Below are 54,059 nucleotides of genomic sequence, written 5' to 3'. Positions count from 1 at the left end.
ATTTTCTCTGGTAACAGAGATAATCTGGGTAGCTGTTAAGAAGATTAAGTAGCTTGTAGGAATGGCAGTGAGGGCTGATGCAAGGTGAGCTGAAAAAAGGATCTTGAAAGATCTTGAAAGTGTAGTGCTTCTTAGTAGACTGTATTACAATTGATGTAGATGGCTAACAATGAAAGGTATTGATCTAAAAAGCTTTAGTTATTAATTGTAACTGTTGAGCTCTTATGAGGTATATGGGATCGGGGAGCATTAGCAATTATTATTTACCTGGTGAGCTCTAGTGAGAAATAAAGCTCAACAGAACTGTCCCAATGATTATGTAGCTAGTGAGGTCTAATGAGGTACGAATCTGGGGAGCTGTAGCAATTATTATGTACCTGGTGAGCTCTAGTGAAGGATATGGATCTAAGCAGCTCTAATAATCATTATGTAGTAGGTCATTTCCACTTGTGAAAATAGATATGGAAAACTCTAGTAACTGATATGTAGCTGTTAGCAGTAGGGGATATGAATCTGAATTACTAAACTCATCACTTGTAGCTGGTTAGCAGTACTAAGCCATATAGATCTAGAGAGCTGTAGCAATAATTCTAGACAGTTAGCACTGTGAGGAATGTACGTTTAAAGATTCTATTCATAATGGTTTATCTAGTGACGAGCTCTGGCTAGGTCTATGAATCTGGGAAGCTATAGTAAGTATTATGCAGCTAGCAAGCTTGAGTCTTTGTTTTATGTCTGGTAAAAGAGATAATCTGGGTAGCTGTGATGCAGATTATGTAGTTTATATGAACGGCAAGGAGGGCTAATGCAAGGTGAGCTGAGATCTTAAGAATTTATGTGCATCATGGTGGTATGCAGGGGCAGGCTGGGCTGGGAGGCAGGAGGGTATATGCCCCATGGGCCAGTCCCATAGTGGGCTACGTTGGGCTGGGTCACTGGGCCATCTGCTTTGTTTTTACTTTAAAATGTTCCTAATAGGCTGCTGAGTCGTCTCTCGCCCCCCAGGCTTAAATTTGCAAGCCCTCCCCTGGTGGTATGTAGTAAAATTGATACAGTTGGCTAACAATAGTGAGAGGTATTGATCTGAAAAGCTTTAGTTATTAATTGAAACTGTTGAGCTCTTATGAGGTATATGGGATCGGGGAGCATTAGCAATTATTATTTACCTGGTGAGCTCTAGTGAGAAATAAAGTTTAAAAGAGCTGTCTCAGTGATTATGCAGCTAATGAGGTACGAATCTGGGGAGCAGTAGCAATTATAATGTAGCTTGTGAGCTCTAGTGAAGCTTATGGATCTAAGCAGCTCTAGTAATCATTATGTAGAAGGTCATTTCCACTTGTGAAAATAGTTATGGAAAACTCTAGTAGCTGATATGTAGCTGGTTAGCAGTAAGGGTATGGATCTGAATAACTTTACTCATGACTTGTAGCTGGTTAGCAGTGGTAAGCAATATAGATCTAGAGAGCTTGGGCTGGGTCACTGGGCCATCTGCTTTGTTTTTACATTAAAATGTTCCTAATAGGCTGCTGAGTCGTGTCTCTCGCTCCCCAGGCTAAAATTTGCCGGCCCTCCCATGGCGGTATGTAGTAAAATGGATGCAGTTGGCTAACAATAGTGATAGGTATTGATCTGAAAAGCTTTAGTTATTAATTGCAATTGGTGAGCTCTTGTGAGGTATATGGGATTGGGGAGCTGTAGCAATTATTATTTACCTGGTGAGCTTTAGTAAGAGATAAAGATCAAAATAACTGTCCCAGTGATTATGTAGCTAGTGAGGTCTAATGAGGTACGAATCTGGGGAGCAGTAGCAGTTATTATGTACCTGGTGAGCTATAGTGAGGGATATGGATCTGAAAGATAGTAGTAGTGGTAGAAGTAATATTTATATAACTAGTAATTCTTATGGATCTAAGCTGTAACAATAAGTAGTTAGTCAGTAAGCTATGAGGGATATGATTCAGGTGGTCTATAGTATCTGGAGAACTCCAATAATTGATCTTGAAAGCTAATGCATAGTCATAATTTGCTGGATAATATCTGGTGAAGAATATTGGTATACAGAGCTGTGATACAGAGTATGTATACTGTATGAAGGCTAATGGGAAGGAGAGCTGTAATAATGATTTGGTTACTTGCTTTATATTGTGAGGTATATGCATTTTAGAGTGCCTTCAGTAAAAATATGTATAAGGTAAGTACTAGTAAGGTGTATTCACCTGAAAAGCATTCAACCTCACTAGCATTCACTTGCAGCTGGTGAATGCTTGGGAGGTGTATGGGTTTGGAGAGTTGTAGTACTAATAATGACCCAGCCATTAAGCGTTAGGAAGATATATGGATCTATAGGATCTGTACAGCTGGTGAGCTCTAGGGAAAGGTATGAATCTAGAAAGATGTAGTTATACTTATGAGGTTAATGAACACCAGTGATTTATATGAACCTGGAGAGCTGTACTAATCATTTTCTATCTGGGTTATGGATCTGAACAATTTTAGGGGTAAATGTATCAAGCTGCGAGTTTCTGGCGGGTTTGAAAAGCGGAGATGTTGCCTATAGCAGCCAATCAGATTCTAGTTATCATTTATTTAGTACATTCTACAAAATGATTGGTTGCTATAGTCAACAGCTCAACTTTTCAAACCTGCCAGAAAATAGCGACTTGATATATTTACCCCTTAGTCATAATATGTAGCTGGTGAACTGTGTTGAGGGATATGAATTTGGATTGCTGTATGAAATAATTATGCAATTGGTAAGCTCTATGGATTGATACAGAGCCAGAGACGTAAAAATAATGAAATACCTTGTGAGCTCTAGTCAAGGATATGGTTCAAGAGAGCTGTACTAATAATTAAGTAGCTAGTTAACACTATATACATCTGCACAGCTTTGATAATGATTTCTGGTTGCTAAGCTATAATGAGATATATATCTACAAATCTGTAGTAATATTATTGTACCCAGGTAGCACTAGTGAGGTATACTGATTTGAAGAGCTTCAGTCAAGATTTGTAGCTGATGAGTTCTAGAGAGGAATGAAGGTCTTCAGAGCTGTAGAAATAATTGTATGTGAGGTGATCTGTAGTGATGGATATGTATAATGAGAGCTCTAATGATAAATATGTAGCTGATGAGCTCCAGAGTGATAACTACGTAGTTACATAGCTCTACTGAGCGATATGAATTTGTACAGTTTTCGTCATGATATGTAGCAAGTGAGCTATAGTGAGGGATATGGATATAAAATGCTGTTTAAATAAACATAATGGGCCTGATTCATCAAGGGACGTAAATTGCATTTTTGTGCATACAGTCCGCAAAATCACTCTGCACGTGCCCAGAACTGGACCATGCACCACAGAACGCAGCCATGTTCAATTCATCTTTGAGCGCAAAAGACACTTACTACAGTCTACAGTATGATTTCAGGGAGGGAACAGGGTGGGAAAAGGGTGTTTGCATATAGTCAATGTATGGTAAGGGGGTGCCAATCTCAAGTACATGCAACAGCGTCCAATTCAAGCTCTGAGCACCTCTCTGGTACTTTTTCAGCTATATCTCTTGCTCCAGCTACAGGTCTAGTCTAAGTGCCGATTACTAGTGATGACAGTTGTGTATGCATGCTATTACATGTGTTTGCAATCGGGAGCAACTGTAAAAGATTATTTTATGGACAGTAGACATTCATAACATACTAATAAAAATGTATTATTAATAGCTAATATTAATTGAATAGTTTTTTTCTTCTGTGAGTTCATTTGCAATTTTATATTCCACATATACCATACTCCAATGACAACTAGTATCATTGACGTAGCTATAGGCAACACCATTTTTTGTACACAGCTACCAGTAAAACAGTTTTCATAAATGTCAATACTGTCACAAGTCACAACAGTACAGTGTACAGTGTCAGACAGCTGTAAATAATGTTATAAGATGTGAGGAAATGACACGTGCTGGGCACATGTGAAGTGTTATGCCTAATATCCATTGCATCCTCTACAGCCATGGTAGTTAAGCCCTGGTGAGGGACAGAGTATTGATAGCTGTACTAATATTTTTGTAATTTGTGAGTTATGGTGAAAGTTAAATTCTAAGCAAACTTTGTAACTTTAGGTGTTCAGTATTGGAGGCTCTAGTGGACTAGAGCTAGCTGTATGAATTTATTATAATTGCTATAAGTTTCTATAGTAATATGTCTGCAATAACGGATAAGTATTTGATGATCTATACTCTGGAAGGAGCTAAGGTTACCAGTAATCCACATAACTTGATAAGTGGTTTGGATGGTAGCAAGCAGCCTTAGTGTCAAAAATTTTAAATAGTCCAGTAATAACCAATTATGGGCAGAGAGATATCAAATTAGAGTGACCTTTGTAGATCAATATAGCCTGTAGTCAACGGTTATTGGAAGCTCTAATAATGGATTGTAGGCGTGGACATATTAAATTAGGAGCAGGGAGCTCTTCTGGAGCGTTTAAAGTTAATGTTCCTTTGGTTATGAATGAACAGGTTATAAGTTACTGTATTCCATATTGAAACCGTGCAAGTAAAGTCCTGGATAAGAAACTAGGCAGGGGCAGGCTGGGATGAGGGGCAGGAGGGCATCTGGCCATTGGGCCGGTCCCATAATGGGCTACCTTGGGCTGGGTCACCTGCATTTTTTCCCTTTAAAATGTTCCTAATAGGCTGTTGAGTAGAGTCTTGGCCCCAGGCTAAAATTTGCCAGCCATCCCCTGAAACTAGGTTAGTTGACATAATGGGTAAAGTGCTAAACAATGCAACATTAGAGACATGAAGAAGAAGATCCCAGCCAGTATAAGAATATAATGAGCTATATTGAGGAGGAAAGGTTCAGTAAGAGCCATAATTGGGTAGAAGGGACTGTGCTCTATTCCAATGGTGCAAGAGCGGCACACAACACGGGTCTCCCTCCCTTACACATATACAAAACTCGACAGTTGGGCGCTCATTGAAAATCTAGATGTGATATATGTCCAATTAGGAGTTATTTCAATATATCAACCATCAGTCCTTAAAAATATCACATTTAGTTAGTCAATGAGCGCCCAACTGTCGATTTTTGTATATCAGTAAGAGCTATACAATTAGCGAATTCTTATCCCTTTGTTTCCAAATAATGTCTATGTGTCAGTTTTATGGCTCATTGTTTGGTTTTCCAAAAAAGAATAAGATTCTAATTACTTTGTGTTGTCTATAAATGAAAGGGATTCTTTACTAATCCAGCCAATGAATCCAGGCAACTCTTATTACACTGAAAACAGGGAGCTGGTTGATGTACAGTGGATTTACACTGTATGTTCAGACGGATGGGCGGCCGCATACTCTGCTGCAACATTATAATATACCACTTCAAAACATTGGCAAACTTGGCATTACAGGGTCTAGTTGCCCTTCTCACCAAGAAATAAAAAATTACAAAAAGTTTTACAATCCATAAGCACACATTGGTAGGCAAGATGTGTATAAATGTCCATGCTTGTGTCTAAGCATATTGTTAGAACACAAGGCCAGCTGAAATGTTGTGAGGTAGTGTACAGAGTGATAAAGTACATAGAGGAATGTACTGAAAAACACGCAAGGTCACACAAACAAAATGAAGGCAATAATGAAGTGGAATTACTTATAGAGATGTATGCAATGGGGTGTTATAGTAAGGAATGTGTATATTTACAGTCAGCTAGAAATACATAATTCTGGAGAGACATAAGGCTCTCCCTCACAAACTAGCTTATGACATTAATAGTAGTTGCTCTCATGAACCTGTGATATAAAATTACAAATAACACTAACAAAGGTAGACATTTCTGTTTATTAGAGGTATAGCTAATCATACATCTTAAGTTGCTATAAATCCATGAAACAAATCTAAAAAATCAATCTTGAAGACGATATAAGGCTGTATTCTTGAGACTTGGGGACAAGTCCTCTGGTGGGTACAGAAAATACCATTTGAAAAGCTGTATTATGCTTAGTCAACTGACTGACTATGTGCGATACTATAGAAAACAAGATACAAGTATAGTGATTTTAATTCTGGTCCTTCATGACTGCTAACATACATGTCTTTCAGATCTCCTATTTATATTAGAGATTGGACCATTGATGTGATTCTGTAAGGAAATCTGGAAAACATGCTAACTCTTTAGACTGCAGTAGAGAAACTACACTAAGCATTCCCCTGCGTCTCTCTGTCTGTCCACCTCTCCCCTTAGATTGTACGCTACTCTGAGCAGGGCCATCTCTCCTCCTGTTTCCACCACTTCTAACTCTGCTCTCCAGCTACTTAGCCCTCCTCCTCGAGGGTCCTCCACCCCACGTCCACTCTCGCTCCCTCCTCCCCCCTGGGGGTCTCCCTGTCTTCCGCGCCCTCCTTCTTGGGCCCCGTCGTTTGCGGATCCTCCCTCCCCCTTCCCCGCCCTCTCTAGCTGTGCATTGAGCTTACTGAGTTGCTGTGTTTACTGTACTGTGCTGTCTCCCATTGTATTGTAATTTTGTTTGTGTCTGTACGGCGCTGCGGATGCCTTGTGGCGCCTTATAAATAAATATTAATAATAATAATAATAATTCCAGAGAATTTGCAGTCAAGTGATTAAAACACATGAATTGTTTGATTGGCTTCTTCTCACGTTTAAACATTTTCTAGTATTGGTATGTGACACCAATTTATGTTCTTATCTCTTGCAGAAAGCATGATTGTCCCAGAAGTCTTTCCCATTATCTCGGCTGGGAGTAAAGATAGCAGTTTGTTTTCTATTGGCTGCCTGGTATACAAATACTTCCCTGAACCCATAGAAGTGACATGGAAGACAACTGCTGGGGAGATACCACAGAATGTAAAGAATATTCCTTCAGGCCCATTATCAATGACCTCCAGTTACAGCCTTGTCAGTATAGTTACTATCAATAATACTGACTTTGACAATAAGACTTACCAGTGCAATGTCCAGCACTTTTCCAGCAATATCCAGAAGACTATTCCCCGCAAAAGATGTGAGTCACAATTCAAATGCTAAACTCTAATCTAATACATATATCTTGTCAAAGAAGATTAATAGTGTATTCTGTTGAGTATTGTCACTCACAAGGGTCTTTTAAGCTTAAAATAAAACCATTCTTGACCCCTTAAGATACAGTAAATGCCCAGCTCTCACTTTAAGGTTTTTCTTTCACTTGCCATGTTAGCAACGAGAAAATAAATGTTACAAATGATAAGATACTAGGAGGGCAATAGCAAAATATATAATAAAAAAAAAAAAAGCCCAAAATCAGTGTAATCCCAAAAATAGACCTTTGGTGGCGCTGTGGTAAGACAAATGTATCACTGGGTCCTGGGAAAAGTATAAAACTGATATTACCTTTTCTATGTGATGGAAATAAGATAGTTGGGGTCTACTACTTCTGTCCAAGAGAGTATTTCATGGTCACTGTGGACTGTAAACTAGTATAGAAAAGGGCGTAAACACACACACACACTTACATGAATGTGAAGAATGTGGGAATATTATATAGCATTTTGCATTTGTCAAATAGCAAATAATTTGCTTATTTATCCCTCAGGCGAACCTCCACCACCAGAGTTCCCTACCGTACACCTCCTGCAAGGAAGCTGCCCTGAGAGCACCAATGGTCAAGTAGAGCTGACTTGCCAGGTGTATAACCTAACCTCCCAGGATGCCACGGTGAAATGGTATATCAATGACCAGGAGGAAATAATGCTCCAACAAGATAGTCTTGAACTGGGAAAATCCAAAAATCACTTTTTTGTCCTGTACACCACAGTGAGCATCAGTCAGGCTAAGTGGAACACTGGCGCTGAAGTCAAATGTCATGTGACAGACAAAGGAACAGGCAAATCAGCTGAGAGCAAAATCAGGAAATGCTCAGGTATGGACAAGAGATTGGTCAGGGGTGTGTCTTACCGTTCTGCTGTCAGCATCTGCAATTTACATGGCGTCCTTCTCACCACATAGTCAAACTACCAAAAATATTTGTATATGAGTCATGGTATTTTAAAAGACAAATACTGTATTTTTTATGCATTATTACATCTCTGCCAGTATTGCTTATCCTAATTTATACACTTGCACCAAGATAACTGATATTATTAAATTGATTTCTCTAAGTTTTCTGCTCTGAGACAGCTGCTTCAGGTAGCTTCCTGATATAGGCACACATAGGTTTTGGTACAATTATTAAAGCTTCAGCTCAAGAAACAGATACAAAGACTGCTGCACAAAACATACTTTTAGGTGAAGATTCACCATTTTTCCCCTCTTTTTGCGATTGGTGCGACTATTTTTAAATAGATCACCTACAATTTATTTACCAATAATACAACATGTTTTGAGAAACTGTTGCAAAGTTTTTAGGCCACAAAAATGTCACAAAAATGATGTCAGTAAACATCTGGCGGAAAGCAAGCGTAGATCTTTAAACAGAGAGAAAAAAGTAGATATAAACTATTTCTATTGATGTTCTGCGGGGAAGAGCGCTCCATGTAGTAGATCCTATTCCTCTACAAATTTTCTGTCTTTTCGTGTTTTGTAATAACACCTCCTATGGAAGTATACACTGTGCTGCAGATACACCCACACTTCCATATCTGTTCTCTAGTTTTCAATAATGAAATTGAAATGTAAGTATTCCTTCCCTGCTTTCTCTTTCTCCTCCTGCTTCTCTCCTGTGTTTTACCTATTCACACTCTCACCCCTCTGCACATTGGTCAGCGCTCTATCACATTTCTCTCCAGCTGACATGATTGTGAAAATATCTGTTGTTTTCATCCAACAGACAACTTCAACTGTTTGGGAATCAATGTGTTCATGGTGCGGCCCACTGTTGAGGAACTCTATGTCCATAACACTGCCCGCATCAGATGTGTGGCCTCCAACCTTAAAGACACAAATGGCTATACATTTAACTGGAGCTATCCTGGAGCATCTAACGCGTTGAATGTTCTAACTGAAGACCCTCTGCTGGAACAGAATGGCACTTACAGTGTGACCAGTGTACTTACTGCACCCACTGATGCCTGGGTAAAACATAACGAATTTACCTGCATATTCAGTCACGTACAGCTCCCCACTCCGATCATTGTGAGAATAAAGAAGGAACAAGGTAAGAGGCAGCACAGCATAATATTGTTCCAACTGAATGTACCAACTGTCATTGTTACATCTACATTACCAACTAGCAAAATATTTTAATAAAGAGGCCCCTCCACCACCAAAACCCTGGGGGCTGTTACATGCATATGGTTTTCCTGGGGCTCTGCTATTTCTGGTTATACAGAATTACCAATTTAATAAAGTTCACCACCTTTAAATCGCAGAAAAGGGCCTGTGCAGGAGAGCCAGTCACAAGGTGCAAACTCTTGCTTGCAACCTGTAATTAATATATATATATATATGTATGTGTATATATATATATATATATATATATATATATGTATGTGTATATATATATATATATATATATATATATATATATATATATATATATATATATATATGTGTGTGTATATATATATAAATATATATATATATATATATATATATATATAAAAATATAGCAGTGTTTTTAGGGATACCACGAAAATCTTTCCCAGTCAAGGGAAAAGCAAATAATTTTCTGGTGAACTGTTCGGTACTGAACATATCTTGCTTAATTTGGTTTACACACTATAGGCCAGAAAACTATTCCAGCTCAATGACTGTCATGTTCCAATGATATATTTTACTATTTACCATAATAATATTTTCCCTCTATTTGATTCATTTTATAATACAGGCACCAAGAATACACCACCTATTGTTGCAGTCTCCCATCCATCTCCTGAGGAGGAGGCCCTGAAAGAGGTGGTCACCCTAGTCTGTATTGCCATAAATCACTACCCAGAAGACATCTATATGAACTGGAGAACAAATGGTATGGATGTCTCCCAAAGTAGCTATGTTACCACCGAATCCAAGCCTCATGCTGGAGGACAGCATTATTCAACAGTCAGCATACTTACCATCCCTGCCGACTCATGGGAAAATAATATTAACTGTGAATGCATCGTGGGCCATGAAGCCATCCCGTTGAATTTTACCAAAAGATCCATTGACAAAAACTCTGGTAAACCAACAGTGGTTAATGTGTCTGTCACCATGTCTGACTCCACCCTGTCTTGTTCTTAAAAATGTCCCTTCTTTCCTTTCACCACAAGTTCTTCCTCCCTTTATATCCTACAGTACAGAAATGGCTGCAGAAGTCTTCTGATAAACTGATTTGAAAAAAAAAATGTATTATCTTCCTTCCTAAATGACAAATTCCCCCCCCCCCCTCATCCTTTTGTCTATACCTGCTTGTGCTCCATGTTCCTCTTTCCCTAAAACCCAACTACACCCAAATGTTTACTTGTGATGGAAAAGTGGGGACTTGTGTTTTGTAAAATATTTGATGCTGCAATAAATTCTGTAAAGAAAAATGGAAGAGAAAGAGACTCACTAACTAGTACAGTCTTGTGATACACATATGTAATACCGCTTTCATACTGCCGCCCCGGCAATATCCTGGGTTTTTCAAGCCGGGTTTTTACTGGGGCTCGGAGCGTCCCAGCTCAGAAACACCATTCATACTGCACCTCGGACCCGGGAATTTCCCGGGTTGACCCCATTCATACTGCACAAGTCTGTGCCCTGGCAATTTGTGGGAGTCATCACCAGAGCAGTTTTCATTGGCTGAAAAATGGTGATGTCATTGAAAGGTGACTGGTTTTTTGATACACACTTTTTAAGTGAAATAAAAGCAATTTTCTCCAACAAACTCCGATTCTGCTTCAGCTTGATCTGCACTCCACCATCCACCATTTCTCCTAAACTCCTTCTCGAATCTTCCACGGGCTCCCACCGATGACATCATCCTCCAGAGACAGGCAGACAGCCAATCAGCTTGTGTTCTGTGCAACCCGGGTTGAAAAACCCGGGTTGCACCATTCATAGAGCAGGCAACCCGGGTCCGACCCGGGAATTACCCCTCGATAAATCCCGGGTTGAAGACCCGGGTTTTTAGACCCGGGATTTTTGACTTGTACCATTCATACTGCACCAAGACCCGGGTCGTTTGAGCTCGCCCCGGCAAAAACCCGGGATTTTGGTGCAGTATGAATGGGGTATAAGTGGTCAAAGACATGATACTTCTAAACAAAGCTTTATTCCTGGCATCCAAAATAGAGTTCAACGTGTGTATGGTGATGCAGAATACAAACTAACCACTGTTTATCCTTTTATGGATCTGGCTCACATCCAGTTCAGGATTCCCAAGCATGATACTGAAAAAATACATTTTCCACTGTGACTTGCCCTTTAACTAATATTTAAAAGTACAGTTAATCCTTCTATTCCAATCACAAGTGCCTTGAAGAAGTTACAGAAACACATTTCAGTGAGATCTTGTTATCCTGGTATTTCAGAATAATTCAGAGAAGATACATTTTCCAAGTCGAAAGTTTCCACTAACTAAAACAGGGCTGTATAAGAACAAATGGACCAGGGAATGTGGTGACTTGAGTGAACACACAGAAAACTATAAGAAATGAAAATGCTAGATGCAATCTTTCCAGCAGACTTAGATGTTAAATATGCATTATTTCCTCATACTGGTCTATTATCAGGGCCATAACTAGGGCTGTGCGACAGGGGCGACCGCCCAGGGCGCAATTTAAGAATATTTTAGGTTAATTTGGTTAAAATTGAGGGCTGGGGGGGGGGGGGGGGGCATTTGTCATTCTTGCCCCGGGCACTAGAATTCTAAGTTACGGCTCTGACTATTATATATATGGAAAAATGTACTCCCTAATCAGGGGCTGACTAGCCTGGGGGACAGGGTGGCATCTGCCCCCTGGGCCGGTCCCATAGTGGGCTACCTTGGACTGGGTGACTTGGCTACCTGCATTTTTCTTGCTTTAAAATGTTACTAACAGGCTGCCGAGTCGGCAAGCCCCTGCCCTTAGTGTAAATTATAAGAATATTATAGGTCATAAATAAGCTCCTTGGCCATATAAAGGCACAAGGCCGCAGGCTGAGTGGAACTCCTTAGTGACTTATAAACTCCATCATAATTTATAGCATGTACATTATTCCTTCCAAAAAAACGCATTTCCTAATGAACACTGAGTGATGGCCTTAGAACTCACCATTTACACAGCTATTATTTCTAGGAGTATATACGTATATTAGCATCATTTGTATATTCTAAATATCCTTGTGTGTGTGTGTATGTGTGCGAATGTGTATGTGGGTGCACGCAAGTATATGTGTTTGATGTAATTGCTACAGGTACTCAACATGAATGTCACAAACCGCATCCAATTCAATGCACATTTTAAGACATAGCTAAAATAAGGTAAATAAATATCATTAAGAAATGCAAAATAATAAAACCAACAAAAAGCGAGTGACAATGATAAGGCATCATCAATATGTCCATGTTTAAAATAATAAAACCCTTTTCATTCATTTTATTATACAGAACATATAAAAAGCCACAAAGACATATATACTTGTAAATATATTAAAAAGGCTCCTGTCATGCAAGGGTTCATTCTTTACACCCCACCAATACAGTCCTTTAACTGACTGCTGTTGTAGTGGCAGTACAGTACTTATTCTGCTAAGAATAATTTTAATGTAATACAGATTGACAAGTACAACATATTATCACACAATCTATTTGTAGGATGCGATTCTCAATAAAGTATGAGTTGCCTTCACTATCATACTTTACACAGAAACTAGTCCTGTCACATGGTTCTTTACTGAAGCAAAATTTGGGAAAATCATGTGAGCATTAAGGGGGTGCCTTGTCTTTGAAAAAACACACCCCAAAACCAAAAATGATATCTGCTCACATTTCAGAAAATAATTTAATTACATTTTTTACTAAGACATTTAAACATGAACAAGAAAAGTAAAATACAAAAATTAAAAAACCAAACCACTGATAAAACATGAACACTAAGATATTGTCACAATGTTACCTACTCACACACAATACAACATGTAAGAAAATGAAGGAGGAAAAAGGAAGAGTGGGATTACCACCTATAAGGGGGCTAATATATCTACTTGAAAATCAGGATATTACATCCAGAAAAAAATTGTCTTGTGCCAGTGTGCAATGGGAACTAGGCATCTCATTAAGCTTTATCACTTTAGTAGTGTTACATAATATACAATAAAAATATTATGACAGGTGCATTCAAATCCTTTATTTTATTATTATTTTTTAATTTAATAATTATTTTTCTGCCACTTTTGGACAATTCAGTATTATAATGTGGCGCTCCCATTAATTTAGTGCCCCTTCATTCACAGTACCACAAACTCTCCACAATACTGGGAATTGTGATAATAAACAGGTTACTAAGTAATAAAAAAAAGGTGGGTTTGCCTGCAATATGTTGTACTGTCTGCAGCTGCACATGACATATTTGGGGAAATAGGTGTGGTTCTTTCTTAGTTGTACAACAGTTCTGTTTTTAGCACCTTTTGGGGAACTGAAATATACACCACGTCAAAACAAGATATTTTAGTTTTTTTCTAAACAACATCTGATCGCTGTTGCATTTGTATGGTACCTAACAGTAATGAAGATAAAAGAATAATATTGATCATATAAATTTTTCCAACAGTCAGATATGGAATAGTTGGGGATAATGTCTTTCTCTACACACGCACTATAATTATAAGGATATTTAGATCTTAGTTACAAGTGTAATAATTTTATGAACTACACCCAAACAAGTAATGATGATCAATGTCACCTAAAGAGTGATTTCTTGTGTGTGTGAGATGTGTCTGCAGAATACTGATTTGTCCTGAGCAGCAGGCCTTATTCAGAAGGTGAAGTGGTAGAATCCTTAAGCCTTGGGTAACGTGTGTATTCCTCATTTAGGTTCTTACCCTCACACAAACTTCACAATCCGCATAGTGGAAGACGAGGGCATAGATAACCCCAAGGCCATCTCAACAACATTCATTTCCTTGTTCATCCTGAGTCTGGTCTATAGTGTCACCGTAACTTTGTTTAAGGTAAGAAAACTCTGTTCTGCAGGTGGCCTATTGTTTATTAGTTATTTATCATTGTTGTTTATTTAGCACTAAACATATTACACAGCACTGCAAAGAGCATATGTAATCAATCACATCAGTCCCTGCTCCATTGGAGCTTACAATCTAAATTCCCAAAGAAAACACACACACACACACACACACACACACACGTCCATTTTGTCAGAAGCCAATTAACCTGACAGTAAGTTTTTGGATTGGTTTTGTGGGAGGAAACAAAAGAGCCTGGTTGAAACCCACGCAAACAAAAGGAGAACATACAAACTGCACACAGATAGGGTCCGGGTTGGAATCGATCTTGCTGTGAGGCAGACATGCTGATCACTGTGCCACCGTGGGGCCCAGACATATACAGATGTGTTTAAAGCACAGCCCTATATCTTTGAAACCTTTATTTCCACTATTAATTTTCTCCCCATGAAATGGAATACTTTCCTTTTACCCATAAAATCCCAATCTCCCTCATTGGATACAATGGGCTGTCCAATTCAAACTTGGAATCATATAACAGGAACTTTGAAATGTTATCAACTACTTCAGCTGATATTCTGAACATTCTTTCCTTAACAATAACCTTATTTCTCTTTCACAATGATAATTCTTTGATTTCTATATCTAATACATCTTCAACCTCTCACACATGAAAATAAATGTATTTATCTTTAATGCTTCATAGACAAAGAAGAGAGTGCCATATATACCCAAAACACTAATTGTATTAAAGAGTAATTGAAGCATCTCTTCATGAACCTTGTACCCTAAATCCCAAATAAAAACCTTCTACTGCACTCATATTCCATAGTTTCCTGTTATGATACCCCAAAAGCAATCATACTACACTACCACTAAATACAAACTCTATAATACATACTATATTACATTTTTTATTTGTCTTACAGTATAATGCATCCTACACTAAATCCATTCAGGAGTCCTGTTTCCTCATTTACCATTTAGAGTCTGTAAACTAGAAATGCTTTTTTTTCTGTTACAACAGCATCAGTTTCATCTCTAGATACATGCACACGTGTGACCACTAGTAATTTGTTGCGTGTCCCCATGACATATTCCGTAAGAGTATATTAATAAACCAATCTTTTTCTTCTATCCAGGTAAAGTGAGATCTATCTTGTTCTGTCTTCTCCACAATCAGGTCCAGCTACTGACGAAGCAGGACTAAAAGTCTGGAACCGGTGATAACGGCAGGATAAAGTTCTCATCGCCCTTTTTTACCATGTAAAAAATAGTGTTATGCCTGTAGTAAATGTGGTTAAAGCTTTCTCTAATAAAAGTGTATTTATCCGATTACGTCTGTTTGCATCTGAGTATTATCCATCACACAAGACCAAGGGGTATATTTACTAAACTGCGGGTTTGAAAAAGTGGAGATGTTGCCAATAGCAACAAATCAGATACTAGCTGTTATTTTGTAGAATGTACTAAATAAATGATAACTAGAATCTGATTGGTTGCTATAGGCAACATCTCCACTTTTTCAAACCCGCAGTTTAGTAAATCTAGCCCCAAAGCTTTTCAAATAAGGAAAACAAGAAAGCAAGAAATTAGTAAACTCTATACTCTGCATTCATAAAAGATTATTACATTTGAAAAGAATAAACTGTAGGGTTACTAACTAACAAAGGAGTAAACACACACAGTACAGTCAACAAGGCAAAGTATCATTCAGCAAATGCAACTGTTGACTGGTTGCTATAGCTTACTGCACTAGTAAATCATTTTATGACATTTTTGCAGAGAAGAACAATAAAATGTCTCCTTCAGAGAAAGTGGGAGTTTTAAAGGGGTTTGTGATATCATAGGATTAGCTTGATATTCACTGACATCTTTATTTTTCTTAGAGCCTATTGTATATAGCATATCCATACTTGCTCACTCTTCCAGAACCCTCCGGATAGCAGGGGTGTCTCCCAGATCCCACATGCGTCACTAGAATGAGGCCTCAATTATGTGATTCTCTGCAAATTGTGTCATTTTGTGTGCATCTGTGTGTTCCCCTTGACATCTCACCATAGGGCGTGGCCAAAATTATATGTGGCGCTATGCTCACCCTGCATTTGCCCCTTGACCTCCCCTCCAGTATGTCTGAGAGGGGGATATTTAAAGTTGTCAAGTATGAGTATATCACTACATATATTAATTGCCTTCAGTACATTTACTTACAGCTGGCAGCGCCGCTTTCTGCATATTTATTAAGTAAAGAAATACCAGTCTCACCAAACACCTTCCCAACATTTTCAGTGATAAGATATAGTTCTGTCTTAGATTGGCATAATCCTTTAAGGTTCTGCTGTCAATGTTTACATCAAAATAATTCTGGAACAAGAACAAACAAAACTACACAAGAGTGCAGCAAATGAAAGAGGCTTCAATGTCGATGATTTGGTGTAGAGCACTTTTATTTGAAATGTTAGGCCAATATTTAATGTGACTCATCATAATAAAATCGTCAGTGCTATTCCAGATGTGAACGTGCAGATCAGTGTTGTCAGCAAGAAACTTCTCAATGTTCTAATGAAAATTGTTTATGCAGCTTAATTTACTGCTACAATTGTGCTAACTGAAAGTGCATTATTGTATTTCACACGGATTGTCTGCTCGTATAGCCAGGCTGATCTACAGCTGTGCTCAAAACTTTCAGCTGAGCCAACCATGTTACACTGCAAGTGGTGCAAATGGAAACACTGTGTTTTCCCTTGCACGCTGGGAAAATACTGCATGCACTGGTTCTGCATACAGATATTAATAAACCTTATTTTTGCACAGGATTTTAGAGTTGAGCTAGTGTCGTTTCATGAATCTAAATCAGGTTGTGTATTTTACATGTCCTCCTCTGCAGCACAAATTGCTTTTTCCTGAGGAAATGTAGAACCCGGTAGTTGGATTTACTCCTATTTTTAAATCAAACCCTGTATATGCAGTTGACTATACCCACAACATTATACTATGGAGCTCGTTTAGATTTATTATCACAGTGGCTAAGTGGTTAGCACTTCTGCCTCACAGCGCTGGGGTCATGAGTTCAATTCCCGACCATGGCCTTATCCCTTTGGAGTTTGTATGTTCTCCCCGTGTTTGCGTGGGTTTCCTCCAGGTGCTCCGGTTTCCTCCACACTCCAAAAATATACTAGTAGGTTAATTGGCTGCTATCAAAAATTGACCCTAGTGTCTCTCTCTTTGTGTGTGTATGTTAGGGAATTTAGACTGTAAGCTCCAATGGGGCAGGGACTGATGTGAATAAGTTCTCTGTACAGCGCTGTGGAATCAGTGGCGCTATATAAATAAATGATGATGATGATGATGATTAGCAAATCAGCCTAAACAGTGGAAATATTGCACCTATGCAAACCATATTGGAATGCAAGGGGTGTACTGCCTGATTTACATGTAGCAAGCACTGAGCAGCTTTATTTTCACAGGGAGATTTAAAGTATAGCTATATAGATGAGCACCCCTCCCAAATCTGTCTGCGCATTTTAAGCTTGACCACCCTGTAGTGTAACATGGGTCTGCCAATGTGCAAGAAATGAGAATCTATATTTTTAATCTGTTCACTTCAAAATGCAGATGCATTAATTCATTTAGCAATTTACTGCTATTCAAGCAGGTTCATAAATCTGTATATTTACAATATCTTTTGTCTAACAGTAAAAAAATCTGACTACCATAATGCAATATCTTGTACTGTTATAATTTCTAGGTTAGTAAAATAAACTAGCAGAACAAATAAAATAAACATAGTAAGCATGAAATTATGAGTGTGAAAATGTAATGTTTTCAAGAGTAGTATGTAGAATTTCTTGTCTTTTCCAGCAATAATTTAATAGAAGTTAGGCAATCTGATCTGACTTATTTTCTATGCTAATATTTTTATGTATATATACACATTAAAGGTGCCTGAATACCATTTAGACATACTTAAATAGGTCATTTAAAGATAGAATCTGTGTACACAATGCTGCACATTGCTGGACCCCCACTGTCAATTCTTCCCCCATTTGTTGCACACAGTCTTCATGGTGCTTCCACATTCAAGGGTAGATTATTTATCAAATCTTCTAAAAGAAAAAAATTAGGTGCTTCCAATATCAACCAATCAGCTACTAGCTAACACGTACATTCTAGAAAATGATAACTAGAAACTGATTGGTTGCTATGGGCAACGCCGCTACTTTTCCTTTTTAGAAAGTTTAATACATCTACTCCATAACTTTAAAGCATGCGAAATCAGAAGAAGATACTAGTCAACCTCTAGTAAGACTAGCAGACCCTGGTAAACTGGATCCAGCAGTAGGTACTATGTTAGTTACTGCCACATCAAGTTTATGTAGAAACTATAAGTGATAACAATAAGAAAGTATTGTGATTTTTTTAAGGTCTCTAGTTAAAAAAACAGTAAAAAATAACATTTTATAAATTGTATTAATTGCATTATTTATTATATAAAGTGGACATATTTGGGATAAAGATCTAAATACACTTATGGGTACGTTAATTGGGTATAAAAAGTGCATGAAAAGCAAATTTGACAAAATCGTGAAAATGTGTTCTTTTTATATATAACATGAACCAGACACATCACAAATACATAAAAAATATAAGTGTTTAATGAGATATAATACACTATCTGCCATTAATCTACTAATAAATGTACCCCAACTAGGGTCCTTTATACACCATTTACTTGCCACATGTTACCAAATTTGATCACTTGTGATTCAGTTAGTGGAATTAAGCCGAAGTACAGAAATTTTGGGCTAAACCTAAACAATTTCCCACAGCTCCTCCATTGGATCTTGAAAGACAAACATATACCTTAGTTCTGGCTAAGCCTATATCAGCATTAATTTGTCTCATAGGAATCTACGGTAAAAAAAAAATTGATTTTATATATTTTTATTCACTTACAACAATAAATGAAAACTGTGTAATTAAAAATGTTGTTTCTGTGTACAGTGCACAGCTGGCGTTATGCAAAAGAGATTCATTCTATTTGCAAAAGGGGAAAAGGGACAGACAGTGAAGCAAATTAATCACATTATTTTGAATCCATTTTAACTCAATCTGTAATCTAATAATTATGCCCCCAAACCTAAAAAAAATGTTTCTATTCACCAAAAGCAAAAAAAAATAAAAAAAAATACAAGACAAACTAGGAGTGTCTGTATGGTTTAGTAATAACAAGTAAAAATGAGTAAAAATCTGCGTATATCCTTGGTGTAAATAAGAAAGAAAACAGTTTGACTTTACACAGAGAAATCAATGCATTTGTGCAAGTAAAAAAGCAGTAAAGCTCTGGAGTTTATGCACTTCATAAATTAATCTTAGTGCTACTTAAAATACTTATTAGGAAAGATTAATGAGAATTGATATTGATATAGATGATTAAACTCGCTATTCTGCCCCCAGTGTTACATAGATCAGTAACCCAGGCTGATCAACAATATCTCTTCCACAAAAATAGAGCCAAACTGACAAAGGCAGACCTGGCTTACATTAATGATTTACCAGACATGACTTTATTTGTTAGTCCTCTTGGCGTATTGAATTACCTCAGCTGCATACGAAGAATTAGCCTTCTAGGACTTGTATTTTGTCTAAATTAGAATCATAGGGGATCAAATGATAATTGTTTTATTCAAATGGTTTAGAACCAGTTAATTGATTAAGTTTAAGACCTTTAGATAAATGTTCAGGAAACGCTAACTCCACATATATGTGCATATAATCAATATTCTCTTGGTATGGAATGGAATCAGTGAATATATGTTAATATTGTGTTTTGTAACACAGGTATCATGTCAACATTTACAAATAAACAAAATGGCCGCTCAGAGCTACTTCATTCATGGGATCAGAGAATAATCCACTGACCGACTGCACAGTACCACTTCTCTTGGTCTGTTTGGAAATGCTGGTATCTATTCTTACCTTGTATTATCTTGTGTTATTATAACTAAGAATTTGTTAGAATCTCTATTCTCTGGGTTAAACCAGTGACTCTGAAACTGTGAGCAGTCTCCCACTAATGAGGCTTTTTTTCAATATAGTCTTGCAGACACAAGCTAAAAGCATAAAGGGAATGAGGGTGGCACAAACAACTACACATGAAGCTATAAAGGAAAAATAAACAGCTTTTGTGCATTATGAGTGTATTTAGAGCACATGGATTCTTTTATATTTAATCTTTTTAAATACACTTACAGACCTAGTGCTTGGTGGTTAAGGGATTCTGATTCCCAGTGAACACATTAGAGAACCACTGGACTAGACAAAGCTACCTGGAGAATTTGGTAGTGCTACCCATCTGTTTAAAATGTTTCATTCGGCATGAGAAATAAGAGCACTGAACCAGCCCAGGTTCTGATGGGGGTCTTTATGGAATGTCAAGTATTTAATGGCGGTCAGCCTCATAGGGGCATATTCAATTGTCCGCGGAAATGCCGAAAATCTCGCGGTAAAAACCGTTATTACGGTAGTTTTCTCCCTGAGCCGCGAGCTGAAATCCAGCTTACTATTACCGTAATAACGGTAGTAGTTTTTACGTGGCGGGATATTCTAACAATTGAATATGCCTCATAGATGCATATATAAATGCTTTCGGTGATTTACGTCACCTTTATGGGTTCAGCTCAGAAAGAAATGAAACTGCTAATATTTCCCAGTGCATCTTTGATGCCAACAACATTTCTGTATAACAGTTTAGTTAAAATCAACTCCACCTTATTATCCTTTTTGGTACCACTACTGATCAAACTGTGTAATTAAAGGGTAATGCTGTAATTAAAGGGCTAATATTGTGCAAAGCTTCAATACTCAAGTTTAATTGTGTACTGCCCTGAATTCACAGTGGAGAAGCCTATAGAGGATGATGTATATGTTGGAAAGACAGTATACAAATCCACAACTGTCGCAGGTCTCCTCAGCAATATTTAAAAATTTCTTTATATTTTATGTTTGCAAAACTGGATATGTAGAAAAAGTGAAACAGCAAACAACTGAAGAAAGCAGTTACATAGTAATTATAATATTAGCTATAAGTAAACCTTAAATGATTCATAAATGCAATATATCTCTCATTAATTTAACTGAAAATTTTGGAGGATAATTGATGAATAGCATTTTAACACTAGTCAGAGATCTGTTGGAAAGAAGGTGACACCTTGTTTAAGCAATTGATGGGTATCAATTGATTTAAGTTACTGCATTCAAACCTCATATATTTGTGTCTATTGTAACTTCTGACCAGCCTATTATCCTGTGATTCTTTTTAAATTGGGCAAGAAATGTAATGTTTAAATAGAAGTGTATTACTTCACATAACTATTTAACATATGTCTATCTATAAATATCCCAATTGTAAAGCGCTACGGAATCTGCTGGCGCTATATCAATAAATGTTGATGATGATGTCATCATTTCATATTTACTTATCTCCAGATGCCTGTATATAATATTAATATTATAGTAATATATTAATATAATACTAAATATAGATGTAAAACTATATATATCTCAACCCATATGTTAGTCTGTGTAACTATAATCTTTTATATAGCTATAGATGATAGATAGATAGATAGATAGATAGATAGATAGATAGATAGATAGATAGATAGATAGATAGATAGATAGATTTGATATATTTGTCAACTCCTACTTTATGACATTAGTCTGTATGACTATATTTTTTTAAATAGCTTTGATAGATAGATAGATATTAGATAGATAGATAGTTATTAGATAGATAGATAGATAGATAGATAGATAGATAGATAGATAGTTATTAGATAGATAGATAGATAGATAGATAGATAGATAGATAGATAGATATGAGATAGATAGATAGATAGTTAGATATTAGATATATAGATGATTATGAGATAGATATTAGATAGATAGATATGACATATTAGTCAAGTCCTACTTTATGACATTAGACTGTATGACTATATTTTTTTATATAGCTTAGATAGATAGATAGATAGATAGATAGATTTGATATATTTGTCAGCTCCTATGTTATGACATAAGTCTGTATGACTATATTCTTTTTATATAGCTTAGATAGATAGATAGATAGATAGATAGATAGATAGATAGATAGATAGATAGATAGTTATGACATAGATAGTTATTAGATAAGTAGATAGATAGATAGATAGATAGATAGATAGATAGATAGATATGAGGTTGATAGATAGTTATGAGATAGATAGTTATTAGATAGATATATAGATATGAGATAGATAGATAGATAGATAGATAGATAGATAGATAGATAGACAGATGGATAAATAGATAGATAGATAGATAGATAGATAGATAGATATGAAATAGATAGTTAGATATTAGATATATAGATAAATATGAGATAGATATTAGATAGATAGATATGACATATTAGTCATGTCCTACTTTATGACATTAGTCTGTATGACTATATTTTTTTATATAGCTTAGATAGATAGATAGATAGATAGGAGATAGATAGTTATGAGATAGATAGTTATTAGATAGATAGATAGATAGATAGATAAATAGATATGAGGTAGATAGATAGATAGTTATTAGATAGATAGATAGTTATGAGCTATATAGATAGATAGATTTGATATATTTGTCAGCTCCTATGTTATGACATAAGTCTGTATGACTATATTTTTTTTATATAGCTTAGATAGATAGATATATAGATAGATAGTTATGACATAGATAGTTATTAGATAGGTAGATAGATAGATAGATAGATATGAGGTAGATAGATAGATAGACAGATAGCTATTAGATAGATAGATAGTTATGAGATAGATAGTTATTAGATAGATATATAGATAGATATGAGATAGATAGATAGATAGATAGATAGACAGATGGATAAATAGATAGATAGATAGATATGAAATAGATAGTTAGATATTAGATATATAGATAAATATGAGATAGATATTAGATAGATAGATATGACATATTAGTCAAGTCCTACTTTATGACATTAGTCTGTATGACTATATCTTTTTATATAGCTTAGATAGATAGATAGATAGATAGATAGATAGATAGATAGATAGATAGATAGATTTAATATATTTGTCAGCTCCTATGTTATGACATAAGTCTGTATGACTATATTTTTTTTATATAGCTTAGATAGATATATAGATAGATAGTTATGACATAGATAGTTATTAGATAGGTAGATAGATAGATAGATAGATAGATAGATAGATAGATAGATAGATAGATAGATAGATATGAGGTAGATAGATAGATAGACAGATAGCTATTAGATAGATAGATATGAGATAGATAGTTATTAGATAGATATATAGATAGATATGAGAGATAGATAGATAGATAGATAGATAGATAGATAGATAGATAGATAGATAGACAGATGGATAAATAGATAGATAGATAGATATTAAATAGATAGTTAGATATTAGATATATAGATAAATATGAGATAGATATTAGATAGATAGATATGACATATTAGTCATGTCCTACTTTATGACATTAGTCTGTATGACTATATTTTTTTTATATAGCTTAGATAGATAGATAGATAGATAGATAGATAGTTATGAGATAGATAGTTATTAGATAGATAGATAGATAGATAGATAGATACATAGTTATTAGATAGATAGTTATGAGATAGATAGTTATTAGATAGATAGATAGATAGATAGATATATATGAGGTAGATAGATAGATAGCTATTAGATAGATAGATAGTTATGAGATATATAGATAGATAGATAGATAGATAGATAGATAGATAGATAGATAGATAGATAGATAGATATGAGGTAGATAGTTATTAGATAGACAGATAGTTATTAGAAATATAGATAAATAGATAGATAGATAGATAGATAGATAGATAGATATGAGATAGATAGATATTAGATAGATAGATAGATAGATAGATATATATGAGGTAGATAGATAGATAGCTATTAGATAGATAGATAGTTATGAGATATATAGATAGATAGATAGATAGATAGATAGATAGATAGATAGATAGATATGAGGTAGATAGTTATTAGATAGACAGATAGTTATTAGAAATATAGATAAATAGATAGATAGATAGATAGATAGATAGATATGAGATAGATAGATATTAGATAGATAGATAGATAGATAGTTGTGAGATAGATAGTTATTAGAAAGATAGATAGATAGCTAGATAGATAGATAGATAGTTAGATATTAGATAAATAGATAGATATGACATATTAGTCAAGTCCTGCTTTATGACATTAGTCTGTGTAACTATAATCTTTTATATAGGATAGATAGATAGATAGATAGATAGATAGATATAGATATGAGATAAATAGTTATTTGATCGATAGATAGCTAGATAGATAGTTATTAGATAGATAGATAGATAGATAGATAGATAGACAGATAGATATTAGATAGATAGATATGACATATTAGTCAACTCCTACTATATGACATTAGTCTGTGTAACTATAATCTTTTATATAGGATAAATAGATAGATAGATAGATAGATAATATTCATACACATATTCAGTTCAAATTATTATTTTCAAATATTTATAGATGAACATATATACAAAATGTAAAATATATCTCATTATCATGAGATAATGAAAACTGTAATATAATTTTTTTTAATTAAATAGGTAGATAGATAGATAGATAGATAGATAGATAGATAGATAGATAGATAGATAGATAGATAGATAGATAGTGAGTGAGTAAACAAGAACACCTGCTGCAGCTGCTAATTTGCAAACTACTTTCAGGAAAAATAACGTAGGTCTATTTCTAAACTGAAACAAGTAACCACCTGGTTTCAAGTGAATACATGAAACTAAAAAGCACCACAGATGGGCTGATGTTCAGAATCAGTTGATAAACATTAAAGGTGTGAATCTGGAAAATAAAAATACTGCAACCGTGATAAAAAAAAACGATTAGGGATTAAAAAATTATTTTCACAACATAAACTAGCGTATGTATATGTATATACATATATATATATATATATATACATATATATATATATATATATATATATATATACATACACATGTATATATTAATATATGTGCATGTGTACATATATATATATATATATATATATATATATATATATGCACACACGCACAAGTGAAGCGAATAACATAATACATTAGACAACAAGTGAACAGTCAGCTTTTGAAGTTGATGTTTCGAAAGCAGGAAAAATGGTCAAGCGTAGGGATCTAAGCTACTTTGACAAGGGTCAAATTGTGGTGGCTAGATGACTGGGTCAGATTATCTCCAAAACTACAGGTCTTGTGGTGTGTTCCCAGTGGTTGATACCTAATAAAAGTGGTCCGAGGATGGACAAGCAGTGTACTGCAACAGGGTTATAGGCGTGAGCGAAGTTTAGCCCGTCTGGTCCAATCCCACAGAAGAGCTTCTGTTGCTCAAATTGCTGAAAAAGTTAAATAGAAAGATGTCAGAACACACAGTACATCGCAGCTTGCTGCATATGAGCTGCACAACTGAATCTTGTCCACCGCCAAAAGTGAGTGCCAGAACTGGACCATGGGACAATGGAGGAAGGTGACCTGGTCTGATAAATCACGTTTTCTTTTACATCATGTAGACATCTGGGTGAGTGTGCATTCTGTACCTGGGGAAGAGATGGCACCAGAATGCACTATGGGAAGAAGGCAAACCGGCAGAGGCAGTGTGATGCTCTGGGCAATGTTCTGCTCTGAAATCTTGTGTCCTGGCATTCATGTGGATGTTACTTTGACACGTACCACCAGGGACGTAGGAACAAAGATTTTCATGGGGCTGTAAAAGGTCAAAGACTACTATAGGGCTTGGAGCCCCTTTTTCTCATGTTTGGTATCTCATCTTACGACCATTGTAACAGTGACTGTAGATCTACAAAGACTCCTCATTCTATTTAAATTTTTGTCATTGTTTCAGGGGTTGGCCGACCCCAGTACCATTGTTTATTTTACTATAAAAATGTATTTATGCATTATTAAATAAATATCATTACTAATATTAACTACCAATTAGTACAACAGATGTTAGAAAGATAGATAAATTCAATTATTCATCTTAAAAATTGAAATTTTTCGAAGTCCTTAACCTAGTTTTTATTCAGATTTCTTTGACAGCCTAATCTCATTTGATTGGGAGTATTTTTAAATCTATAGTCCCTGCCTCACTGGTTATGGTATGTGCTATAAATTCAAATTGCTATATCTCAGGTTTGCTACTGGATGCACCGCACGAAATTCAGGTTAAAAATCAGGTTACAAATAAAGTGAATAGTTGTTCATCATGAATGCAGGTTATATATTAATTGTTTATGAACAGATCACTAGCGTTTTTTAAATAAATCAATCAATCTGTATTAAATCTATACCAAGGCAATCTATATTAAAGAACATTTGTTAGTTAAACAAAGACTATCTATAATTTAAAAAAGTTTCACAAGTTTAGAACAGATACCAGAACTTCTGAAAGTAGCATGAAGATTTTATGTAGTAGTTCATGGGGGGGGGTGGGGCAAAACACAGTCTTTGCCCACCCAACAGAAATCATGGCGGGAGGCGACTGCCACCTCTGCACCCCAGTTCCTACACCCCTGCGTACCATCTCCCTAAACATTGTTGCAGACCAAGTACACACATGACAATGGTATTCCGTGATGGATGTGGCTTATTTCAGCAGGATAATACGCCATGTCACACTACAAAAATTGTTCAGGAATGGGTTGAGGAACATGACAAAGAGTTCAAGGTGTTGCCTTGGTCTCCTCATTCCCCAGAACTCAATCTGATCTAGTATCTGTGGGATGTGCTGGAAAAACAAATCCGAGCCATGGAGGCTCCACCTCGAACTTACAGGACTTAAAGGATTTGCTGCTAACATCTTGGTGCCAGATACCACAGGATATCTTCAGAGGTCTTGAGGAGTCGTGGCGGCATGAGGAGACCTACACAATATTAGGCAGGTGGTTTTAATGTTGTGGCTGATCCATGTATTGATACATTTAAATCATGGTGCCATTAAACTATTTTTCATTTATTTAATGAATCTGGAACTGGAAGCCCGAGCCGAGTCACAAATGTTCAGATGGATCAAAGACTGGCTGGCGATTTGATGAGTCCTCTTACCGCTGCCAGCCAGTGTCAGTCACTCAGCTGTCCCAGCAAAATGTGAATGGTAAATAGCGTCAGTAGCTCAGATATGCAGCAATAGAAATCTTTGACATTGCCTTTGTTTGATAAATAGACCCCTAATTGGCTGATAGGTTGCTGTGGTTCACTGCTAATTTTACAACTAAATGCAATGTTAGTAAGGAGCCCTAGTATAATTAATGGAAAGCTAGAAAAGGTGCATTCAACTAACTAAACATAAAATAAAAACACTTATTTTTACAAACGATATGCATGAAAGTGATAAATGGGTATTTTATATCAGCATTAAACCTCAGCATTTTTTCACTGGAAGTTCCCATGGTGCTCTCTCTAAAGGTGGTTTGTATGTGTCATACGTACTGGGGCTGATGCTGAATTGGATGCATATGTGCCCTGAAGAAAAAAACTTCAAACAGATGCCAGTACAGATAATGTATTTATACCAATATGCCGAGACGAACGCTTATCAAGATGAGTCAAACTCTGCCCCAGAGACATATGTGCCAGGTTTATGTCAGGCATACACTTATACACTGACAACCAACCAGGTCACCTCTCCAAGAGCAAATAGGCGCAAGTGTCAGATGTGACCAAGTCTGCATATGGTGTATGCCGCACTTTTGTGGGCATGAACGTTATGCTAAACAAACTGACAAACACACACTTTAGCATCAGCCCCACTGTGAGCTAATACAGTTCTATTACAGCTCTTTTTTAAGTGCAATACCTTTAAGTCTGAAGTATTACACATTGTGGACATTCCCAGAAATTTTGCAGCATTCAGTGAGGAACTTCTGAAATATAACATTTGTTCAGGCTTAGTTCAAATTTAAGCAAAACAAAGCCTTGAAAATGCACCAGGGATATTACACCCATGATTTTGTGTATTCTTTTTTTTATAAAGTCACTGTAGTCATCTCTTATGTACAGAAATAACCCTGCCTTGTAAATAATATTCCAGTCAGTACTCCAAAGAGCCTACACACATGATATTCTCCTTCTTATTAGTAAATATGTGAGATATCTTTTCATAACTAACACTGAGAAGTATGGTAGATTATTACATTATTATTATTATTATCATCTTTAATTTATAAGACGCCACAAAGGGTCCGCAGCACCGTACATGGATATACAGAAAACAGTGACAACATGATATAGAAAGAACAAAATATGAAGAACAAAAATATACACACACACACACACACAGGTAACATAGTAATGCTTATCAAATTATTTCTGGGACAATGAGCAAAAGTGATGGTAGAAATCGGCGAGAAGTAGGCCGAAGCTTAAGAAAACAGGGCTAGGGAAGCAGGCCAAGAGGTACAGAGGGTGATGGAATAGTAGAAGGAGCACACAAGGAAAGAGGGCCCTGCTCCTGAGAGCTTACATCCTAAAGGAAAGGGGGATACACAAATAGGGAGGTACTAACTAGGGGAAAGAGCTGGGACAAGGGAGTTTGGAGGAGGACTGATAGACTTGAATAAAGAAATGAGTCTTAAGCGCACGCTTTAAGCCTTGAGAGTAGATGTTAACCTGATGGAATGTGGAAGATCGTTCCACAGCTGGGGAGCAGTCCGGGCAAAGTCCTGAAGATGGTAGTAGTAAGAGGTGAACAGTGAAGTAGTGAGGCGGCGGTCACAGGCAGAGTGGAGGGGGCGGCTAGGATTGTAGGTAGAGATGAGATTGGAGATGTAGGGAGGGGAGGATTGATTTAAGAGCTTTAAAGGTGAGGGTGAGGAGTTTAAATTTAATTCTGTAGCCATGGAGAGCAAATGTAGTGACTGTTGGAGGGAGACAGCAGAGATAGAGAGGCGGGAGAGAAATATGAGGCGGGCAGCAGCATTGAGGATGGGTCAAGGCGAGAATCAGGTAGGCCAGAGAGAAGGAGGTTACAGTAGTTAAGACGAGAGATAACAAGCGAGTGAACAAGGGTTTTCGTGGCTTCCGTGGTGAGAAAGGGGCATATCTTGGATATACTCCGAAGGTGGAAGTAGCAGGATTTTGAGAGGGACAGAATGCGAGGTTTGAAGGAGAGGGAGGAATCAAGGATGACCCCAAGGCATCTGACTTGAGGGACAGAAACGAGGGTAGTGTTATTAAAAGGAATAGAGGGGGAGGGGAGAGTCCTGGAAGGGGGAAGACAATAAGTTCAGTCTTGGAAATATTGAGTTTAAGGAAGCGTTGGGATGCATTTCATCAATACATTGCAGAGACTGATAATTAGAAGTAGCCCCATTATATAACATTACCACCACCAAAGGTTACAGTATGGATTTAGATTGAATGATGACTGGATCAATGGGATACAATGCATTTTGGGAGTATTGTTATGAAACCTATACATATAAAAAAAAATCTATTTTACTTTTAAATGTACATTTGTACATTAATTCGAAGACTTCAACTAGTAAACAGTCTTCTACTTATTATATACAATACAACATCTTTGTAAATGGCTGTACAATTAGTGAAATACCTGTGGACAAATATTTAATTCTCCTTGCAAAATCTGTAAGAACAACACGCACATTAACATGAAGATTACAGCATAACACAGAACAGAAAATAACCATAAAATAGAATTTGCATATGGAGAAGTCAGCCTTGTCCCCCCTATACAGTAGATATGAGAACAACAACTCTACTTATTTAGCAGTTACAGAAAATATGATGTATAATTCAACCATCTATTTTTGTATACACTGTCATGTAAATAATTGTGTGATTCTCTGATAAACACAATGCTGCAAACTGAAAGTTATGCAGTGAAAACTTTAGTAACACAGAATATCTATATTGTAAACATTAACCAGCGGAAAAAAAATAAATAAATATATATATATATATATATATATATATATATATATATATATATATATAAAAGGTTTGTTGTTTGTTTCTACAGGGTTAACCTGTCAAAAGTTCATAAAAATGCTGAAAAGATAATTTAAAGCAAGGTTGTATAGGTCATTTTTTATGACACCCAATAACTTCTATCTCCCAGCTTGCTGCAAAGAGACTTTGCATTGTGTGACGTCGCTTATAGTCTTGAATACAGCTATAGTAACATGAAAATGGAATGGCTATGCGTATTGCTTGTGAATGACCAGCAGCAACACGGGGCAGTACAGCTTTCTATCCCATGGACATGCCCAATAGTTGGAATGTCCAGCAGGATACAGAATGTTGGGTTTAGAGGCACAGACGCGAATGAGATACCCACCAAGCTGTCTTTCATGTAACATTATTGCTACATATAGTCGTAATTAGTACCACCTAAATATATTTCGGATTAACATAGCATTAATATAGCACAGTGGCCTAGTGGTTAGCACTTCTGCCTCACAACACTGGGGTCATGAGTTCGATTCCCGACCATGGCTGGTAGGTTAATTGGCTGCTATCAAAATTGACCCTAATGTCTGTCTGTGTGTGAGTGTATGTCTACATTAGGGAATTTAGACTGTAAGCTCCAATGGGGCAGGGACTGATGTGAGCGAGTTCTCTGTACAGCGCTGCGGAATTAGTGGCGCTATATAAATAAATGATGATGATGATGATGATCTGTGTGGAGTTTGTATGTTCTCCCTGTGCTTGCGTGGGTTTTCTCTGGGTCCTCCGGTTTCCTCCCACACTCCAAAAACATACTGGTAGGTTAATTGGCTGCTATAAAAAAAAAATTGACCCAAGTCTCTCCCTCGCTGTCTGTCTATGTGTGAGTGTGTGTCTATATTAGGGAATTAGATTGTAAGCTCCATTGGGGCAGGGACTGATGTGAGTGAGTTCTCTGTACAGCGCTGCGGAATTAGTGGCGCTATATAAATAAATAATGATGATGATGATGATGAATATAGGGCTTGATAGGGAAATCCCACTATGTATAAATATAGTGAAATATAGTGAAATAACTCAGATAACAACAGGTAAGTTTGACAAATCAATCTATTTTTCTATTATTCTTTAATAGTTAGCTTATCTCAATTAGTGAAACCCCACAAAGTTACCCAAAAAGAAATTTATTAGCTCTCTTGAGTATAGGAATACTAAATATATATACATGTTATATAAGGTAACATGAAGATAAAAGGTCTTGGAAATAAAGGTGATTTTACTTTAATTTTTTCCCCTTCAACCAAGGGAGTGTCATTGGCCTCCCCTATTGTCAGCACTGATAGAATCAGCATAAGGTGTGTCTGATAGCAGCTGACCTATCAGCCACTCCTCAGATCCAGCATACACTGGATCTTTCAGTGCTGACAGGTATGGGAGGTCTGAGACAGAACCATGGGCTTCCCTACCCATAGGAAATACCCTGATAATGTCAGTACTGTGATGTCAGAAGATTTCTTGTGATTAATTCGGAAGTCCACACTTCCCCACTTTGAATGCAGTGTACAGTGATCCCATGACCAGGAACTGAACTATGATAAATGATTCATAATATTTTTTCTGTAACCTGAAGCTGTCACTCACAGACATCATCCGGGTACAGAGCAGTACCCACCATCTTATTGAGCAGACTTTATTTAAGTCAGCTCAGTCCAAGGTGCCATTGCCTAGAACATAAATGTACCAATGGTCGGTCGGAAAATATCTATTTCTTCAACCAAACCAGTACCGTAAATACACCCTTGCCCCCACCTGTTAGTTTACACTGCAGGACAATATAGTGGTGAATGACAGAAGAGTTAAGGACATTAGCTGGTCAGCCAGGCATACTCTCATTCAACTGTTCAACGGAAGGTGGACCCATCTGTTGCTGTGAGGTAACAACAGTAAATGTGGCCAAAGACGTATAAAATGTATCTTCTATATTATTAAAATATAATATACATAAGAAATACCAAGTTATAAATAACGAATACATAAGTTGTCTTTTTCACTAAGTTTTAAGCACTCCTACCCTTTAAGCTTTATGAAGAAAGCCTATAATATTTTCATTTATAAAACAATGGTACTACCGTGTCTGATAAGCTCCTTGGCCAAAACATACTTTACTTGCTTTGCACAATAGGAGATGATGTAAAGACAAGACATCTCTACACAGTGGAGGAAGACATTTTTTTGGCCAAGCTAGTAGAGGTGCAAAATAACCCATTGGTGTCCCAAGTTAAAAATGAATTAATAGCCTGCATTAATATTAATTGGTTATATCCACATAATAGTTGCTTACAATGTGAAAAATGTGACAGGTTTGCTTTAACAGCTGTTCATAGTTACATAAATACATATGTTGATAAAAGACGCATTAACCATTAAGTTCAACCATTCATCCTCAAAAACCCTAGTTTATTTAGTGACAGACAACAAAACCCTATAAATTGTAGTCCAGTTTTCCTTAAAAACTTAAAAAGGGGAAAAATTCCTTCCTGACACGTGACCAGACTACTTTAAGATTTAAGAAAAATGTGACTGTTAATTACTATTTTAAGCTAATTGTTTAAAAATACAGTTAAACCTAGCAAGGTGTCCTATTTTTCTTGATCTCTATTTTTCATTTTACTGATATGCAAAATTGTATTAGTAAATATACTGAATGATGGACAACATGCACATGGCAAAGAGAGTATTAGGCTTTTCTATATAAATCTAATCTATTCAATTGGGTTTGATACTGTCCACTAGATGGAGTCAAGCTGCACTGCAGTGCTGTCATGTAATAACAGTATATTAATGAAGTGCACACATCACTAGTATTTTAGAAACCCTCTTGGTGATGGTGAATGTCAAATAATTATTATTATATTATCCACTTTGGACAATATCTCTGGGTGGATTTTTGTTTTAGTGGATAACAGTGCTGGAGAGGTGAAGTAGATCTGCTAATAGTCGTAATTGTAAATCCCTATTGCCAGCCTATTTGCTTTTCTATTCATTACCTGTGTTTCCAATATGAAAAAGATTGTGTGCTTCTATGCACACAGAAAGGTATGGGAATGCTCAGCAGCAGCTATTTATATAGCGCTAATTCTGCAGCGCTTTACAGAGAACTAACGCACATCAGTCCCTGCCCCATCGGAGCTTACAGTGTAAATTCCCTAACACACACAAATACTGAGAGAGAACTAAGGTCAATTTTAATAGCAGCCAATTAACCTGCTAGTATGTGTGGGAGGAAACCCACATTAGAAGAACATATGAACTCCAAACACATAAGACCATGGTTGGGAAGTGAACTCATGGCCCCAGTGCTATGATGCACAAGTTGTAACCACTAAGCCACCGTACTGCCCTCAATGATGATTCTGATATCACAAATAAAACACAAAACTATGTTAAATAATATAAAAATATACATATGTGAGTACAGTCTTAATCTTACAATGTAAAAAAATAATAAACATTATGTTTTAAACATGTTGTACCTGACTGTTACTATAAAAACGTGCAATCCAATCTGCATCTTGTGATGCTAGGTACCAAACTAATTCAATTTCAATTCAATCTGCATCTATTATGTATGTAATCTACATGGGAACAGATCTGGGTGGAGTGTGTAGATGTGTAAATTTTTTTACCATATCATCATTTAGAAATTTGTCTTCTAAATAAAGGGTTTAAAGCATGATTTAATTATAAAGGTTTTCTTGTTAACGTTGTAGTTCATATCTAGTCCATTAGATGGCAGAACTATTCTAATATCAAGTACATCCACTTTCCTTAGGTTTTGCTGCCCTCTAGTGCCAAAACTGCTACATAACCACTGAGAGGGGGAGGGGAAGTTTTCCTTTATTTTACATTGCTATACACATGTAACAAGATTATTAGATACAACTATTTTAATTCCATAAAAAAAAAATCTAACAAAAACACACACAAACAGTATTGAAGAATTATCAAGTTATCATCAGACAAGCATTTCTTTTAATGACTGCCAGAGGTCTGTGCCAACACTGCATTTGAAGTGACCGAGTCACAAATTTCACATTGACAGATTAAGTTGCAGCAGTTAACGAAGATTTGCTTTTGGCAGCATATTGGAATATATTTATTTTAATAATTATTTTTTTTTAACTATAGAGGAAAAAGCAGAAAGAGAAAAATAGTCACTTTACCATAGTTCCAACAATTTCACCATGGTATTGAAAGACTCCTCTACTCATATCAAGGACTCCAATCTGTGCCATAATCACTACAAACACTATTATGCCACAACTGGCCTACACTAGACAACAGAAAGGGTTAGAGATACATCAGAACAAGCAATGTAATTCCAATCCTCCAGTATCCAGTGTTCCTTAGCCCACTGTAACAAGTGACCCTCTTGTTTTTGCTAACAGTAATGAGAATTGTGGGATTATTGGCTGCCAGATCCCATTTGCGCAAGATTCTAGTTGAGCATTCTGAAATAACTCTTTTTGTATAACTGATGTGCCCTGCTGCCAGCTGGCTGACTGTAGCCCACCTGTTACCTGGCAGAAGTCACATTAGCCTCCATCAGGCCCTTTCATTAGTCTGTTATTGACTACAGGACCGCCGCTGATATCATCATCATCACCATTTATTTATATAGTGCCACTGATTCCGCAGCGCGGTACAGAGAACTCATACACATCAGTCCCTGCCCCATTGGAGCTTACAGTCTAAATTCCCTAATATAGACACACACTCACACAGACAGAGAGGGAGAGGGAGAGACTAAGGTCAATTTTGATAGCAGCCAATTAACCTACTAGTATGTTTTTGGAGTGTAGAAGGAAACCAGAGCACCCGGAGGAAACCCACGCAAACACAGGGAGAACATACAAACTCCACACAGGTAAGGCCATGGTCGGGAATCGAACTCATGACCCCAGTGCTGTGCGGCAGAAGTGCTAACCACTAGGCCACTGTGCTGCCCACATAATCATATTGGCATATATGTCAAAAACTACTATGCTGTGTTTAATGTCACTTATGTCTTTTGTCTAGCCAGTTGTTTCTATGAATTGCACACACACGTGCAGTGTAGTAGGAGAAATGACAGTATTCCTGCACTAGAGCTGAAATTTAAATGGATTCCTAGAGTATGATACTACAAAACCACTATATTGTGTGCTTACAAATTTAATAATGATGCTAGAGAGCTAGATTACCATATGTATTGCACTGGATACAGAGATAATTGTTAGTTGATCAAATAACTCTAATTTGAATCACCTACAAAAGAGAGCAGATCTATGGTAGCAATTATATTGTGATATTAGTAAACTTTGGTTAACATACAGCTACGCTCACATTCACAACTTACTATCCACACTGATAACAGGAGATTTACCGGCATTAACATTGTGATTTCATATTTTTGATACATATATTGAGCTTCAATAGTCACATATTCTGAAAATTTACATTTCTTAGGTTTTCTGCAGTGTGCTATGAGAATAAGTGCATTGCTTTCTGTTATGTTTCTCTTTTAGGGCCTATTTATCAAACATAAATAAAAAACAACCGTTTTCTGGGATTAACTGCAAAAATTGTTATTTATGATCATTGCATCGTGCTGTTTTCATCATCATCACCATTTATTTATATAGCGCCACTAATTCTGCTTTGCATCTCTCTTTGTTTTACTGAGCACTCCCCGTAACAGTGTATGGGGAGTGCTCACTAGCGCTATTTATCAATAAAAAAAATACACATTTTTCCCATGTTAATGTACGCGGCTGGCGTTCATTACCATAATTGAAAACTTTCACTGAAGATAGCTGCACAGCGCATGTGTGCAGGGATCATGTGATCCCTCTCTATCACATGATACACTGGCAGTGGGACATAGCGCTCTGTCCGCATGCCCGATACTGTGGACTAGGATTTTCAGAGAAATGCCGGAGACCCTTCTCTTTGCACCGAAGAGGCTGAGAAAAGGTAAGTGAAAAACTTCACGAACAACAGTTAAACCTAACTGCTGTCCCAGCTGAAGTTTATTGATAAGTATGAAAGATAGTTCAATACTTATCAAAGCGATGAGTATTGAAAACTATCTTTCATATTAGGCGGTGCTTCTTTAATATGCCCCTTTGGGGGGTATATAACAATAGGAAATCCCTAGTAATGTAAGCTATCTCCAGCTTTGAATGTATTACATGAAACATAAGGGAAGCAGTGATACTAGTAAAAGAACAATGTTTTAGCACCCTCTGCTGTTCACTGAGTGGAATGTCACACAGTAGACAGTGAACGAAATGTGAACGACTAATCATATGAAAAAATATACTTTACACTCTGCAGCCGAAACAATCAACATGAAGTACTACATATTGTGGATAGTGCCAGAAATATTGCAGCATTCAGCGAGGAACTTATAAATTGTTTCCTACATAAAAATATACTGTTTTGACATTAATTGAGGGCAAGATATCTTTCCAATTTAAACAATACAATTCTGCAAACCATGAAAGTGCAGCAGAGACAGTATAACCACGATTTTGTCCATTCTATTTATAAAATCCCTGTAGTCTCATATTATGCAAAGAAATATTCCAGAATGAATCATAACTGGTCCCATGGAATTAAAGCATTTTGGGAGGAATATAAAAATCTGTAATAACAACACATACACTAACATGAAGATTACAGTATAACACAGACCAGAAGTAGCCGTAAAATATAATTTGCATATGGAGAAGTCAGCCTTATCACTATATTGCATACTTGCCAACTCTCCCGGAAAGTCCGGGAGACTCCCGAAATTCGGGTCAGTCTCCCGGGCTCCCGGGGGAGATGGCATTTCTCCCGCATCCCGGATTTCACCGAGAATCGCGTCATTTGACGCGATTCTCGGTGAATCACGCCATTTGGGAGGGCGGGACGAGGCCAATCGCGTCATTTTGGCCCCGCCCCCGCGACGCAAATTACGTTTTCGCGGGGGCGGGGCCAAAATGACGCGATTGGCCTCGTTCCGCCCCCTCCCGCCCTTATCATTTATTTTGTACATTCTACAAAATGACAGCTAGAATCTGATTGGTTGCTATAGGCAACATCTCCACTTTTTCAAACCCGCATTTTAGTAAATATACCCCAAAGAGTCTTGGAAAATGTCACTAGTATATCTGTTGTGAAATCATTATTAATTTAAGACTAAATATGACTTCACTAATTGTAACATTTCTATTAAAGATATACCTGTTTAAATGAATCATTGCCTGAGGGATTGAAAACAAAGTTGACATTTCATCCACCCAGAGAGACAGATCTCATTGCATATTGCAAATATCTTCTTTTTGGAATAGTGTATTGCGTAATTCAGTCTTACACTAATGTTTGATTAAATAAATGTGGCTTTTTGATATCGATAATATAGTGAAATAAATATTGTGCTTTGCAAAGATAACAACAGGTGAATTTAGCAAATAAATCTACTTTTCCATCATATCACCATTTCTTTAATTATTCCCAACGTTACTTTAACTCAATTACTGAATCCCTGCATAGTACATAGTAAAAATCAATTTATTACGTTTATATGCATGTTGTGTAAGGTATGATGGAGGGAAAAAGCCTAGAAATAAGGTGATTAAATTGTTTTCATTTTCATTTTTATTTCTTTTTTCCCCTTTAAACAAGGGCGTCGATTTACTGTAGCGAAGCAGCTGATATTGCGACAATGGACATCACCAGTCCCCCCGGCTCTGGGAATGCCTAAAATGGAGATTCTAGATATTATATACTTAGACAGGAGAGACACTCATCCTGATATAGAAAAAGGTGGAAAAAAATGTTAGAAAAATTGGGGAGCATATATTAAATCATTGGAACCTACAGTTCAACCAAACATCTTTAAATTATTTGTATTTACCACCTGGTACTTACTTAGGCAATTAAGTTAACTCAGACTAACAAACAGAACATGCCTAAGCTTCCTAAAAACTGTCAACTGACAAACGCTGTCTTGGCGGGACTCCCCCCCAGCCCTCTTTACACCCCTTGAGGATAACGAACATCTTTAGATTGATAAAAGAATGGCCTACACCCCTCCCCCTACCTCATACATACATACAACTATCGCTCCTCATCCCCTTGATTCTATGTTCTTCTATTTTTGTTTTATTTTTTATTCTTTTTTTACCCCATTAATATTAATTGTTCTCACCGGACAGTTGCACCTACAATTAAATATCCGTAAGCTTACCTACATCTCTCTTTCATAACATAATCAGTACAATTATTTTGATTGTGATGACACCTGATGTTGATTATCTGTATCAAAATATTATGAGACTCAACTGTATTTGAATTTATTGATGTATGTAACTGATATTGTATACAATGTCCTTGTTGCTACTGATTTCCTTTAAAAAAAAATGAATAAAATGAGTTTGAAAACAAACAAACAAGGGAGTCGATCTCTGGTCTCCACTATTTCAGGAATGACAGGTATGGGAGGCCTGAAAAAGTCCATGGGCTTCCTTACCAATGGGGGAAACCCTGACAATGTCAGTATTGTGATGTCACATGATTTTCTGTGATCAATGCAGAAGTCAATACTTCCACACATTGAGCACTGTGTAGAGCGATCCGGTGACCAGGAACTGAACTATACGTAATGCTTCATGGTCACTTTTCTGGAACCTGAGGCTGTCGGGTTCCATGTATGGGGTTGTACCCACCACCTTATTCATCAGACTTAAATCTAATGCAGCCCAGCCCAAGGTGCATCCGGCCTAGAACATAAATATCTTTTTCTTGAACCAGCCCATTACCGTAATATACCCCTGCATCAACTCCATTGTTGGATATAGTGTGTATGTCAGTATGATATGCAGGACAATTTAGTGGTCAAGGGCAGAAATGGTAAGGGCCTTACCAGCCTGGTCAGGCTAGCATACTCTTATACTCAGCTGGCCGCCGGGTGCTGTGAGGTAGCAACAGTAATAATGGCCAAAAGCGTGTAAAGTGTATTTTCTATATTAATAAAATAAAAAATACATAAGAAATGACTATTAATAAAGCATACCTTAAGTTGTCTTTTTTACTAAGGCTAAAGCACTTCCATCCTTTAAGCTTTATGAAAGAAAGCCTATTGGATTCGTTATGGATAAAATAATGGTATTACCGTGTCTGGTCAAAACATACTTTGCTTGCTTTCTACAATAGTAGGTGATAAAGTAAAAACCAGCTATCTCTACGCAGTTGAGAAATACATTTTTAGGCTAAACTAGTATTCAATAGAATTAAGCCCATCAATTCACCAGAAACAAGTGACATCACAGAAGAGCAAAGTGACCCATTGATGTCACAAGTTTAAAATTAGTTCAATTCCCGACAATGGCCTTATCTGTGTGGAGTTTGTATGTTCTCCCCGTGTTTGCGTGGGTTTTCTCCAAGTGCACTGGTTTCCTCCCACACTCCAAAAACATTTTGGCAAGTTAATTGGCTGTTAACAAAAATTAACCCTTGTCTATGTGTGTCTGTCTGTATGCGCATTTTAGGGAATTTAGACTGTAAGCTCCAATGGAGCAGCAACTTTTGTGAATGACAAGTATTGTCTGTACAGCGCTGCTGAATTGGCGGTGCTATATAAATAACGGATAATGATAAGTTGATAAAATATGTATTTCCATGAAGTTCAACCTTTCACCTTCAAAAACCTTAGCTCATTCAGCAAAAAGCATCAAAAAATAAACCGATAAACCATAGCACAATGTTCTTTGACAGGGGAAAAATCCCTTCCTCACACCTGACTAGACTAAGATTAAAAAAAATGTTAGTATTAATTAGGGATGTGCACTGGCGACTTTTGAGGTCTCGTGTTTTGTGTTTTGGATCCGGATTTTCATTATTTTTGGGGTTCGGATTTGTCTCGCAAAACACTTGACGAAAGGTCTCGGTTCGGATTTAAGGTTTTGGATTTGGATTTTTTTTTGAAAAAAACATAAAAAGTTTAAAAATCAAGTTTTTGGGCTTATTTTCACTCCTACGCTATTATTAACCTCAATAACGTTCAATAACAAGCATTTCCACTAATTTACAGTGTATTCTGAACACCTCAAAATATAGTTATTAGTTCAAAGCGTTGCAACGAGGTATCTTTCTGGACTGCGTAGTGGAGTGGTCCCCACAATATAATAAGAAAACCATCAACTGGTATAAATCGCACCGAATAAAATACCTGGACTGCGTAGAGGAGTGGGTCACCACAATATATATTAAAAACCCTGAACTTGTATGATTCGCACCAATAAATGTACCTGGACTGCTTAGAGGAGTGGGTCACCACAATATATATTAAAAACCCTGAACTTGTATGATTCGCACCATTAAATGTATCTGGACTGCGTAGAGGAGTGGGTCACCACAATATATATAATAAGAAAACCATCAACTTGTAAGATTCGCACCAATAAATGTACCTGGACTGCGTAGAGGAGTGGGTCACCACAATATATATTAAAAACCCTGAACTTGTATGATTCGCAGCAATAAATGTATCTGGACTGCGTAGAGGAGTGGGTCACCACAATATATATAATAAGAAAACCATCAACTTGTATGATTCGCACCAATAAATGTACCTGGACTGCGTAGAGTAGTGGGCACTGGGCACCACAATAAAAAATATATAGAAAACCTTCAACAGGTCTGAATTACACCCAAAAATAGTATCTGGACTGCGTAGAGTAGTGGGCACTGGGCACCACAATAAAAAATATATAGAAAACCTTCAACAGGTCAGAATTACACCCAAAAATAGTATCTGGACTGCATAGAGGACTGGCCACTGGCCACCACAATATAATATATAGAAAACCTTCAACAGGTCAGAATTACACCCAAAAATAGTATCTGGACTGCATAGAGGACTGGCCACTGGCCACCACAATATAATATATAGAAAACCTTCAACAGGTCAGAATTACACCCAAAAATAGTATATGGACTGCGTAGAGTAGTGGGCACTGGGCACCACAATAAAATATATAAAAAACCTTCAACAGGTGTCACGGGCACTAGGAGTCTTTACCCAGGGATCACCAGGTGATAAGCTTACCTGAGCAGTATAGGTGGTAATATGGTACTCTGGTAGCAGGGTGATCACGGAACAGGAAACAGCAGATGATAGAGATGCTCAGGAAAGTCTATGACTAGCAGCACTGGTAATATATATGTAGTAATACACAAGGAACTGTATGGACAAAGGACACGTGAGGGTAGTCAGTGGTCTGCGGTAGCAAGTTGTACCACTGCTATAGTGAGGAGGAATGTCCAACAGAAACGAGGAGGTGATGAGAGTCAGCGGTCTGCGGTTAGCAAGTTGTACCGCTGTCTGGGTGAAGGAATGGAATCCAAGTGGAGGTATCCGGGGAGTCAGTGGTCTGCGTTAGCAAGTTGTACCACTGCTATGTGAGAGGATACTGGAACAGGTGACACAGGAAACAGGGATCAGTGGTCTGCCTCTAGCAAGTTGTACCACTGAATATATATGTGAGGAGGAGCACGGGGAGAGACTGCAATACAGAGGATACACGGGCACCTTGAACTTGATCCACAATGACATGCACAATATAGTAATGACTGAACAGCACTGCAATAATAGAAAGTCACAGAAACTATCCGGGCAAAAGATAACACAGTCAATGATGGCAATAGTCTCAGCGGATAGTAAACTCCAGAGGAGAACAACTCAGTCCAGCAAGATATGCAATACACCAGCACAGTCAATGAGAAGTATGCATACCGTGGTTCAGGAGCAGGCTGTCAGACAGGAGTGCAGAGATACCTGAACGGCTGGAGGCCGGCAGGATGCGAAGTCCCTGGAGGGTGAAGCGGTAATCAAGTAGGTGCAGCGCACAGATAGGTAGACCAGCAGGGGAACAAATACTCAGGAAGCAGTAGTATGTAGAACTGGACTCCTGGAGGACCCTGAAGAGTAGCGATGGTCTAGACGAGATGAAAGCAGTGAGGCGCAGATCCGATGCAGACTGGCAAGTAGAGACCAGCAGGAACACTGAGAAGCACGGAGAGCGGATCAGCTGTTGTAGACACGAGTAGAACTGAGGAGTAGCAGCCAGCAGGACTCTGCAGGTACACGGAGGTAGCGGATAGCAACCAGCAGGTGCAGCCACGAGGAAACACGGGAGAGCAGAGCTGAGCTGGAACTGTTGAGCACGGAGAGCAGCGGATAGGAATCAGTGGTAGCAGTCTCGAGGAAACACAGCAGAGTTGAAGTGGTCTGAAGACTGTAGTGCACGGAGGCAGCGGATAGGAATCAGCTAACAGTCACGATGAAACACAGGAGGGTTGAAGTGGTCTGAGGACTGTAGTGCACGGAGGCAGCGGATAGGAATCAGCTAACAGTCACGATGAAACACAGCAGAGTTGAAGTGGTCTGAAGACTGTAGTGCACGGAGGCAGCGGATAGGAATCAGCTAACAGTCACGATGAAACACAGGAGAGTTGAAGTGGTCTGGAAACCACAGGAGTAGAAGTGGTCTGGAAACCACAGGAATCAGCAGCGCTGAATACACGAGGAAACACAGGAACACCTTCAGAGGCTCATGGGGAATGAGACTCCAAGATCAGGCAATGTGGTATTGACCACAGGTGCTTAATATAGGGAGTGTTGCCTGATCAGCCAATTAAGTTAAAGGAACAGGTAGTGAAGGTTTTGAAAGGGCTGCGCATGCGCAGACCCTCAGGATGGTGGACGGCCACGGTTCCTAAACATACGGGAAGAAGCACTCACAGTCTGGTGAGTGACAACAGGTCTGCATTACACTGCACATACGGCTGCTCCTCCATCCTCTCCATCATATACATGTTGGAGTTTCAGCGTGTGACAACCTCTTGTTTTTGATAATGTCAGTGCATTTTGAATATTTTTCAATTTGCCCCACACCACTGAATGTACTTTATCTATGATACGCATCTATCTATCTTGACTGCGTAGTGTGGTGGCCCCGGTACACAATTTGGTACCGAGGCCACAATATAATTAAAAAACCCTTCACGGGTCAGAATTCCACCAAAAAAGGGTATGGACTGCGTAGTGTGGTGGCCCCGGTACACAATTTGGTACCGAGGCCACAATATAATTAAAAAATTGGGCATCAACTGTCACCGTTGTTTAATATCTGATACACCTAAATATGGACTGCACAGTGGAGTGGCCCCGGTAGTAAATTTGGTGCCGGGGCCACAATACCTCCTCCAACTTCCAAGTGTAGTGTTTATAAAGACAGACAGCGTCGAAGTGTTATTAGTTGACTTTCTTAACCCTAAAATTGTCCCTGTTGCAAATATTCGTGCAATGGACAGTTACTTTTTTATTGAAAGACTCAAGCTTTCAAGTGTAGTGTTTATAAAATATAAACAACAATACAGTAGTTTTAGAGCACGTCAATACCTCTTGTTTTAAATTATGACAGGGCATTTTACTTTTGGTTTAATTTCTTGAATTTGTTTAAATTTGGTTTTACTTTTTGAACATGGCAAACGACTGTTGATTGGTCATATAATGCAAAAAAAAAAAGTTCCAAAATAGAATTGTCCTTGGGCCCTCACACCCACCCTTATGTTGTTGAAATAGGACATGCACACTTTAACAAACCAATCATTTCAGCGACAGGGCCTACCAAACAACTTTGGCTGAAATGATTGGTTTGTTTGGGTCCCCACACCAAAAAAGCTATTCATCTCTCCCTGTACAGACTAAACAGGCTCTACTGAGGCAAGATGTCGTCCTCATCCTCAACCTCTGATTCCTCTCCCCCTACAGTGTGTACTTCCTCCTCATCACACATTATCAATTCGTCCCCGCTGGACTCCACAACCACAGGTCCCTCTGTAGTATCTGGAGGGCAGTGCTGTACTTCATTGAGGAATTGATTATTCATTTTTATAAACATCATTTTTTCAACGTTGTGAGGAAGCAACCTCCTTCGCCGCTCACTGACCAGGTTCCCCGCTGCACTAAAAACTCTTTCCGAGTACACACTGGAGGGGGGACAACTCAGGTAAAATAGAGCCAGTTTGTACAGGGGCTTCCAAACTGCCTTTTTTTCCTGCCAGTAACAATATGGACTGTCTGACATGTCTACTTGGATGGTGTCAGCAAAGTAATCATTCACAATTTTTTCTATTGTGACAGCATCCAATGCAGCGAGAGTAGACATGTCTGCAATGGTTGGCAGGTCCTTCAGTCCGGACCAGATGTTATCAGCATCCCCGCCAGCGCCTCTTTTGGGAAAACTGAGCTTTTTCCTCGCAGCCATAGATGTGGAAGAAAATGAGGGTGGAGCTGTTGGCATGTCACGGTCCTCTTCAGAGGACAATCTCCTGACCAGCAGGTCTTTGCACCGCTGTAGACTTGTGTCCGCCGGAAACAGAGACACAACATACACTTTAAACCGAGGATCGAGCACGGTGGCCAGAATGTATTCCTCTGACTTTAAAAGACTGACCACCCTCGGATCCTGGCAAAGCGTACGAAGGGCTACACCCACAAGAGCTACATGCTTGGTGTAATCGCAATGGCTTACCAGCTCCTCCCTCACTTTCTCCAGCTGCTTCTGCAACAGCCTGATCAGGGGAATGACCTGACTCAAGCTGGCAGTGTCGGAACTGACTTCTCGTGTGGCAAGTTCAAATGGCTGCAGAACCTTGCACAACACGGAAATCAGTCTCCACTGCGCTTGACTGAGGCGCATCCCCACTCCTTTGCCTATGTCGTAGGTGGCTGTGTAGGCCTGAATGGCCTTTTGCTGCTCCTCCATCCTCTGCAGCATATAGAGGGTGGAGTTCCAGCGTGTCACAACCTCTTGTTTGAGGTGATGGCAGGGCAGGTTCATGCTTTTTTGATGTGCCTCTAGTCTGCGGTAGGCACTGGCTGAATGCCGAAAGTGTCCAGCAATTTTGCGCGCCACCACAAGCATCTCCTGCACACCCCTATCACTCTTGAGGTAATGCTGCACCACCAAATTAATGGTGTGGGCAAAACATGGGACGTGCTGGAAATTGCCCATATTTAATGCCCGCACAATGTTACTGGTATTGTCTGACACCACAAATCCCCATGAGAGTCTAAGTGGGGTAAGCCACTGGGAGATAATTTCCCTCAGTTTCTCTAATATGTTGTCAGCGTTGTGCCTCTTATTAAAGCCTGTAATACACAATGTTGCCTGCCTTTGCACGAGCAGCCATTTTGTAGATGCTGCTACTGATGCAGCTGTTGCTGTTGCTGCGGAAGGGGATGCATCTACCCAGTGGGCTGTCACAGTCATATAGTCCTTCGTTTGCCCAGAACCACTTGTCCACATGTCCGTGGTTAAGTGGACAGTGGGTACAACCGCATTTTTTAGAGCACTGAGGACACTTGATCGTACTTCTCTGTACATTTTTGGTATCGCCTGCCTAGTGAAGTGGAATCTCGACGGGATTTGGTACCGGGGACACAATACCTCCATCAACCCTCTAAATCCCACTCCACTGATGGCGGACACCGGGCGCACGTCTAACACCAACATTGCAGTTACAGCCGCAGTTATACGCTTTGTAATAGGGTGACTACTATCGTATTTGGTGGTCATGGCAAACGACTGTTGGACGGTCAATTGTTTTGTGAAAGACTTAGCGGTCTTACGACTTCCCCTCTGGGAAGATGACCGACTAACAGCAGCAACAGCAGCAGTGGCAGTAGTAGGCGTACCGCTGCAGGATTCCTCGGATGAATCCCGTATTGAGGAGGACTCAGTCTGGCTGCTGACTTGGGCTGCAGGACTGAATCTGATGGAGATTGTGGAGGAAGTTGACGAGGAGGGTGTTGCTGGTGTGTATCCAACTGGACCACGGGATTTAGGTGTCCCTGTACCGATGAGGGTCCTAGCCCCAGTTCCTGAACTAACCACTGAACTATGAAGGTTATTCAGGTGACGTATAAGGGAGGATGTTCCTAGGTGGGCAAGATCCTTACCCCTGCTTATTTGAGCTTTACATAAGCTACATATGGCCATACATTGGTTGTCTGGATTTGGATAAAAATAACTCCAAACCGAAGAGGTGCATTTTTTGGTCTTCTGACCAGGCATGACGATGGGCTTTTTCATCCCATGGACATCAGCTGTTTCCCCCCCTGGTGCCTCATTTACAATAACCACATCACCATCCTCATCATCAAGTTCCTCCACAGCGCCAGCTACATCATCAATAGGCTCCTCCCGAGCCACCTCTTCCCGTACAGTGATGGGAAGGTCAGGCTTGACAACCACCAACACCCTTGGACTCGCCTTGAGGATTTGTGATAATTTCTCTTTAGAAGGCAGAGTTGTTTGCCGTTTTGTTGCTGACAGCATAACTCTCTTCAATTTTTTGGAGGGGGGGGAGGAGGAGGAGGGATAAGATCCGTGGGTGAAGCTGAACCACTAGTCATGAACACGGGCCAGGGCCTAAGCCGTTCCTTGCCACTCCGTGTCGTAAATGGCATATTGGCAACTTTACGTTTCTCCTCAGATGATTTTAAGTTTCTCTTTTTGCTACTTTTTCTTAACTTGGGCTTTTTGGATTTTACATGCCCGGTACTACGTGATTGGGCATCGGGCTTGGAAGACGACGTTGATGGCATTTCATCGTCTATGTCATGACTAGTGGCAGCAGCTTCAGCATTAGGAGGAAGTGGGTCTTGATCTTTCCCTACTTTATCCTCCAAATTTTTGGTCTCCATTATATGTAGCACAAGATACTGCAGAATGTGTGAACTTGGTAATATTGCAGTACCAATGGACTTATACTGCTGGATTGGTTTTGCAAATTTGGTTATAATTACTTTTTTTAAAAAAAAATTATTTTAATATTTTTTATAATTTTTTTTTTATTTTTTAAAAACTTGGGAATAATGGGGAAATAACTATGCCCTTAGAAGCACAGAGCACAGGACACAGCACCACTGGACTGAACAGGACACAGCACAGGACCCAGCAGCACTACGGAACTCAGCAGGACAGAGCACAGGACACAGCACCACTGGACTGATACTGCAGAATGTGTGAACTTTGTAATATTGCAGTACCACTGGACTTTTACTGCTGAATGTGTGAACTTGGTAATATTGCAGTACCAATGGGCTTATACTGCTGGATTGGTTTTGTAAATTTGGTTATAATTATATATTTTTTTTTAAAATTTTTATTTTTTATTTTTTTTTACTTTTTTTTTATTTTTTAAAAACTTGGGAATAATGGGGAAATAACTATGCCCTTAGAAGCACAGAGCACAGGACACAGCACCACTGGACTGAACAGGACACAGCACAGGACCCAGCAGCACTACGGAACTCAGCAGGACAGAGCACAGGACACAGCACCACTGGACTGATACTGCAGAATGTGTGAACTTTGTAATATTGCAGTACCACTGGACTTTTACTGCTGAATGTGTGAACTTGGTAATATTGCAGTACCAATGGGCTTATACTGCAGGATTGGTTGTGCAAATTTTGTGGTAAGTAAAAAAAAATTAAATTAGTTTTTGGTATTTTTTTAAATAACTTTTTTTTATTTTTTTAAACACAGGGGAATATTGGGGAAATAACTATGCCCTTAGAAGCACAGAGCACAGGACACAGCACCACTGGACTGAACAGGACACAGCACAGGACCCAGCAGCACCACTGACCTCAGAAGGACAGAGCACAGCACACAGCACCACTGGACTGATACTGCAGAACACAGCACAGCACAGCACAGCACAGCACAGCACAGAACTAAACAGCACAGCACAGAACTAAACAGCACAGCACGAGATCTGCCAGGACAGATGACCACCTAACACACCCTCCCTCTACCCTGATCAATGCCCGAGTGAAGATGGCGGCGACTAGCGGGGAATTTATAGGATCCGAGTATCGCGAGATCCGACAACGGGATTATGAGTCAGAGCCTCAGTTTCAGATTTGAATTTGGCGCCAATACCCGGATCTGTCTCGGATCCGACTCGGATCGGCAACGTTCGGGTGGGCTCGGATTTCAGAAATCCGAGTGCGCTCATCTCTAGTATTAATCAGTAATTTAAGCTAAGTATTTACATATACAGGTAAGGGCAGTGAGGTTTTATATTTATATATGTTTATTTTTTATTATACTGGTGAGCAAAATGTAATTAGTAGTTAATAAACTGAAGAATGGACACCATGTTCATCCAAAAGCTCAATATTAGGCTGTTAGTGTAATCTATTCAATTGAATTTTATGCTGCCCTCTAGTGGGAGCAAAGATGCACTGCAGTGCTGTCATGTAATAACAGTATATTAATAATGTGTATAAATCAATAGTATTTTAGAAATCCCTCTTGGTGATGTTCAAATAATTATCATTATTTTATCCAATTTGGGAAATACACTGTTTGGATTTTTCATTTAGTGGTGTGGTGACACAGTCGTGGAGATGAGATATAGGTCTGCTAATATCATAATTGTAAATCCCTATTGTCAGACTCTTGACTTCTCTATACATTATTTTTGCTTTCAAGCTGAAAAGTTACATTGTGATTTGTATGGTTTTGTGCACAGAAAAGGGTAGGGGAATGATGATGCGGATATCACAAATAAAACATAATGCTATGTTTAATAATAAAAAAGATACATATGTGTACACTCCTTAGGGTCTGTTTATTAAGACCCCTCCATTATTAAGATTTTGGAGCACAGTGATAGAAAATTTTCACTCCCCGGAACCTGTTACCAAGGCAGCTGAGAGATGCTCAGTTCCCCGGCAACACTAGCTAGCAGCGGTAAGATGATTCTTGCCACTCACCAGGCCAGTTTTGTGTCAATATGTGCATGCATGAGCCAGCTTGCCAACTCAGGCACGCAAATTAGCGGTGGAAGCCCAGACGTGGGCTTCCCGTTCCAGATTCACTAAAGAAAAATAATAAAGTTTAAAAAAGTAAAGTAAAGAAATTGAGCAAAACGCTTTATTTTAATAATAATTAATTTTTCCTCTGGGCATCTGCAGCTATCACCACCCTGAGACAGTGGTAACAATTAGAGTACATCGGTGGTACTTATACCACAGATTACCTTGTTAAACAGACCATCAGTGGTCCTTGATAAATAGGAACCTTTAGGGTTCATCTCCCTTTGATAAATACATTCCTTAATTTTATAATGTATAAAATAATAATCATTTATTTTTTAAACATGTTTGCCTTGACAGTTACTATAAAAAGATACTGTCCCATTTTGTATAGAGAACTGAATTTGAATATTCCGCGCTTCCCTAAGGTAGGGGGATGCAGCCAAGGGGATGAATGGTAGGGTATGGTCCCAAACCCTATATAGTTAGAAATGGTATATACCCCGGCGCGGGGAGTTGAAGACTCTGTGGGGGGTATTCAATTGACGGTGGGATCGCCGAAAACCCCGCACTCGAAAAATATTACCGTTAATACGGTAATATCTCGCTGGATTTAAGCTCATATTAATGGTAATATTTTTCGAGCGCAGGGTTTTCGGCGATCCCGCCGTCAATTGAATACCCCCCTATGGGCCAGATTCAATTGTCAGACGCACTTTTTTACCAGTATTGCGGTAAAAAGTAACGCAGCTTTTTGCCCACACCTCTATGGGGTGCGAGGAAAAATCAGTGTTACTATTGTAATAAAAAATTCAGCGAGAGGTGTCTTGTAGCCATTCCGGAGGCACCTTGCGCAGATTTTTTATTATACAGGGCAAACAAAGGTTTGTGTTTAGAGAAAGATGCACTATGACTCTCCAGAGTTGTAGGAGATGGGTAATATTGTACTATACTAGAGTTTATAAAACTTAACTTTTATTGTTATATACTAAAATCATAACAGGTAGCGAAATATGAAGTGACTGATGTGCATAAAGTGAATGTGAGATAAAATGCGCTGTAAGCGCTCTCTATCCAGAAAAAATAGGTATATAAGGAGATTTAAGGTTAATGTGGAAAAATCCCATATGATAATGGGTCCTATATAACCTTATAAATTCCTATGTAACTCAGGACTTTCCTTTCTATGTGGTCTCCTAAGAAGCTATAGTTTTCCTATCTTACTGGAGAGATAACATGTCTAATAATAGTGAAAATCACTCTGAGTTGTGAAATCCAATGGTACTGGTGAGTCTGGTATGCAGTAGAAAGGAATCCCAACTTTTTATATTCAAAGTTAGCAGATATTGAGTCTATGCTGAATTTTACTGCATATAGACAGGCCTGGCGCTCCCATTAGGCAAGGTTAGGCACTTGCCTAGGGCGCCGGGCTCTGGAGGGCGCAACAGAACTGGAAATTAATTTTAAAACTGTGCGGCGGCCGCTGACCATACCTGTCACGGCCGCCGCACAGCATTCAGATGCACGGGGAGGGGGGGGGGAAGAGGCTATTGCTCACCACTGCCGCCTCTCTGCTTCGTCTCCTCCCCTCCACTTACTAGTGTCAGTGAGTGGAGGGGAGGAGACGGAGCAGAGAGGCGGCGGTGGTGAGACAAGGTAAGAAAAGACAGGGTGAGGGGGGAGGAGGGCGCCGATTTTTGCGGGGGGGGGGGAGAGGGCGCCGATTTTGCCTAGGGCGCCATGGACCCTAGCACCGGCCCTGCATATAGATTATCGACTCAGGCAGTAAATGCACACTTTTCTCTGTAATAGAGGTGTATAGCTGTATAGCAATAAGTTGTCAACACAGACAGATCTAATACATCCTATCAATTCTAAGATCTGTCTGGGAGTGTTATCTCTCCCTCTCTGCTCAATATTAGGGAGCTTTCCTCCAGTAAGATCGGTATGTTGGTGATACCGATCGTCTACTGATCTAAACCCCTCTGTGATCTATTCCGACACTCATATTAACATGAGTCTGTTCTGACAATTGCAAGTTATGGGGAGTGCATTGCTAACTGCCTAATCTAGCTCCGCTAACTTTGGGTGTATGGAGCCTATTTTCAGTGCCATAAGATCTCAATATAATAAAACTGGATCAGAGAGCTTAGCAGCGACAACGCCGACACGCGTTTCGCTCTGCTTTTTCAAGGCAAACAAGTGAATGCTTCTGACAGGTTTTTTTATAATTGCCGGGGCATCCGCCTTTCTGCTGTTGATGGGATGCTGCATGCAAGCAACTTTGGGTTGCTTGCATGCAGCAACCTCTACCCCCCCAAAAAAACAATTATATGAGCAGCAGCTCCATTTCGGCAGCACTGTACTATACAGCAGCCGCGGCGCAGTCAAAGAAGCGTCCGCGGCAGTGCCACGGACGCTTCTTTGACAGCACCGCAGCTCCTGTATAGTACAGTGCCGTATGTAGGGGCACTTCGTTAGTGGAGGGGAGGGGTTTCTGGAGACCCTGGTCCAGGGATTGACCATCACGGTGGGTGGCGAAAATTGTCCATAGGAGAAAGTAAGAGTCAGGAGATTAGAGGTAGCTGTAGTAACAGGAGAGTCGGTAGGGATATTAAAATCACCAATATTAATCAGTAGTGAGGAAATGGGAAAGCCATGTGGCAAAGTTATCACGAAATTGGGAGGAAGGGAAAGGGGGACAATAAATGACAGCAACACAAAGGAGAAGATGGGAGAAGAGGTGGATGGAGTGATCTTCAAAGGAGGACAAGGAGAGTGAGGGTTCAGGGAGAATAACACTGCTATAAACATGTAACAAAATAATTAGGTACAACCATTTGAATTCTATTAAAATAAAATAGTTTTGAAGAATGACCAATCTAGGGTACCATCAGACTAGCATTTGTTTAACCCTTTTGTCATAGAGGTCCATGAAGGATGAGTGGGATCCTGCTGTCTCGGCTGGGATTGGCTTGACTCCACCCAGAAGCGTGGAGTCTAGCAGAGAGGAAGGTATTCACCAGGGATCCCCGCAAGGAGATTTGGGCTTAGCGGCTTCCACCCTGCAGGTCGCGGCCCTCTAGGGAAGTTCCCAGCAAAACAGGACAGAGAAGTACCTCGAGAGGTGATGGTGATACCCAATAGCTACCAGAGGTAGTATGAGATGAGACCGAGGGATGAGACCCTAGGAAGGGTAGAGAATAGAAGTCTATAGCAGTACACTGGAGAGGAAGAGGCATTGATCCAGGATAGTGTCTTCTACAAGTGGAGAAGGTAAGCAGAGATCAGCGGTGCTCAGGATATGCAGTAGACGATGAACCAGAGCTATTGTCACTTGGGAGTGGAACGGATCAGCGGAGGTCAGCAGTGCATACAGGATAGGTAGCGGGCGTTGATTACAGAGATTACCACTAACGAGTGGAACAGGTAAGCAGAGATCAGCAGTGCACAGGATTTACAGCAGACGGTGAACCAAAGCTATATATACAGGGTAGGTAGCGGGCGTTAATCACAACCAGAAGAAGGGAGCTGCTTCCAGGCCAGGTATAGACTCGAAGAACCAGCACTGAAAAGGTGAGGGGAGGAGCCTTATAAATGAGTGCTAACCAGTGGAAAGACAGGGCAGGTAAAACAGGTGAGGTAGTTTGCACAGGCACAGACTGCCACCGACAGGACGGCATACAAGAAAGGGAGAATCAGAATGAGGACAGGTGCGCCGATCCTCGAGTGGTGGTCCCAGGAGGCCGGTGTGTGACACCTTTCACTGCCAGAGGTATGTGCTATTACTGTATCTGAAGTTCCCAAACAAAAATTTCACATGGATAGTAGATAACAAATAAAGATTTGCTTCTAGTATCATATTGGAAAAGATTTATTTTTATTTTATATAGCTTATACATGAAAAAGCAGAATTGGAAAAAAGTCACGTAACCATGATTCCAACCATTTCACCATGGTATTCAAAGACTGCACTACTCACATCAAGGAATCCAATATGTAACTGAAAAACACTATCAACACTATCATGCCACAACCGGTCCAACACCAGACAACCAGAATCAGTAGGGATACCTCAGACAAGGCAACGTTTTACTGATGTAATTACCTCCAGCATCCAGCACTTGTGTTCCTTAGCCCACTGTAACAGCACCCTGTTGTTTTTTACTGACAGTAGTGAGAATTGTGGGGTCATTATCTGACAGGCCTCATTCAGGACTATATTCTAGTTGTGCACTCTGAAATACCTCATTCAGTACAACTGTGGTACCCTGCTGTCACTTGGCTGACTGTAGCCCATATGTTACCTAGCAGAAGTCACATTAGCCTCCATCAGGCCCTTTCATTAGTCTGTTACTGACTAATGGGCCGCCGCTGTGTAATATCTGCATAGTGTCCCATTCTACATACACCTGTGACACTGTCACAGGCCTGATTATCCAATAGGCTAACTAAGCTTCAGCCTAGGGCATGAGGTTTATTGGGGTGCAAAATTGTGACAGGGAAAAACATAAACTGAAATTAATTTTAAAACAGAAAAGAATAGAAGAGTAAAAGAATAGTTATTCTTCAATGAAAAATGTAGTAAGGTTTTAATCTTGATGTATTTTCATGGTAAAGGCAGAAGACACTGGGCTAGATTTAATAAACTGCGGGTTTGAAAAAGTGGAGATATGGTCTATAGCAAACAGATTCTAGCTGTCACTTATTTAGTGCACTATACAAAATGACAGCTAGAATCTGATTGGTTGCTATAGGCAACATCTCCACTTTTTCAAACCCGCAGTTTAGTAAATATATGCCAACGAGTCAGGCATGCACTTGAGGATAAGCTAGTAGGAGAGACTGTTCAGCATGGGTTTATTTATTAGAGGAATATGGCATGCAATATAAATGTGGGTCTGCAAAGGAAATGAGAGCTCTCCCCAT

At 38.6% G+C, this 54,059-nt stretch overlaps 1 long non-coding RNA gene and 1 gene segment (V, D, J or C); both read left to right on the top strand.

Moving 5' to 3' along the window:
* The first annotated feature begins 6,688 nt into the window (after positions 1-6,688).
* Positions 6,689-10,499, top strand: LOC142158036 (Ig mu chain C region-like). The segment is given in 4 exon segments: positions 6,689-7,018; positions 7,586-7,912; positions 8,819-9,145; positions 9,818-10,499. Coding segments are annotated over 4 exon segments (1,371 nt in total).
* Positions 10,500-13,825: 3,326 nt separating this feature from the next.
* Positions 13,826-15,447, top strand: LOC142158052 (uncharacterized). The gene is made up of 2 exons (XR_012692716.1): positions 13,826-14,103; positions 15,255-15,447. It is a non-coding gene; the product is annotated as an uncharacterized LOC142158052 (long non-coding RNA).
* Positions 15,448-54,059: the final 38,612 nt, after the last annotated feature.

Source organism: Mixophyes fleayi, chromosome 1 (genome assembly GCF_038048845.1).
Source record: "Mixophyes fleayi isolate aMixFle1 chromosome 1, aMixFle1.hap1, whole genome shotgun sequence".
NCBI classification, from domain to species: domain Eukaryota; kingdom Metazoa; phylum Chordata; class Amphibia; order Anura; family Limnodynastidae; genus Mixophyes; species Mixophyes fleayi.
The sequence above is the reverse complement of the archived record's forward strand: the minus strand, read 5'-3'. Positions and strand labels throughout refer to the sequence as shown.